Here is a 64,406-nt window from a genome sequence, read left to right as displayed (position 1 = left end):
TCCAGCCTGGCCATGTGCCTTGGAGCCCCGTGGGGTTTAGGGAGGAATCAGCCCAGCACCTGATAGTTTGGGGGTTTTTGGGTATTTTTTACTTTGCACTAGTCATCTCCTGCTGTGGGCTGAGGGGCTCTGGAGGGACCTTGCCCTGTTGCCCATGTGGGACCTGCCAGGCCACCCCAGCACAATGGGGGCCACATCCCCATGCTCCCCAGGAACCAGCAGAGCTCTGGGGGGAGCAGCCTGGTGTGCTGGGTCAGGAGGAAAGGAGTGAAAGAGAACAGAGCAGCCATGCCATGTTTACCCACCACAGCGTCCCCAGGTCACCTCCCCTCTCCCAGACTCCTGTTTTTGTTGGCACAGAGGGAGCATCACGCTTTTCCTAGCTACCCTGCAAGGTGAAAAACAAGACAGCCGAGACCCCCCTTTCCCTTGCCTGGATTTGCAGTGCCCCGGCGCTGCACAAACACAGCTCCGTGTCCCACCATTGTTCCCGTGTTGTGACAAAGTGCCTCGGGGCAGCTGCAGTGACCCCCCAGCCGCCGGGACGTGCTGCCAACAACAACAGCGAGGGGTTTTACCTGCGGGCCGGGCTGGGGAGGGGGCAGCAGCGGGGCTGGGGTTGGCAGCAGCCTCGCAGAAGGGTGGGCGGGCAGCCCTTAGGCAAATAAAAGTTTGGAGCTGATAAGAGGCCAGGCTGAGCGCTTTGGCACAGCCCGGGGACAGACAGCGGCCAGACAGGCATTTCTCACACCTCCACACTCCCTCCTGAGTAAACAGCTCCCTCCGGTCCCTTGTGGGAACGGCACTCGCTCCCCCAACACCCGGCCCTGGATGATGATGCTGAGCCCCATGTTGGCACAGTGAGGGGCTCCCATGGGCACCCCCAGAGTTAGGAAACACTGTGAGGCAGCTCTGCCAGTCCTGGAGGGACCACACACTCCCAATTCCAGAACCCCAATTCCTGCTGGGGATGTTGGTCTAACACCAGTCACAGTCCCCCCGAGCCCTGGGGCTCCTCTGCAGGGAGGTTTCTGACCAGGTTTCTGACCAGTCCATGCCAGGCACCCTGCTCAGCTCTGCCATGCCTGGGACAGAGGGCTGTCCTGCCTGAAAGGCTCTGCTGGCCAAGGAGTTTATTTTTAACCTTTCCCAGCATACAGCAAACAGCAAGTGTCTAAATCTGACCCACTCAGGAAGAGCCGAGGTGGGAGCAGAATCACAGCTGAGGGGGAAGAAGGGCAGAGAGCTGGGCAGGAGGGTGCCAGGCAGGGCCACAGCGTGGCCACACGTGCCCACAGGGCCCTGTCACTGCCCAGGTGTGTCCTCAGGGGGAGTGGGAGCAGTCAGGAGCATCCTCCCAGGTCAGGCACAGAGCCCTGACCCCAGCACTCTGTGCCCACCACTGGGGCAACCCCAAACCAGGAATAATCCTGCCCTTTCCAATGGTGCACAGTGAAGGAAAAGCAAACCCCACGGTGCTCCCTTCCTCCCTGAGTTATATTGTATTTATATAACTCAGGGGGTTATATTTAGCCCTCCACTAGGGTCCCTCCATGCACGGGCATGGCAGACAATGCAGCCCTGTGTGAGAACTGCAGGAGGGAGGAAATGCACTCAATAGCTGCATCCTGACATTGTCACTCACCCCCAGCCATTTCCTCATGTGGAGGCACCACAACAGCAGTGCCCAGCACCCTGTGCCCACCCTGGCATGGCTCCTAACCCTGCCAGCAGCTCAGGGCATCATCCTGATGCAACACCAGGCAAGCAGAGGCTGCTGCCAGCAGAGCCAGGGGCTTTTTGTGGCATGGCAAGATCCATGTGGCCTAAAAACAAGGACCCACAGTGGTCCTGGAGTGCTGGGGAAGGGAATCAAGCCTGAGCTGTACCTGCAGGAAGATCCATTGATCCCCTCCTTGGGGATTGATGGGAAGGGAATGGGAAAGGAATGGAAAGGGAACACATTCCCCTGTAGCTGAATGTGAAGGGAACACGTTCCCCTATAGCTGAATGGGAAGGGAACACGTTCCCCTGTAGCTGAATGCAAAGGGAACACGTTCCCCTGTAGCTGAATGTGAATGGAACAGGTTCCCCTATAGCTGAATGGGAAGGGAACACATTCCCCTGTAGCTGAATGGGAAGGGAACACGTTCCCCTATAGCTGAATGTGAAGGGAACACATTCCCCTGTAGCTGAATGTGAAGGGAACACGTTCCCCTGTAGCTGAATGTGAATGGAACACGTTCCCCTATAGCTGAATGGGAAGGGAACACATTCCCCTATAGCTGAATGTGAAGGGAACACATTCCCCTGTAGCTGAATGTGAAGGGAACACGTTCCCCTATAGCTGAATGGGAAGGGAACACGTCCCCCTGCAGCTGAATAGGAAGGGAACATGTTCCCCTGCAGCTGAATGGGAAGGGAATATATTCCCCTATAGCTGAATGTGAAGGGAACAGGTTCCCCTGCAGCTGAATGGGAAGGGAACACGTTCCCCTGCATCTGTCCCCAGCTATGGCTCGAGAGATATGACTTGGTGCAGAGCAGAGCTGCTCCTCTCCCACGGCACTTCAGGCCCTTTCTGGCCACAGAAGGAGCCTCCAGGAGCAGCATGGAGGGAGCCATAGCAGGAAGCGAGACGTGGAGGCTGGGAAAGACTTGGCTGCTCTCAGGAAAAGGGCAAATCCAGAGCCTGGGAAAAGCCTGGGCTGGGAGGGAGCAGAAGTCCCCAGGGGCTGTGGGACACACGCTGAGGGATGTTTTATTTGCTCTCCAGCACAGCTGGGGTGAGCACCCGCCGTGCCCCGGGGCTGTGGGGACACCGTGCTGTGGGAAGGTCTGGGTGTCCCGGGGTCACCCCACTGGGGGCATGTCCAGGGTGTCCTGGGGCCACTGCACTGCACCAGGATGGGACAGCAGAGTGTGAGTCCCTGCCAGCCCCTGCTCCTCTCCTCCCAAAGCACCATCACTGCAGGCCTTGCAGGAAGGGCCCGGATGGCCTTGGGACATCCCTGTCACGGACATCTTTTATGGAAAATCCTTTCCTTAGGATTTTTCCTCCTGAGAAGCTGAAAGGCCTCAGGAAAAAAATGTAAACATTGATTATCTGCTGCTGTGGAATGCAACAGGTGCATCTGTGATTGGTCTCATGTGGTTGTTTCTAATTAATGGCCAATCACAGCCCAGCTGGCTCGGACTGAGAGCCCAAGCCACAAACCTTTGTTATCATTCTTTCCTATTCTATTCTTAGCCAGCCTTCTGATGAAATCCTTTCTTCTATTCTTTTAGTATAGTTTTAATATAATATATATCATAAAATAATCAATCAAGCCTTCTGAAACATGGAGTCAGATCCTCGTCTCTTCCCTCATCCTCAGACCCCTGTGAACACGGTCACACATCCCTGTGCCAGCACAGAGTCACCTCATCCCCAGCTGGAGCATCCCTGCTCTGATCTAACCGGACATCCAGAGCAGCCATCCAGGTGTACCGGATGGCCAGGGGGATGTCACTGTCCCCCAGGCACAGCAGCTGTCCCAGTCCCCTCAGTGAGCTGGGGCACAGCTCGCTGCCAGCATCCTGCCTGAGGAAACCACCTTCCTCCTCTCATGAGCTGCTCACGATGGATTCCAGGAGCAATGCAGGACCTGGGCAGGACAGGGGGTCCGTGGGGAAGCTGCGGCTGCCCTCAGGCTGTGCCAAGAGCACTGCAGTCAGCCTGACCCCCTGGTTGTAGATGATAATGACTGCTATTCAGCCTAGGTGGGAGATGGAAGAACAGGGTAGGATTTTTCAGATTTGTGTTTGGTTGAGTCCCATTCATCCTCCCAGGGCTGCTGAGAGGATAGCTAGGATAGTTAGGAGCCTGAGGCACGGCCATCACAGGCTGGGCTGGGACTGGGAGTACTTGTGGCTGCTGGATTCAACCCCTGATCCATGGAACAGTGCAGTCATGGATGCAGGGACATCCCTGAAGCTGGACAGGCCTGGAGGATGCTCTCACACCAAACACTGCCCTCCTGGCCAGGGATGGGACTCCTTGCCTGTGGACAGGCTCACTGCAGGCAGGGCTTCCACAGCAGCCTGGACCACAAACCCCCTGCACCAGACCGAGCATTTGCACGTGAGTGGCTGTGAGCAGGGTTTTACCATAATGGCTTACTCAGCAAAGCTTCCTCTGGCTCTCCGTGAGGGCTGCTCGCCCTAGCCCTGAGAGCTGCCCGCTCCTATTCTTGTCCCGCCGGCACTTCCCAAGCGGCACATTGTTGGGATTCAATGGGAGGAAGGGTGGGTTTACAGCACTGGAGGCTTAGGAGAAAAGGCAGCGAGTCTGGGAAGCTGCTTCACCCCTGTCCCAGCGCCTGCGGGAACGCACAGAGCTGCAGCGGGATGGACGGGTGTCCCCACACACATGGAAAACAGCTGGAGTGCCCCAGGCAGGGATGGGAGCAGGGCAGGGGCTGCCAGCCAGGTGCCACCAATGCCCAAGCTGTCACCGTCAGGGCTCAGTCCTTCCCCCGTGCTGGAGCAGCCTCCCCACCGACACTGCATGGGGCAGGAAATGGGGCAGCGAGGCCCCCCCAAAGGCCGATTGTGCCCCGGCCCTGGGAACGAGGGGATCAATGGGCTGTAAACAGCCGGGGGAGCCGCTCCGGCGCGGGGTGAACAAAGGCATTTCACAGACAGCTTCCGAGCTGGTCCCAGCTGGGAGAAGGAACAGGAGCATTCCCACCCCAGCACACAATAGGGAACAGCCGTCACCCCACAGCCCGGCTGGGAAAGCAGGAGACAAAGGGGAAGGGGCTGCTTCAGGGGACAGCGCCAGCCTGCCAGGGGGACAACGTGGTGGGCACTGGCGGGAGGTGGCAGTGGCACAGGGCAAGGACAGGCTCTAAATCACAGCCAGGCTCCTCCTGCACCTTCTGCCGAGGCTCAGCGGCCCTCGCAGCAAAGGTCAGAGTGCTCCATGAGCCCAGCCGAGAGCAGCAGTCCAGGCCAGGCCAGGCCAGCAGCTCGGGCAGCAAACAGAGCCGGGAGCAGGGCACTAAAGCTGTCAGCGGGGCAGGAATGGCCCCGGGGCACAGCACAGCGCGGTGTGAACGCTGACTACCTGCTGACCCCGGCGCTCGCACCGGCACGGCAGATTTATCGTCCCCGGGAGGGGAAGGCCGGGCCGGGGCAGAGCCGGGGCCTTGCTCAGGCACCACGGGAAAAAACAAAGCAGGAGGCAGCGATAACCCCGGCCCTGGCCCTGGCTGCGGTTTGTCCCTGCCGTGCCAGCAATGCCTGAGCCTGGAGGGGACACCAGTCAGTGCCTGCTGCCAGCCTCTCCCTGCTCAAACCCCAGTGGGATCCCTGTCCCCTGGGACCCCACCCTGTGCTGTCACAGCCCTTCTCCTCCAGATAAAGAGGTCAAACGGAAGCAGATGACGCAGCTGGGGGAGCTGGGAGGGCGGCACAGCCACAGCACAGGCTGGGAATTGGGTGCCTCCTTCTCCTTCCGGCCCACCACCCTGCTGCCAGTGCCCAGCCAGGCGCAGCAATGGCATTTGTCCCACTGCAGCAGCTGTTTTTGAACACACAGGGAGCAGAGACATTCCCTGAGACAGGGATGGGGCTGTGCTGATGCAGGAGACACAGAGGCCCGAGAACTGACAGAAGTTTATTGCGCAGAGGGCAGAGATCTCCCCATTCCCAACACATCGCCTCGCTCAGAGCACCACAAGGGAGCAGGACCAAGACTTTCAGCTCCCCCTGTCACCGTTCCTGGGTGGGATGATGCAGGAGGGGATCCCCAGAGAGCTCCATGGCTGCTGCAGTGCACTGGGGTGTGGGGCTGTGTTGGGGTTCATCGAGAGCCACAGGGGATCTGGAAGCAGGGCAGCAGTTCTTCCTGTCACTAGCGGTCAGCCTGACCTCATCCCGTGGCACTCAGGTCCAAACTTCTACTTTCACACCATGGAAGAAATCAAACCTGAGGAAACACAGATAAAACCAGGCCGAGAGTGTTTTGTGGCACAGGAGCCAGGCCTGGCGAGAGCTGAGGAGTTTCAGACTCTCTCCATCTCCACACACAGCTCCCTGCCCGCTCTGCCACCGAGCTCTGGGTACCTTGAGCAAATCCATGGGGTGGCAAACCTGACCCTCCGGTGAGGAGCAGCAGGTGCAGGAGGGAGGCTGGTGGAAGCAGTGCAGGTGTCAGGGGAGTCCCCAGTTCCAGGGCACCGCCTTTGCCCAAATCACCCTTTATTAACTTTTTTCGGCCCGGTTCCTGTTGAGCACGGCCCGAGGGGCGAACTCCAGCTTGTCCTTCAGGCTCACCACCTTGGTCAGGTCCTCGCCCGCGATCTCCTGCAGCTTGCGGTCCTCCCGCTGCTCCGAGATGCTTTTCTCCTCCTGGGCCGTGGCCGGGGGGTCTCCGCGCAGGAACCACTCCAGCTGGGAGCCCACCAGCCCCACCACGAAGGCCACCGGGAAGGTGACGTACGGGGCCTTGGAGCGCACGGCCGCCCACAGCACGGACCACATGCCTGCCGGCGGCGGTTACCGGCCGGCCTTCAGCAATGGCCGCAGGGAATGGGGACCCGCGTGGGCCGCGCAGGGACCCCCGCCCGGGTCCGCAGGGACCCCCGCCCGGCCCCGCTCAGCCGGGCCCAGCCCCGGCCCCGGTCCCGCTCACCCGGGCCCGGCCCCGCCCGTTCCGGTCACGGCCGTGAGGGGGCGGCGGGGCGGGGCTGCCCCCTGGCGGACAGAGAGGGAAACGCAGCGCTGGAGGAGCGACAGTGGCTGGGGACACGGGGGGACACAGAAGGGGACACGGGGCGGACACGGGGGGGAATCGTGAGGGGACACGGGGGGGGGACATCCGGGCACATGAGGGGACCGGGGGGGATACGGGGAGGAATCATGGGGAACACGTGGGGACACGGGGGACACGGGGCAGACACCGAGGGGGGAATCATGGGGGGACACGGAGGGGACATGAGGGGGACCCGGGAGGGAGGACACGGGGGGACACGGTTGGGGAATCATGGGGGGACACGGGGGGACAATGGAGGGGGCATGAGGGGACACAGAGGGCACACGGAGGGACACCGAGGGAGGAGCCATGGTGGGGGACACGAAGGAGACATGAGGGGGACGGGGAGACACCGGGGGGGAATCATGGGGGACACCGAGGAGGGACACTGCGATGACACTGAAGGGAAGAAGATTGAGGGACGCAGAGGGGCACGAGGAGGAGTCATGGGGAATATGTGGGGGGATAGTGAGGGGGAATCATGGGGGGACACGGGGGGAACACGAAGGGGAGCATGGAAGGGACATGATGGGGAGTCATCAGGGGAGAAGGAGGAATACACGGGGGAGGACAAGGGGGGAACATGGAGGGGAGCCATGCAGGGGACAAGGGGGGTCACGGGGAGACACCCACAGGGCGAGACCCCCGGGGAGAGTCACAGGGTGTCACCCATGGGGGGACACACAGGGAGGAGCCCCAGGGGAGACCCAGGGACGATTCAGGGAGAGACAAGCACAAATCACAGAAGGTGTCTTGGCCACGGGGAGATGGAGTCATGCAGGAGTCACGAGGAGTGTCACAGCGAGACACCCACGGGGGTGTCACAGGGGAGACTCACGTGGGGAGTCACAGGGAGAGAAAAACCCACAGGGAGAGAAACACCCACAGGGGGACATCCATGGGGACAGACTCAGAAGCAGAGACCCTGCTGGAAGAGACCCGTGGGAGGTTTCCATGGGGAGATCCACGAGGAGACCTGCAAAAACCCCTCTCCCACCCCATGATCACCAATTTCCACACCACACCCGTGCCTTTCCCATCCCTCGGACACAAAAGGAGGGGAGACAGCTGAAAGGCGAGCCCGGTGCCGGCCATGTCCCCGCAGGGAAGTGGCCGCTGGCCCGGAGTAACCAAAGTCATCTTTATTAATTGCGGCGGTTCGTTACAATAAAAAGGGAGCCACGTGTCACGGTCACTGCACGGCGCTGGCCGGGGCGGGGGCCGGGGGGCCCTTCCCAGGCACATCCCTAAATTGGGGGTGCAGGGGGAGTGGGGTGGGGAAGGGCTTTGTGGGCGCTGCCGTCACGGAGGTGTTTAGCACCGACGGACCCCCAGGAGCGAGGGACCCCAGCCAGGCGTCCCCCAGCTGCCTCTGTCCCCACCGCCCTGCCTGAGGGCCTGGGCGAGGCTTGGCCCCAGATTTCGGGAGGTTTGGCCCCAGATTTCAGGAGCTACCTGGCACCCACTGGCCCTGCCCTGGGGGTGGCTGGTGATGCTGCGTGGGGCTGCTGGCGCGGCAGAGGGAGGGACAGCGGTGGGATTTTCCCCCCTCTGCCACCAAAAGGGACACTGAGGGGGGACAGGATTGTGGGGGGCGGGGTTAAGGACAGGGGTGAGGCAGATGCAGCCTCCTGCCCCACCACGCTGCTCTGCCCTGGAGGGAGCTCTCCATGCTGTTCCTGGCTCTGTGCACAGTGATGGGGGAGCTGGGAACAGCCACATGCCAGGGTGTCCCTTGGCCCTGAGAGGCATCAGGTAGGTGACAGCCCTATCCTGGGGTGTCCCACCCCACAGGGCTCCAGGAGCTCAGGGGGAAGGAGTGTCCCCCTGAGGGGGTCTCTAACTCCACACTCTGGGACAGCTGCTGGCCATGTCCACACCCCGGTGCCACCCACTGGTGCCAAGCCCAGCGTGGTCCTTGTCACTGCAGGTAGGCTCACTGAGGAGCATCTCCCACCTGCAGCAAGGCACGGGACGGGGGACTATTGCCTGTCCCTGGCTAGTGCCACATTGCAGAGGTGCTCCTGGCCTCCAGGCTGGCAGGAGGGAAGGACGGACGGATGAGGGATGGGCTGAGGGGGAGGAGGGCTGAGCGGGAAGGGGAGAAGCGCGTGTGGCGATGCTCCGTGCGAGGGAAGCGGGGCGGCTCGCCGTGACCGGGGGGCCTCTGCTGCTCTGGCCCGTCCCACCAGGCAGGACACAGCGCTGGTCACGTGTAGTTTCTGGTTTATTCCTTGGGTTATATTTATATATGTATATAGGGGAGGGAGCCCTGGGTCCCCACGGCACCTGAGCCGCGGGCTGGGGGGAGCAGCGAGGGGACCCCTTTGTCCCCAGCACGTCCCAAAGCCTCGTCCGGCAGGGCAGGGCTGGGGGGCTGTGGCCGGGGTCAGGGCTGGGGGCCCGTCCCTGCCACACACCAGGGGATTGCACTGAGTACAGAGAGGCGGGGGGGCCTGCCTGCAGCCCCCTCCCCTCCAGCCCGACGGGGCCGGGCGCTGGAGGTCACCTCTCTTTGGGTTGGGATGCAGGGGCGGCTGTGCAGAAGGGCTGGGGGAGAGGGAAGGGGACAGAAAGCTGGGACACAGCCCCAGGGAAGGCAGAGGGAGGGAGGGAGAGCCCCGGACCCCAGGAGAGGCTGGCAGGGGCATGCGGGCAGTGGGGGGCAAGGGGACGGGGCAGAACCGGGCTTTGCGTTCGCCCGCCGTCGGATCCACGAAAGGGCTAAGATAGAAAAGAGAGAAGCTGTGAGTGGGGCCAAGAGGTGCCCCAGGGTGTCCCCGCGGCCCCCCATCACAGTGAGCTACGGCCGCGCCGTCCAGTCCGGGTAGAAAAGCGGAGGCTGCGGTCACAGCCGGGTCTGCGCCTCGGGGATGTAGATCTCGATGCTGTCCGCGCTCTCGGTGGCCGAGCTCTGGCGGAAGGACGCGGCTCGCTTGGCTGCCAGGAGCCGCTTGCGGGCCTCCTGCCGCTGCCGGTCCACCGAGTCCAGGGAGCGCTCCTTCACCGGGTGCACCTTGGAGCGCGGCGGCTTCTTTGGTATCGGGGGAGGCACCTTCTTCTCCTCCTGCACAGACAACAGGGGAGTCAGGCCGGGACCTCCCAGGAATGGGCATCCCTATTTATCCCTATCAGCGGGCTCAAGCCTTGCTGAGAGGCTCCACAGACCCTCCCACAGGTTGCAAGGCAGGGCTGCACATCCCTTTATCCACCCCGTGCCAGGACCCTGCCTGGCCCTTTGCAGTGGCAGAACAGCCCTTCTCTGGCCTCGCTTTTTCCCAGCCCTGTTTTTCAAGGGTTTGCTAAAAGCAGCCACCAGTGGGAGCCCAGCAGTGGTTTGGGTTCAGATGTGCTTGGGGACGAGGAGGGAGGAAGAGGTGACAGGTACAAGTGCCAGTGGCAGAGCCCTGCCCTCACCTTGGGCTCCATGATCTTCCACCCATTGGCCTTGAGCTGCTGGAGCTCCCCAAACTTCATGCTGACATCCTCAATGGAGAGCTGTAGGAGGTCCCAGAAGCCAGCCAGGTCTTGGAAGGTGGGCACAGGGAATGCGTTGGGATCCTACGGGGACAGAGGGACAGAGTGCCACCCTCATCCATCAGTGGGATGTTGGCTCTGCTGGCCATGGGGCCATCCCAGCTCCCTGTGCTAGCTCTGTGTCCAGCTGTCCTCCATGGTGGTCCATGGCTGAGAGTATGAGACACCCCCTCCCCAGCACAGCTGACCCCTGGCACGCTGCCCTGCCCACACTCACCATGTTCTGCTGGCAGAGGCGGTAGAACTGCTGCACCTTCTGAGACATGAGGAGCTGGGCACTGCCCACCGCACTCCGGATCTTCTCCAGGACTGGGGGGGAGAGCAGACAGTCACAGGCAGCTCAGAGCCCTCCAACACACCATGTCTCTCCTCTTCTTCATAGCCCCAGAGGGTTTCCCAGTGTTTCTTGCCCTCACTCAACCCCTTCAGGCTTGGCTGGGAAGATGCTCCAAGGTGGGAGCGCTGCAGGACAATGACTGTGCCCACCCAGCTCTGCAGGATCCCCAGCCCCTCCCTTTGCTGGTGTGACACCCCACCCCAGCCGACTCACTCTCCTCGGGCAGGTCATAGTCCTCGGCCTCCCTCTCCATCTGCTGGCACCATCCCTCCATCTTCTCCACCTCAGCCTGCAGCAGTTTGATGAACCACTCCCCGTCGCGGTGGCACGGGGAGGCGCGGCCGGAGTCGGGGAGGCTGCGGGAGCCCCGCTCGATCCAGGCATCCCTCCGGGGCACCTCCACCGTGTCGTACTGCAGCTGGTAATCCTCGCGGTACGCCCACTGCCCCTGCGTGTGCACCGTCTTGTACACGGCGTACTGCCGGCCCGACTCGGGCTCCGAGGAGTGCCGCTGGAAGGGCCGCCCGAACTGCAGCGCTTTGTCCTCGGTGGCCACGGCCAGCCCGGTGAAGCCCTCGAGCTCCAGGTCCGCCTGCACGCCCGCTGTGACGCTGTTGGAGCGCTTGAAGCGCGCTCGCCTGCGGAGACAGGGAGAGTGTGGGGATCCTGACTGCCAGCAGGGATTGTCCTGTCCCCGTGAGACATAAACTTTAAGGAATTTAGAGGTTTTAGAGGAGCTAAGATTTTAGTTAGAGATAAGCTTTATTTGAGTTGATTAAAATAAATGGGTAAGCCCTGGTGAAGTTAAGAGTTAGTAGTCGCTCTGACACCGTTGGAGCGCTTGAAGTGCGCTCGCCTGCTGAGACGAGAATGTGGGGATCCTCACTGCCAGCAGGGATTGTCCCATCCCACTGAAACATAAACTTTAAGGAATTCAGAGGTTTTAGAGGAGCTAAGATTTTAGTTAGAGATAAGCTTTATTTGAGTTGATTAAAATAAATGGGTAAGCCCTGGTGAAGTTAAGAGTTAGTAGTCGCTCTGACACCGTTGGAGCGCTTGAAGTGCGCTCGCCTGCTGAGACGAGAATGTGGGGATCCTCACTGCCAGCAGGGATTGTCCCATCCCACTGAAACATAAACTTTAAGGAATTCAGAGGTTTTAGAGGAGCTAAGATTTTAGTTAGAGATAAGCTTTATTTGAGTTGATTAAAATAAATGGGTAAGCCCTGGTGAAGTTAAGAGTTAGTAGTCGCTCTGACACCGTTGGAGCGCTTGAAGTGCGCTCGCCTGCTGAGACAAGAATGTGGGGATCCTCACTGCCAGCAGGGATTGTCCCATCCCACTGAAACATAAACTTTAAGGAATTCAGAGGTTTTAGAGGAGCTAAGATTTTAGTTAGAGATAAGCTTTGAGTTGATTAAAATAAATGGGTAAGCCCTGATGAAGTTAAGAGTTAGTAGTCGCTCTGACACCGTTGAAGCGCTTGAAGTGCGCTCGCCTGCTGGGACGAGGAGAATGTGGGGACCCTCACTGCCAGTCCCTCACTGTCCCATCCCACTGAAACATAAACTTTAAGGAATTCAGAGGTTTTAGAGGAGCTAAGATTTTAGTTAGAGATAAGCTTTATTTGAGTTGATTAAAATAAATGGGTAAGCCCTGGTGAAGTTAAGAGTTAGTAGTCGCTCTGACACCGTTGGAGGGCTTGAAGTGCACTCGCCTGCTGAGACGAGGAGAATGTGGGGACCCTCACTGCCAGTCCCTCACTGTCCCATTCCCCTGAGACATAAATTTTAAGGAATGTAGAGATTTTAGAGGAACTAAAATTTTATTTGAGTTGATTAAAATAAATGGGTAAGCCCTGATGAAGTTAAGAGTTTAGTAGTTGCTGTGATGCTCTTGGAGTGCTTGAAGCAGAGACAGGGAGAGTGTGGGGACCTTCACTGCCAGTCCCTCACTGTCCCATCCCCGTGAAACATAAACTTTAAGGAATTTAGAGGGTTTAGAGGAGCTAAGATTTTAGTTAGAGATAAGCTTCGTTGGAGTTAATTAAAATAAATGGGTAAGCCCTGATGAAGTTAAGAGTTGGTAGTTAACTGATAATTGATTGCTTGTCAGCACAATGTTTGGTTAGCTGGGTTTGTGATGAAGAATATAGAAATTGATAAATAGCTTTTAGGAACATAAGACAATTGTAGGGCTCCTCTGTTCTGAAACCAATTGAAGACAGGGAGTGGGAATTCTACCAAGGGTTCATTTGTCATATTTGCATTGAAAAGGTAGAAAGGTCAGAATGAGGAAGACTTCATTTACTTCCTCATTTTGGGAGCCCTCCCCATGAAAAGGACCACTGACCCATTTCAAGGAACAAACTATGCATGGTTAATAGCTTTTGAACTAATTACCATACGAAGCAGGGAAGGGGATATACCAAAGTTATGAATATGTATTTGTATTTTGGGTATTCAATACTTGTATAGATAAAAGGACTCTGCAATCACCTGTAAATTGGGGTGTGTATTTGGGAGCTATCCCCCTATAAACATACACTTTCTAACTCTAAACTGTTAGAGAGTTCTTGTCCATCACAGCTGGATATCGGTACTAGATCAATATCCATATTTTTTTAATAAATCCCCCCTGTCAGGCATGACAGTGGCAGGGGCAGGGTGAGGGACACCCACGGGTAGGATGGGGCTGGGAATGCCGGGGTGGATCCCGGAGCATTCAAGGCCACAGGCACAACCCTGAGCAGCTGCGATCTGCCAGTCCCTCATCTCCTCTGCTCTCAGCCTGTTTCCATGGCTACCAGTGCTGGACCAGGGATGGAGAGGAGCACCAGGCTGCATGGGCACCATGCCAGAGCTCCCCTCCCGCAGGCCACGCAGGTTCTGGCACACCTGGCCTTCTCATCCCAGCCAAAATGTCATGGTTAACTACAGAAATGCCCAAAGGTTCATCTGCACCTGGCGTGGGCTCAAAGCTAAGGGCTGAGCCCAGCAGAGGAGACAGGAATAGGGCAGGAATAGGGCAGAACCTTCTCTGGGCAGCAGAGAGGACAAAGGAAAGGCCAAATCCTGCTCCAGGTGGGGGCAGCTAGCCTGGGATGGGGATGGTGCTGAGCTCTGGGGTTTCAGCCACAGAGGAGAGGGAGAAGATGCTGTGGGGTAGCAGTGGTACCTTTTGTCCTCCTCCACCTGCACCCCGATGGAGTGGAACTCCCTCTGGCTCCGGCTCTCCGTATCCGAGTCAGAGACGGCCTCAACCTGCCGAGGGGCAGAGAGAGAGCTTGGAGGGAATCCCCAAAACACAGCGTGGCTGCTCAGCACAGCCCACACCACCGTGGCAGCCCACAGGGAGGAGCAGAGCCCACCTGCACGCCGATGGACGGACGCCACTTCCTCTGCCGAGCCAAGCTCCGCAGCTCCTCCCGGCCTGGGATGGCCTTGATGATGAGGGTGGAGGGCTTGGGAGCGGCACGGGGCTGCACTGGGGGCAGGTCCAGGGCCACGGCCGTCACCTTGGAGCTCTCCAGGCTCTCGGCAGAGTTGCAGCGGGCCGCGGCGTCTTTGGACCAGGCGGGGCTGCGGGCGACCTCGCTGGGCAGGTAACTCTCGTGGGTGGACTCGGTGCTGCTCTGCGCCGTGACGGAGATGAGAGGTTTGGCTTTGGTTCCTGGAGGGATGGGAGGTGGAGCTTTTCTGTAACTGAAGGCTGTTGTGGGAGAGGCGCAGGATGAAAAGGCACGTGAAAACACAGACATTTGTTCATTTCCCGCCACGAACAGGGGCCCCAGGGAATTCTGCCCATCTCCTCCCACAGCACTGGCATCATGGCCCCACAGGGTTTGCCCCTAAGCTGGGTTAGATATGGGCCAGATTTCAGAGGTGCTGTTTGACCAGTTTTTGGGATTGGAAAGCACCCCAGACCCACATTGGCCACATTGCTGCAGCACCCAGCAAAGGGCAGAGATGGGGACAGAAGGAGGGGATGGCAAATGCCTGCTGGGGACACAGAGCAGCCCCCTGACTGGGACTGGGTGACAAACAGGATGCTCACACCCTGTCCCGGGCACTACAGGGGTCAAAGGCCAGGGGGAGGGCAGCAGCAGCCCTTGGCATGTGCCCAGGTGAGCAGGCAGGGAGATGTGGGGTTCCCTCACGCGGCCAAGCCCTCACCACCCCATAGGACTCACAAGTGCTGGGCTTCAGGATGCTGCTGGTGATGGGTGGCCCAGGAGGGGCCGACATGGAGAAGAGTGAGAGACAGTCGTCGTCCTGGGAGCAGCCTGCCTGGATGGCCCGCAGGTAGCTGTGGCTCCGCATGCGGAAGCAGCCGGGCAGGTCCAGCGCCTCCACGGCCTGCGACTCCACCTCACCAAACACCGACTCGCAGACGGCCTCAAACTGGTGGTTGAGCTCATCGTTGATCTGGGGAGAGCGGTGGGTGAGGCTGAGGCAGGGCAGGGGATGCCCAGAGTGATGTCCACCACATCCCTGCCCCGTGGAACCCGAGCCACAGGACATACCTGGCCGGTGGTGAAGGAGCGCCCGTAGGTCTGTCCCCGCGGGAGCATTCGCGGTGGCGTGCAGCAGCTGGGACAGTTACAGATATATGAATCAGAATAGTGCCTACTTGCAAACCTAATGAGAGACAGTGGGAATAGAAGGGATCGCACCAAAAGCAACACATTCCAGCAGAGCATTGGGAAACGCAGCCGCAGCGATCCTCCCGCTGGCCACTGCTCTCCCCACTCCTTACTGCCCCCAAAACTGTCACCTACTGGAACTGGAGCACATCTCACTCATCCCCCCTTTGAACATGCCTCTTCTCCCCACAATCTACATGTGGCTGCAGCAGCAGGTCCTCCCCAAAAGCCCAGCATAGCCATGTCCCCCCCAGTGCCCTGACACCGAGCAGGGACAGGGCTGGGTGCTGCTGCATTGGGGAGTGCAGCTGTGAGCAGGGAGGGTGCTGTGAGCAGGGAGGGTGCTGTGAGAGGGGACAATGCCGTGAACAGGGAGGGTGCTGTGAGAGGGGACAGTGCTGTGAGTGGGGACAATGCCGTGAGCAGGGACATGCCACTCGTCCTCCCAGGGAGCCCTGGCCCTGGCCCCACTGCTGCCTGCAGAGCTGGGATGGGGCTGGGAGGCAGCAGCCCTTACTTGGTCCTGGCCTGGTCGGCGCTGGAGGAGCGGCGGTAGCTGTCTCGCCGCGTGGCCGCCCTGGGCAGCACTTTGGAGCTGATGTCCGAGTCGGCGCTGTCCTCATCGCCCATGGCCTTGATGTAGCTGCCGCTGCGCATCCGCCGGCACGGGATCTCCCCGTCCTTGCCCGCCGGGTACCCGCTCCACTCGTCCTGCGGCACCTGGAGCAGGAGGCAAATGTGGGAGGATGTGGTGGCTGGGGCCCCACAGGTGGGATGCAGAGCCAGGCCAAATCCAGCCCAAATTCAGCCCAAATCCAGCATGTGTGCCCTGTTCCCCTGTCCTCCCCATGCACCCCAAAGCTGCAGACCCTGGGGGCTCTGACCCTTTTGGAAAGCCCCAGAAGGGACAGACCCCAGGGGCTCTGACCCTTTTGGAAAGCCCCAAAATCCAGGAGAGCAGATCCCTCCTAACAGGCACAGCTCCCCATTCCCACAGCGCGGGGCGGTGCAGCAACTCCCACCTCACGGCCCCTCTGGCAGGAGCGTCTGGGCCAAATCCCACCCATGCCAGCGCAGCACCCTCCTGACGTATCGGACACCAGTGGCATCACGTGCTGCTGACGCCAGCACCACGGGGTCCTTATAGGGCAGTGACAGGGGGACAGTGTCCCCTGGGGCCCCCAGCCAGGGTGATGGGGGCAGCACCCTGGCCCAATGCCCCCACTGCCAGCGGAGACAGGCCCCAGCCACCCCCACCACCGGCCAGCACAGCATTGCTGCTCCCTGTCTCCTTCCCCCAGGAAAGGGAGAGAAGAGTTAATTAGCTTTTAATTGGAAGGGGGGTGACCTAGAAGGGAGCCCGGTGATGAGGCAGGCAGTGGCACCCAGCCAGACACACAGGCAGGATAAAAGCAGTGAGAAGGGAGCAGACACAGGACTGCTGGTGGCCCTGAGCTGACAGAGCTGTCTGACCCCAAATGCAGCACAGGGCAGGAGGCAGCAGATGGACTTCAAGGGGACATCGGGGCCATGGGAATGGGGCACAGGTGCTGGGGACACAGAGCAGAGCTGGAGCATCCCCACAGCACCCCAGGCTGCTGGATGGAGTGTCCCAGCTCAGGCTCGCCCCACAGTCACCCCAATCCCCTCATCCTGCCCAGCCCCTCACCTGCAGGTACTGGTACGCTCGGTCTTTGGCCTTTGCTTCCTGAAGCATCAAGGTCTTCTCAGTGCCGCCGGCGCTGGGATAGGCTTCACGGGCCTGGCTGACGGTCATGGTGTGCCAGGCACTCCTCTTGAGCGTCTGGCCGTCCAGAGACATGGACATGCCGGCACAGGCCAGGCATTTTCCTTCCCCGCCGCCCTTTAGACTCTTCAAGGTCAAGTCTCTGAAGGCACTTTCGGGAGCGTCCACGCAGTACTGGCTGCCCTGGTCGGCGGCGTGCCGGCCGGACACCATGTAGCTGCTGTCGCTGTCCAGGTTGTCGTCGGAGCTCCACCAGCCCAACATCTTGGACCGGTGCCGAGAGTCCACCTTACGGTCCTTGCTCTTGCTGCGCTTGCCGTGGCGGGACTGGTGGTGGTGGTGGTGATGGTGGTGGTGGTGGTGGTGGTGGTGGTAGCCGTCCCCGCGGCCGTCCATCTTGGCGCCGTTGTAGTCCCGCTTGGCCGGCGCCTCCAGGGAGTGGGACTTGGCGAAGAGCTTCTGGACGGAGTGGACGAGGTGGCGGATGCGGCTGGGGCTCTCGCTGCGGGGCTCGGCGCCGCCGGCCCGGGGGTACTGCAGCGTGTGGAAGCCGTCGTGGTGCAGCGGCAGCTGCTTCTCGAACTGGTCCAGCAGCGTGGGGGGCAGGCGGTTGATCTTGCTGGCGGGGTGGGCGGTCGCCATGCATTCGTCGCAGGAGTCGTAGTGCTGCTGCTGCTGCTGCTGCTGCGCGTGATGCATCCTCGGGAAGGTGCTGCTGGCGCTGGCGGAGGGCGGCTCGCTCAGGGGCCCGCCCGGGCACTCGCTGCCCGCGCCGGGGCAGTAGGGATGCTCCAGGGAACACGGCTCGCTGGGGCTGGGCAGGTAGGGCGGCCGGCCCTCGGGGATGCAGTCGGCGGGATGCTCGCAGTTGTCAGGGATGCAGCGGCAGCGGTGGCCGGAGGAGGGCTGTGTCTGGCTACGCTCCCCATGGTAGCCCTTCATCATTTCAGCACCCACCCCATAGCCTCGGCATCTTGCCGGGATGCCCCTGCGGGCTCATCTGTGGGGAGAGGGACAAGAACAGTGTCAAGACCCCCTCTGCACACCCACAACCAGCAGAACATTGGGGGCTATCTTACAGGAACCAGCTGAGAAGGCTGGGAATCTTCTGTGAAGTGCCAGAATCCTGGCTTTCCACATGGTGACAGGAGCACAGTGCGCACACCAGGCACCTGGGTTTACCCCCAGCTCGGGTGCTTGGAGGGGGCAATGGCAAGGAGAAGGTGCTGCCAGCAGCCATGCAGGCAGCAGGGCCTGCAGACGGCGAGGGAGGACATGCTGCCATCAGCAGATCCTTGTTTTCTTCTGCAACACCAAATATTATGAAGTGTTTCTCCATTAGAAAGCGGCTCTGGCTGGGTTTTTCAGCCGTTGCAATTCACAGCACCGCTAATGATCTGCCGTGGGGTGCAGGGGGGTCCAGCTCTGATGTCTCCATCCAGCCCCACATGGAGACCCACGATCCAGGGTTCTCCTGCCCGGCAAACCCTCTGGATGGGGAGCCAGGAGCTGAGGTGGCTGTGCTGTGTGAGGGGCAGCCCCAGGGCAAAGCAGGAGGATGGACAGCGTTAAGCCAGCGCCAACCAAGCCTGAGCCACCTGCACCCATGGAGGTTTGTGTGCCTTGCAGCCCCTCAAAGGCTCCGTCTTTGGTTGGACTGTAAATGAGGAAATTACTTATTCTCCAGAGTATCTCTGCTAATTAACAGGCATCGTTAACGCTCTTGTTGTCATATTCGAGCAGGGTGCTGCAGGCAGCACGTCTCCCAGACTGGCTGCAGGGAAAGGTGACCGTGGGATGCTCCCTGTGGCTCGTGGGGATTTGACCACGGAGACTGGAAATGACGGCTGGTGGGACGGGGTCGTGCCCCCGAGCAGGCCTGGAGGAGAGAGCGAGCTGGGGTCCCCAAGGGCTGTGGGAGTGGGCAGCGATGGCGTTTTGGCCCTGAGCAGCAGAGAGAGCCCTGAGAACACATCTGCCCTAAGCCATCACCACCTTCCTTCCCAGCTTTTTTGAGGCTGGATGGCTCCATCCTGCTCCACTCCCCATCCTCAGATCCCGCTCCTGCTCTAACAAGGCTCCCTAATTGCTGAGCGGAAGGTGCAGCTGGTGCAGATGAATCCTCTCCCCTCCCCAGACAGCTGCTGCGGGGAGCAGGAGCAGCAGCGTGGGATGGAGCTGCCTCCCTGGCCTGGGATCGAGCAGCAGCACGGAAGGACAGAAGGACAGACAGACAAACAGGCTCCCAGCCCAGCTCTGCCTCCGCGGGCTGAGCTATCATCTCCTGCTCGGGGAGGGAAGCTCTCAGCTGATCCAAATATTGCTGCCGCGGCGGCGAGAAGGAGTCAAAATATCTGCGGAGCCTGTCAGCACGAGCCCGCCGGGCTTTTGTGCTCGGCAGGTGCAGGAATTCAACAGAGCCGGAACCGCGGGCGAGGCGAGGCAGCGCCGCCGCTCCCCCGCACCTGCGGAGCGCCGGCAGCGGGTGGGGACGCGCCGGGCTGGAGCATCCGTGTCCCAGCTCAGCAAGGCGACACAGGCGTCTGTGCCCTGCCCAGGGACCTGCCGGGATCCCTGAGGGCAGCCTCGGGATGGAGAAAGGGTTGGGAGAGACCTTGTGGGGCTCAGAATGGGTGGCACAGTGCAAGGTCCCCATCCCAATGGCCTCGTGCCATGATGGGAGATGTCACTCCTGTCCCCTGTGCCAGGAGGGCAGTGTGGGCAGGCTGGCACATGGCACTGGGGCTGGCTCATGGGCACACGGCCAAGAGCTGGAGCTGTGTCCCTCCAAATGCACTGAGCAGCCTTTGGGATGGAAGGATTTGTGCCACCAAAGCGCAGATTTAAGTCAAGGGGGAAAAACCCAGCCCAGCTGAATTTTGTGCCATTTAACACCAGGGTAATTACCACCAGTGGGAACCTACCGCCCACACAATTATGTGCTAGGATAAACTGGAAGAGCATAATTACCATTACAAATAACTCACTCCTCGCCTTTATTGCTTCCAGCCTGGAGAAACTCCCACCAGTGGCTCCCCATCACCACCTCCTCTGATGTCTCTCCCCATTTGGAGGGTCAGCACAGGGAGGAGAGGGGCTCGAGGGTCAGCACAGGGAGGAGAGGGGTTCGGAGTCCCTGGTGCTCCAGGCCATCCTGAAATTCATTCTCCTGCTTAATTTCCCATGGGAGCCCTTGGCAGAGGCAGCTCCGCTTCCCAGCAGCTGCCCCATGAGATCCCTGCCTTGGAGGCAGCACCGTGCTGAGCCCCAGGGCTGCAGGGATTCAGGGCAGACCCACCAGGAGCCTGAGCTTCCCTGGGACCCCACAGCACCCAGGATCCTCCCATCCTTCCTCCAGCTCCAGGAACACCAGCGGGGATGTGAGAGGACATCAAAACCCCACCACAATGTCTGGGTCTGGCAAACCACCCTGACACAGGGCAAGACTGGGTTTTCAACACTTCCATGTCTAACCCCAAGAGCTGGGGTTGATGGCTCTGCATTCAGGGGGTCCTGGCCCCCTGTCCTTCCCCAGCAGCCCCACCATGGGCAGCCCACGCTGGGGTGGCTGCGGGTGGCACTCACCGCCCGGCGCTCAGGGGGATGCTGTCCTCATGGCCTCACCAGCAGCAGCTCCTCCACGCTGGGAATCCCTGGGCCAGCAGCTCTGGGGGAGGAACAGGATGGGGATGAAGCCAGAGCAAAGGTGTTCCCCCCCAAAACCAGCCTGAGCCACCTCCCTGTGTATTTTTTATCAGCCCAGCCTTCCATCATCCCCTGAGGCTGCCCCACACCAGCGCACAACGGGGACAGCTCCGCACGGCCACGGCCACGTGTTTCACCCAGTTTAGCCCCAAAACCATCGCCAGTCCCATCCTGTTATGCAATCTCCTGCCAGCGGGTGCCAGAGCCGGCCCAGCGGCCACCTCGCCACCGACTTTGATCCGCTCCGGCTCCGGCCGCTCGCTCCACAAAGCCTCCTCCTGCCACCCCGCCTTCCCAGCGCCACCAAAGGGGCTTTATTTCCACCTTCCAGCCCGGGAGAAGTGCGAGCTCGGCCCGTTCTGCAAATTAATGCGAGGTTCTGCCAGCTTGGGTCCTGCTGGGGACCTTTACGGCTTGGGATGAAAGCGGGAGAGAACAAACACGCAGCGTGAGCGAGCTGGAGCCGGGGAAAAAAAATAAAGTGGTTTTCCCACTTAGGGGCTGAGCAAATTTGATCTACGGTCATCGTAAGAAAATAAATATGGAATACAGCCAGGTCGTTTCCACCGTGCTTTTAATCTATTTACTCTTTCCCCGCTCGTTGTAAGTGAGAAGGATTGTGGAAAGCAAACATTTTATTTTATTACTAATTGCACTGTTATTTTATGAGGCTGAATTAGTAAAATTTACACAGTCTGGAGGAAAAAAGAGGGGCTTAGTAAGAGATCACCTAATTTAGAAGAGAAAGGGGAAAGGTGAAGAAAGGGAAAGGGAATGGGAAAGGAAAGGGGAAAAAGAGAGGAAAAGGCAAGAGAAATGGGGGAAGGAGAAAGAGAAAAAGGGAAAGAGGAGAAGGGAAAGAGGAGAACAGTGTGAGCAGGATGCAAAGATCACAGAAATACACTGGCTGCAATCAGGAAATCAAAACCAATTACGGTTAATAAAAGAAAGCAGAGCAGCTGCAGGCAGGCGCTGCCTGCAGAGGGCTGTGAGGGGCAGGATCCAACCGAGCACCGCTGGAAAAAAGGGATGAGGCAAGATTTGTTAAAAGTCATGAAAGATGAACACAAACTGAGGATTTGCAAATATGAGTGGAGCAGGAAGTGTTTGCTGAGGCCACTGGGAAGGCCACAAAATCCAGCACAGCTGGCTGGGACCTCGACAGGGCTGGGGGGCTCCAGCACCCCAAAAAATCCGGAAGATCCTGACATCCTGACATAACTGGGGGGCTCTGGCACCCCGAGGCTGGGGGCATCTCCCCTGGTTCAGCCCTGCCCTGACACATCCCTTCTCACCTAGAATGGGCACTTCCCAGGCACCAACCCCAAATCCACAATGCCCCAGGGCTCCAGCCCAGCACAGCCACCCTGCCCCAGAGCCTGGAGGCTGAGGACAGGCCGTTCGACGGGCTGGGCACGTTATTAAGCACATGATTAATTTTGGCACCAGCCCCAGCTGCCTGACAGCTCCTTCTCCAGGGCTGAGAGAGTGAGCGCAAGAGGTGCTGCCTCTGCTGATGCAGCGGTTGGTGGGATGAAAAATCCTGCAATGCAGCACTGCTTCCTAATGAGCCATTTGTCTTTGAGTCTTCTTCACTCATTACCATGCCGGGAGAGGGATGGGAGTTGCCCCACGTCCCCATCTGAGCAATTACTCCTGGAGCAGAGCGAGGAAATACGGCCACGAGGCGCCCACAGCTGCCAGGGATCCCGCACGGCCGCCAGCGCGGGGACTTCCCGCCACAACGGCACTGACCGTGCCTGCTGCCACCTCGGGGGGACAGGAACCCCCTCCCTGCACTGCACACACAGCCCAGGACCACCCAGCCCGGCCCCAGACCTGATTCTCTGGGGGCGGGAGCTGCTGTGCTGGGTGTGCAAAGGAGCTGGAGCATCCTGGAGCCGCCAAGGCAAAGGAAGGAGCCTGGCATTCCATCCCTGCAAAGCCCAAAGCAGATCTTGGTGGAAGAGCCACATTTTCAAAAGCTCTTTAGGATGGGGAATGTCTGGGCCTTGCAGCAAGGTGCCAGGAAGATAGTTGAGAAGGAAAGAGGTGGCACAGGGAATGGGAAGATGGTACAGAAGGAAAGAAGTGGCACAGAGAATGGGACATGGCAGCTGGTTGAGAAGGAAAGAGGTGGCACAGGGAATGGGAAGCTGGTACAGAAGGAAAGAGGTGGCACAGGGAATGGGAAGATGGTTGAGAAGGAAAGAGGTGGCACAGGGAATGGGCCATGGCAGCATGCACAGGAAGGGCTGGCAGGGGTGAGAGTCCAGCAGCCCCATGGCACAGGCACCTCCAACCCCCACAGCAGTTCCCATCCTGCTCACAGGAACCAGGACATGGCACAGAGGGCATCGACTGCCAGAGCTGGGACCCCACAGCCAGAGCACCAGGAGTGCACCAACAGAGCTGGGAGACCCCCATGGAGGGACCCCCAGGCCAGGCAGGGCTGCAGGGACCCCAAACCCTGCCAGTTGGCACAGGGATTGTGGGCACTGAGGCGCACAGATGGGCACCCATCAGCGGTGATGCCCACGGACAGCTCCCCTCCCATGGGCACACTGACATCTGCCCACACTGTCTGGGGCAGCCATCAGCTCCTGCCGTGCCTCCAGGGCTTGCTGGGAAAGGGGGACAGGGAGGTGACACCAGGGAGAGGCCACAGCCTGCTGCTCACCTGCAGGGAAGGGAAGGGACAAGCAGGGACATCCCCAGTGCTGTGCTCACCCTGGGGGCTCTGCCCACACTGCCATGGGCACTCCAGGCACCAGCAGTGCCCCAGGCGGGCTCCAGCATCTCCCAGGAGTTGAATCTGCCTGTGCCAGAGGCATTGGGGGCCGTGGCAGCTCCCTCAGGCCCTGTGGCTGTGCCAGGGAGCCCAGCTGGCAGTGGTGTTGGATGAATGAACCCCATTTCCCCATCACCCCCATTGTCCCTCCTGGTGTTGGATGAACCCCATTTCTCCATTACCCCCATTTTCCCTCCCACCCACATGGAGCCACCAGCCAGGCCCCGAGGTTTTAAGAGCCCCTTACTCCCCAGCCAGGCTGTATAATGACTTAAGCCAGGGATCACTCCAAAGCCTCTTTGGTGAGCTGGGGGCAGCACAGCCTGAGCACCGAGCATGGCAGCAGTGCCAACTCCTGACCATCTCCTGCCCATTCCTCCAAGCCCCTGGGCAGGCTGCCCCTTCCATGCCCAGCTTCAGTGCCACTGAGCCCCCAGCAGGCTGGCACTGCCATCCCTGCTCTGCTCTCACCTGTCACCAGCGTTGCTCCTCATCCCGCTTTCCTCAGCATGAAGCACTCTCTGCTCCACCCCAAATAATACCAACCCCAAATGACACCAACCCCAAATAACACCAACCCCAAATGACACCAACCCCAAATAACACCAACCCCAAATAACACCAATCCCAAATAACACCAATCCCAAATAGCACCAACCCCAAATGACACCAACCCCAAATAACACCAATCCCAAATAACACCAATCCCAGCTGGTTCCCCTCAGGGCACCACGCCCCTCCCAAGGGCCCGGAGTTTCCAGGAACAGGGAGGAAGCAGAGCCCTGGTCCCTGTGCCCGCAGGGACGCTCGGGGCCATCACGTCCCATTCCCAGGCTGCATCCCCTGGGGCCAGGGCTGGCATGAGCAGAGCCAGCCCGAGGCTTGGCACAGCCCAGCTTGCCAGCAGAGGACCCAAACTGCTGCTTTAATGGATGGGCTTAATTTGCAAAGCTGATGAAAACCTAAATATTTAAATACATAATTCTGCACAATGCTCTTAGCGCGGGGACAGAGCACGGGGAGGGGGGAATGGCTGCTGAGTGAGGACACAGCAGGCGTGGGGGATGCTCTGGTGGGACCACCTGGATCACCTGGGCCAAGAGCACCTCCATCACAATTTAGGGATCATGTACACCCTTGTCCCCAAAGCCAGCAGCACCCACAGAATGGGTGCCATGGGGAGCTCTGCTGTTGGCACTGGAGAGCTGCCCCACCACCCAGAAGCATCCCAGAGAGAAATGTGGGGAAAACGGAGCGTGGTCCAAGCCAGGGAGCTGTGAAGGGCAGTGGGATGAGCCCCCATGCAGATTACACCACCGATATTCCTGCTACAACAGCTTAGAGATAAAAGAGATTTGCAGGATTTACCAGCAATACAAATTGAATATTTAATTTTAGCTGCAGGGGAGGAGCGGGGGCTCATCCCAGGGGTGCACGGAGGTGTGCAGGTGGTGGGGTGGGCCTGGAGAGATGTTTCCAGCTCCTGGGGGGAAAACTGGTGTCAGAGCCATCCCCACGAGCCAGTGGGGCTGGGCATTGTCATGGCAGTGGGGCTGGGCACCCTCTGCCCAACCTGCCCCTAATCCCACCAGCTCCACAGCCTCTGCCAGCACGTGGAGGTCCTGTGGGATCATCCTTGGATGAACCATGTGTGTGTGGGTCCATCACCAGCTCTGGGGGTGCTCAGGAGAGGTCCTGACCCCACACACTCCCCCTGGGCCAATGCGTGGCTGCCTTGCTGTGCTCCCCTCTGCCCTGACCAGGATGTACCCAAGGAGGATGTCCCTGGCTGAGGATGCCCCTGGATGATGCCATTTGCCACCCAGGGCATGGACTTGGCAGGGAACGGGGCTGGAGGCAGAGAGAGGAGACACATCTGAGTATCCTGTGGGATGGGGTGGGGAAAGCCCCAAGGAGACCCAGCCATCCTCTACCAAACCAGAGCAGGAGCAGCAACAGCTGTGAGAACGGGGCTGCTGGCCGTCCCCAAGGCCAGCACAGGGTCCCCAGAGTGCCACCCAGCCAGGTGCCCACCCTGGCTCACCCCTCCATGGCCTGTGTGCTGTGCTGGCACAGGTGCCAGCACAGGGAGGGCTGGGGGAGGACGGCAGAAGATGAATGAGGGAGTCGGGAGGCTAATGGCATTGTCTGGAAAGTAGGTCGTGTGCTGAGCAAAAAGATATTTATATCAAAGCTCGTTCCCCCGCAGAAGCTCCCGAGCTGGGTACAGGCAGCACCACGAGCCCATGGCCGCGCTCTGCGCCCCCGTGACACCCGTGTGGCACCTCATGGCACCCACACCCCCTCCATGCCCGGCTCCATGCCCAGCTCTGCCACCCTGGGTCCCCCCCTGCCCTGCTCAGGGGTGGCAGTGCCGGAGGTGAGGTCATCCCGATGCAATGGGAGCCACAACAGCTTTGCCTTTTTCTGCCCTGGCTGCAGGCGCTGGGCACTGAACGGCACCGAGTTATTTTTGTTTTAATGCAGCCTTTGCCAAGGTGTGATGCTGCCCTGGATGCTCCTCAGACGGGCACAGGATGGCCATGGAGGGTCCTGCCCAGCCTCAGCTGTGCCACCCCGGCCTCTGCCAACACTCAGCTCTGCCCATGCTCCTCACACCCTGCATCACCCCTGACCTGAGCTTGGGCCAGCTCTCAGCCTTGTCGCAAAGCTCAGCCACCTCCTTTCCTGCTGTGCCCCAGGATCTCTCCCTCACATCTCCATCCTTCCCAGAAAAGCCAAGAAATCACCCCAGAGATGGAGTCGAGTGGCTTTGCCCCCTCTGGCCTTGCTGGCCCAGCTGTGGACATGGCCCAGCAGCAGCACTGGGGTTATCCAGCCCTGCTCCCCATCCCCATCCCACACCTGGCAGCCAGCACGGGAGCAGGTTCGTTTCCCATAATAGCTGTGTCGGCTGAATTTACAGCCTGGCTCCAAGTTATTAATAATAATGGCCTCACTCTTAAGTAGGGCTTTTCATCTGCCTCAGAGCCCTTTCCAGAGGACGTCTGCAGCATTATCACCATTTTATTCTCGTTTCAGTGGGCACAAGTGAGTGAGATGGAGAAGGGGCAGCTGATCTGTGGCGTGCAGTGGACGGTCCCGTGGGGAGCCCAGCAATAAAACCCCCAGGGATGCCGGAATGCCGAGGATGCAGCCACATCCCCGAGGCTCCTGCCAGCGGTGATTTACACCAGCAGCCAGCCCGGGCCCTGCCGCACGGATAAATCCACTTCAGGCAGCAATAAACCAGCGTCACCACATCGGTAATCCGCAGCGCTGCCACCGCCGTGAGGAATCCAGGGGCAACGCACATGTGCCGATAAATCCCGCGTTTGTCTCGGCGGGGAGGTCCCTGCGCTGGAATCCCCGCTGGAGCCGCGGCCGGAGGGGTGGGAGCAGCGCCTGGGGATGGATCCAGCACAGGGGGACCCGCAGCGGCCACGTGGGAGCGGGGACATCCCCGGAACGCCCCCCCCCGTGTCCCCCCGGTGATGCCCACCCACCCCGGGTGTGTCCCTGCCGTGCTCCGCTCGACGGGCAGATTTATTCCCCTGTAAGAGAGCTTTGATCTGAAGTTATTTTGTGTTTACTAGCAACAAGGTATTGTAAATACATCTTTGCCGATAATTATAGAGTCTGGGCGCACACCTTAATCTCCATAAAATATCAGATGCTACAATTTGCCTGGTTTAATGAGATTGGAGGCTGATAAGCCGCTGAGCTAAGCTGTAAACTTGGGGGGGAGGAGGGAAATGATTGCAAATGTGCTAAACCGCCTTCGTCCTCCTCCTCCTGCTGCTGCTGCCACGTGCCCAGCCCGGGAGCGTGTGCCCAGCCCCGGAGCCCCCTGCCCAGCTCCAGGGGTGTGCCCGGGCTGTGCTGCAGCAGCTTCACGCAGGGATGGGCATTTAGGGCAAACGGAGCTTTTTATACAATTTACCTCATTAAAACTCCAGGAGCTGAGCACGGCGCCGGGCTGTGGCCGCGGGCTGTGCCTTGGCACACTCTGCTCCCTGTGCCCTGCCAGGGGGCAGCCAGCACAGCCCCAGTGCCAGGCTGGGTCCGTGTGCCAGCTGAGGTGTCAGGACAGGGTCCCCAGGGGGCACAAGGGCATGGTGGGCTGCACAGACAGGTCAGGATGGACGTGTGTCCATGTGTCCATGTGGGTCCAGCTGTGTCCAGCTGTGTCCAGCTGTGACCAGGCATGCCCAGCCCCCTGGTACCACCACCCATGCCAATGGCAAGCTGGGCTGAGGGGTCCATGCCACCCAATGCCACCCTCCTGCACGTGCACAGCCATGTCCTTGTCACATCCCTCACAGACACGGGGGGTTTGTGCAGTGCCAGGTGCCCGGGGTGGGGATCCCCTCCTGCAGGGATGGGGGCCCTGCCTGGAAAGCAGGAGGCTCCTCCTGGTAACGAGCAGCCCCGTTTCCACAGCAACCTTAAAGGCCCACAGGTGCTGCCTCACCAGCGGCTCTGGCATTTCTGGGGGACACTCAGCCCCCAGCACTCCATCCTTGCATCCAGCAGCCCCCAGCCCATCTCCCTCAGGAACCACCTGGGCTCACCCACAGCTCCCTCCCTGCACTGAGACCCCCAAAGGTGCAGACCCCCTGCAGCAAGAGAGATGGGACCCCCCCAAAATACCCTGTGCCCACCCCAAAATACCCCTGAGCCCACCCCGAATTACTCCTGTGCACACCCCAAATTACCCTTGTGCACACCCCAAATTACCCCTGTGCCCACCCCAAAATACCCCTGTGCACACCCCGACATCCTGAGGAGCCAGTGTTGACCTACAAATGTCAGGCTGACAGGTTAATTACTCTCCCTCTTCCTCGGGCTGTTATCAGATGGAATCAGACGTCACCTGAGACTGTTAATTGGGCTAATTATTCCAGTTTCAGATTTGAAATAATTAGTTACTGTTGACTCCAGCCTGACTTCCGCGGTTTTCTATAAAAAGGTCAAATGGTTCCTGGAGCCCAAAACACAAGAGATGGGGTGGAGGGGCTGCAGCAGAGGCCAAGCACACCGAGACCCCTGAGCTGGCTGGGGACACTGGGGACAGCATGGTTCCCACCAGTGCCTTGTGCTCTTGCTGGAGCTGGCAGGAGAGGGACATCAATGGCAACAGAGGGAGGGGAAGCACAGGGTGAGGGGTGGGAGGGACCCCCTTCCTTCCTTCCTTCCTTCCTTCCTTCCTTCCTTCCTTCCTTCCTTCCTTCCTTCCTTCCTTCCGACACTTCCTTCCTTCCTTCCGACACTTCCTTCCGACACTTCCTTCCTTCCTTCCTTCCTTCCGACACTTCCTTCCGACACTTCCTTCCGACACTTCCTTCCTTCCTTCCTTCCTTCCTTCCTTCCTTCCTTCCTTCCTTCCTTCCTTCCTTCCGACACTTCCTTCCTTCCTTCCGACACTTCCTTCCGACACTTCCTTCCGACACTTCCTTCCGACACTTCCTTCCGACACTTCCTTCCTTCCTTCCGACACTTCCTTCTGACACTTCCTTCCTTCCGACACTTCCTTCCGACACTTCCTTCCTTCCCCATCATGGTGAGAGCTGCCCCAAGCTGAGCTCCTGCCCAGGCTGAGCCACAGGAACCCCCTCAGCAGAGCCCAGGTCCTGCTGGGCCCCTCATCCCTCCTGAAATCTCAGCCCAGGGGTTTCAGCAGCTGTGATTGTTCCTCTGGGTTTCCCTGTGGACGCTGGGCAATGGGCACACGGGCAGCACTTGCCCTTCAAAGGGTTTGGTGGCCAAAGCAAGCCCTGGTGCCCCCGGGCTCCCTGCAGGGAGTACCTGTCACCTGCCCGGGCATTGCAGAGGGACACGCTGGGCAGAGGGACAAGCAGAACCAGCTCGTCCCCAGGCTCGTTCCGTCAGGAACACCACGCTTTCTCCCAGCCTCATCCCCGCTATTAATAGCCTTCACTAGCCTCCTCGGGAGCCATTTGCATATTTGATTGCAACTCCGGGGCGGGGCAGGGCCCTTCAATCAGCCGCTCCCGCAGTCTCATTTGCATGGCTTGACATTTTGTTCTGGGAGCAGTGACACCGGCACTGCGGTTGGGGACACGGTGCTGGGGGGCCGAGGTGAGCCCGGCGTTACCAACCGGCAGCGCTGCTCCGGGCACATCAGCCAACCTGTGCGAGCACCGAGCAGGGCCGGCGGCCCCTCGCTGGCCGTCCCAAAGCCGGCAGGGAGTGCTGGAGCCTTGGTGGCCGTGTCCCCACACGCCCTGCCCTGCCCTGTCCCGCTCTCCAGCCCGTCCCTGCCCGACCTGCCCGGCGGGACGAGCAGAGCGCCCGTGGAGGGGCGGCCGTGCCCAGCCCGGCGGGCAGGGTGTGGGTGCCGGGCACGGCGCTGGGTACAGAGCTCAGCGCGGTTCCCGTCCCACCGGCCCTGTCTGGAGCTGCGCGCATCAAAGGGCAGGGGCGGGCGGGATGTCCCCAGGGAAGGGGGGACCCCGACACTCGGTGTGCCCGTGGGTACCCCCGGGGGGAGCGAGGGTCGGGATCGCCGCCGGTTCGTGCTGCGGGTCGGACTCGCAGAGAGGGGCGGCGATCAGCACCGCGGACAGCGCCCGGCTCCGGCACGGCCACCATGGCCAGCGCCACCAGCGCCACCAGCGCGGCCACCAGCGCCACCATGGCCACCACTGTCACTATGGCCACCATGGCCAGCGCCACCAACACGGCCACCACTGTCACCAGCACGGCCACCACTGTCACTATGGCCACCATGGCCAGAGCCACCAGCATGGCCACCACTGTCACCACGGCCACCACTGCCATTGCCATGCCACCACCGCCACCAGCACGGCCACCTCTGTCACTATGGCCACCATGGCCAGCGCCACCAACGCGGCCACCACTGTCACCAGCATGGCCATCACTGTCACTATGGCCACCACTGCCACCAGTGTGGCCACCACTGCCACCATGGCCACCACTGTCACTATAGCCACCATGGCCAGCGCCACCAGCACCACCAGCACGGCCACCTCTGTCATGGCCGTGGCACCATCGCCACCAGCACGGCCACCACTGCCATGGCTGTGGCATGACCACCATCAGCATGGCCACCACTGTCATTATGGCCACCACTGCCATTGCTGTGCCACCACTGCCACCACCACAGCCACCACTGCCACCATGGCCTCTACTAGAAACTCCCACCACGATAAACTCCCACTGCAAGCATCACTGCCACAGCCACCACAGCCATCATGGCCACCACTGCCACCACGGCCACCACTGCCACCAGTGTCCCCACAGTGCCCAACAACACGTGCCACCGGTGTCCCCGGCGGCAGCCCCTGTGGCGGCCCCAGGGCAGGGCTGTGCCAGACAGCGGCAGGAGGAGCTGGGCGGCTCCAGGGCAGACACAGCCCAGAGCTGTGTCCCAGGACGCCCTCGCTCCCCCCCGGCTCTTGGCATCGCTTGGTAGGAAAAAACAAGCTCAGGATGGCAGGGATCGGGAGAGGGCTCTGCTGCTTCCCTCCCTCCTGCCTCAGTTTCCCCTCCAAAAAAGCACAGCAGAGATTCAGGTTTGTGTCACGGAGAGGCAGGGTGATGGGGGAATCCACGGAGAGGTACAGAGGGACCCAACTGCCACTGTGACTGTGCCAAGGAGCCGACTGAAGACAGGCAGGGCTCGAAGCACAGATGTCAGCACCGGCTGTGCCGCTCCCCGGCAGCGGGGCCGTCTGGCAGGCAGAGCTGGGGCTCCCCAGCTCCATCCCCGGACCGACACACAGACACACAGACACACACAGAGGGGACCCTGTCCCTCGCATACACAGAGGGGCAGCCCTGCCCTGCTCCCCACAGCCCCCACTCAGCACATCCCCTCCCCCAGTGCTCACAGCTCCCAGCCCCCAGCCCCATCACACACCCCCTACAGCACACACAGCCCCCGGCCCCAGCACACACAGCCCCCAGCCCCATCACACACCCCCTGCAGCACACACAGCCCCCGGCCCCAGCACACACAGCCCCCAGCCCAGCTCTGCAGGGAACAGGAGCAGAGACTCGGGGCTGGGATCTCCCCATCCCGGTCGGGCGAGCTTCAAGGCTGTGCCGAGGCTCGTCTGAGCGAGGGCTGGCCGGGAGCCACAGGCTGCACACCGAGGAGAGAACGTGGCTGCCAGGGAAGAGGATTCGGCCACGAAAGGGTTAGTGCTGTGGGCTGCCCGGGCCGGGGGATCTCGCTGAACTGGCACCGCTGGGCACAAAGCAGGGCTCTCCCAGGACTGGGGCTGTGCCAGGCACGGAGCCCCCTGCACGCAGCCATGCCCCCTCCCCTCCCACCAGCACCCCACTCACCCTCCGCCGCTGCTAAGCCATGAAGTTGCCGGCCTGGGCTGGGCAGGAGCCGCACGATGGATTCCCTGCGATCCTGCAAATTCCCCGCGGGCCGCCCATGCCGGGGCCAGGCCGCGCAGCGAGGCCGGAGGCGTCCCCGGGGTCACGGCCACCCCCGGCAGCGGCGGCGGCGGCGGCGGGCACGCTCCGGGTGCCGACACCGGCACCGGCACCTCGCAGCCGGAGCGAGGCGGTGGCGGAGCCGTCGCCCCCGCGCGCTGGGGACACACCCACGCGCGCTCCCCGGCGCGCTCGGCCACCCCCGCGCACCGAAAGCACCCCGGGGAAGGGGCTGCCCACGCCCGCAGCGCCGCGCGCCCACGCACGGCCCCGCACGGACAGACCGACACACGGCCCTGCACGGACAGACGGACACACGGCCCTGCACGGACAGATGGACACACGGCCCCATGGACACACAGCCCCGCACGGACAGATGGACACACAGCCCCGCACGGAAGATGGACACACAGCCCCGCACGGACAGACCGACACACAGCCCTGCACGGACAGATGGACACACAGCCCCGCACGGACAGATGGACACACAGCCCCGCATGGACAGATGGACACACAGCCCTGCACAGACAGACCGACACACAGCCCTGCACGGACAGATGGACACACAGCCCTGCACGGACAGACCGACACACGGCCCCGCACGGACAGATGGACACACGGCCCCATGGACACAAAGCCCCGCATGGACAGATGGACACACAGCCCCACACAGACTGACCGACACACAGTCCCATGGACACACAGCCCCGCATGGACAGACCGACACACGGCCCCACACAGACTGATGGACACACGGCCCCGCATGGACAGACCGACATACAGCCCCGCACAGACAGATGGACACACAGACCTGCACCGACAGACGGACACACGGCCCCGCACGGACAGATGGACACACAGCCCCGCACAGACAGACGGACACACAGCCCTGCATGGACAGACCGACACACAGCCCCGCAGGCCGGTGGATGGATGGACACCCGGCACAGCCAGATGGACACACGGCCTGATGGATGGACAGACATAGAGCCCTGCACACACAGATGGACACACAACCCCACATACACAGATGGACACATGGCCCCACACACTGATGGACGGATGGACAGACACAGGGCCCTGCACACACAGAGGGACACACAGACCCACACACTGATGGATGGATGGATGGATGGATGGATGGATGGATGGATGGACTGACGGACAGGACCCCGCACACACAGATGGACACTCAGCAGCTCTGTATCACTGCACATGGCCACGTGCACCTGGCTGCTCCCACTCACAGCATCCCACGGGCCCACCCCACACACTGCTGTGCACCCACAGGCACCCGAGTGCTGCCCTCGCTCCCCACACACCCCGGCTGCAGGGGAACCCTGTGCTTCCCCCACCATGGGGCTGTCCCCAGTGTGTCCCCACCCGAGAGGGCCCAGGGGAGCCTGGGGCAGGTGGGTGTCATCACACAAAACACGAGAGCTGAGGCCATCCCTCAGCTCAGCTGCACAGATGGCACCGACCTGGGGTGATCAATGGGATCTCATCCCAACCCCACATCTGGGGACACCAACCACAGCAGGGACAGCCACTTCCAAGGCACGCAGTGTTTCCCCAGTACCAACCATTCACCATCCCCAAACAAGTGCCCCAGCACCCACTGTGCCACCACAGCGCCTGCATCCCTTTGGGAAGATGAGAGGTTCCCCAGGAATGGGAAATCAGCAGGTCCTGTCACAACAGGACTCGATACCTTCAGCTTTTGTACTCCTCTCACTCCAACACAGCACCCCTCGTGCCCACACACAGGCTGTTCTCCCCCTCCCCTCTGCCCACCAAAAACTTCAGCTGATTCCCAGCCCAAACATCTCCTGATCCTCCTGCAGGAGAGGGCCAGGCAGGCAGCGAGGCCCCGTCACCACCCGCTGCCCAGAGCTGCCAATTTAGGGCCAAGCAGGCTCCTGGTGAAACACTGAGCTCTGGCAGCCACGCCACAAACATCTGCTCTTCCAACAGCACCGTGATTCACAGGCTATTAATTGGGGCATGGCAGCTCTGGGAATTGTTTGCATCCCCTGGCTTTGCTCAGAGCCACAACTCGCTGCTGACAGGGTCTGGGTGCTGGAGGCAGAGCCAAAGCTGGCACGGCACTGGCTGCAGAGGAGCCACACTGGGGCCAGCCGTGGGGCACCGTGCCCAGCTCCCACACTGGAGTGATGCAGAATGAACCCCAGGAAAGCTCAGCAGTGGTGCCCAGAGCTGGGCAGAGCCACAGTGCCCGCTGGATGCCTCTCTGATGGGGTTGGCAGGTGTTGCTCAAGTTGCTGTCACCAAACACGAGCGTGTGTCCAAGGCTGTCCCAGCTGCTGAGCCACCACTCGCAGGGCTCCCAGACCCTGCTCGGGCAGCACCAAGCAAAGGCTGAGAGGAGCCTCCAACAACAGCCAAGAGGAATCTGAATTCAGAAGCTGATTAGAAACCATGTCATGGCTTCTTGTTCCTGCTCCAGCATTTTGGGGAGGAGTGAGCTGGGGGGCGACGTGGAAAATCTAATTAAGATTGAGGGCAGGTTGCAGAGGCACTGACACAGGCACTGCAGGAGCACAGCTGCCTGTGGGAGGGGGACAGGGGGTGCTGCAGCACCCCTGGCCTTGCAGATATGGGGAAGGTACAAATCAATTCTCCTTAACCCCATGGGCACTTGCTCCACTGCCACGTGCTGTGGTGGCTGACAGAGCTCAGCTTTTGAACCTGTGGTGGCCAGGCCCTCTCTGTCCCCTGCCAGTGACACTGTGCAGCCCTGGAATGAGCTGCTGGGCAGGACAGGGCAGAAGGGGCTCAATCCTGCCTGGTTTGGGGCAGGTGAGTGTGGAGTGATGAGCTGCTGCCCTGTCCATGGCTTTCCATGTGGCTCCCACCCCATTCTGCTGCTCATAGAGGGACCAGGCATGACAGGGCCATTGAGATGGCCAAGATCTGAATGCCACTTTATCAGAGCAAGCTCTACACCTGGTTCTTGGGGATGGCAAAGCTCAAAGGCCAGGCTGAAGGGGCAATACCCAGGCTCTGCAGCACTAAGCACCAAGCACTCTCCACATCCCCTTGTCCTGTGCCACCTGCATCACAGGGATGTCCTCCCGCTGGGAGGAGCTGCCACCCCGCGGCCGGGGTGTCCCCCAGGGCACGTCCAGCCGCAGCCCCGGCCCCCGCCCGGCCCAGAGTCCCCCTCTGCTGGCACGTCTCGCCTGCTATTCTTAGCTCTCCAGCAGCGCTGCGCTCTCCCGGCAATGGCACCGTATATTACTATTATTGCTGGCTGCCAACGTCTTGAAGCAGGCAGCCAGGATCGTGATGGGGCTTCCACACCCCTGGTGACCTGTCATTCGGTCCCTGCTGGGCTCTGGTCTTCAACAGGCTATTTCAGGAAATCCAATTTGATGGCCAGAAGGAGCACAAGCCACACGTTCAGCCCCTGCGCAGGATCCAGGCTCCTCCTGTTTCTGCTCAGATCCAGATTTTAGCTTCGCCCGTGTTGGCAATAAGGGCCAAGAGTCACCTTTGGCTCCAGATCCAAATTTCTGGCTGGGTGGGATCCAGGGTTTCGGCTCAGCTTGCCGGAGAGATGCGAGCGTCTGCAAAACCTGGATCTGGAGCCCCAGCCCCCAGCGCAGCAGCTCCACCTGGCCATGAGACCCCAGCACGGGCCCTGATCCTGCCCCTGAGCGTGGGCAGAGCTGGGGAGACCCACACCAGCTCAGCCACCAGCCACCCACACAGGCTCTGCATCCCACAGCTCCTGGCACTGCTCTGCCTCTGAGCTGCTGATGGGGAGGCTGAAGGAGGGGCCCCCAAACACCCCCAGCCTGGGCTTCCCAACACCTTCACTCACCCCGTGCCTTGCCCAAGCTGTTGGGTGGGAGCCAGGCCCAGCAGGAGGATTGAGGGGACTGGGGGCTGCTCCTCCAAGCCCACGTGGCACAAGCCTTGGCACTCAGGACGGAGATTTGGGCACCAAGCTCAGCACCATCTCAGCCAGGCTCGGAGGGGGACACCACGGTTTTGTCACCCTGTTCACCACAGCAGGGATGGCTGATCCTGGTGTCCCGGTGCTCAGTGGGGTGACAACACCCGGAGCAGCCCCAAGTTGGCTCACACCAACATCTCCCCACGTCAGTGCTGCCACACTGCCACAGCCAAAAGGGGCCCCTCCAGGCTCGGATGTTCCACGGTCACTTTGATGGCTATTTTTGCATTCCCAGCCCTGCCGGCACTGTGCTAATGCTTGAAAGGGCTGACATGCTCCTTGCAGGATGCCCAGCTCCCAGTGGCCTTCCCCTGCTCCATCCCTGCACACACAGAGTCCTCAAGGGCTGCGAGCCATGGATGCATTTGGGGGGAACAGTGGGAGCACGGGGGTGAGAAACTGAGAAAGACCAAAAATTGCATCCATTTCCTAAAGGAGAATCTGCACTGCTGACCGGATCCTGCTCCCATTTACACCAAGCAAGGCTGCCTGGATTCCCACGGGGATAATCAACCCCCACCAGCCAGGCTCTGTCCCCTCTTCCTGGCCAGGGGACAGCAGGGATCGGCTGTGGGCGAGGGAGGTGACATGAGGGGCTGGATGTCACAGGATGGAGACACACCAGCGGTCCCAGCACCAAGTTGCTCTGCAGGTTTGGCACAGGATGGAGGGACCAGATCGACTCCTCCAAGAAACCCCAACAGCCCGGGGGAAGGAAGGCAGCAGCAAGAGGGAGCAGCCAGACAGGGGCCCCCGAAGCTCTGCTTGCCTGCCAGGCTGGCTGGGACCATGGCTGCACGGTGATGGGCACAGCTCAGCACTCAGCCGGGCACGGTCCTCACCACCCCCTCGCCAGGATGGGGAGGGGGAGCCTGTGGGTGGGGAGGGGTCCTGGGCCTGCCCCGAGCCCTCCGCAGCAGCGGGAGAACGCAGGATGGCTGGCGCCGCCATCCAGGGGAGGCTGGAGGGGCTGCGGGCTGCGCCGCTCTGCCCAGCGCCTCGGGCAGCCGGAGATGGGGATGCCCGCTGGGAGCAGGAGATGGGGACCCCCTCTCCCCCACCCACGGGGAATCCTGGCGGAGCCGAGCGCCACGGCACCGCTGAGACGCCCCCGGCCATCCCCCGGCTCCTTCCTCCCCGGTTCACCCCCGGACACCCTCTCGGTGATGCCGGATGGGTCCGCAGGTGCCACGTCCCGTTCCCGCGGGGCCGGTTCCGCACGGCTCCGCTGCCTCGCTGGTGAGAGCCCCCCCTCCGCACCGAGCACCCCCGGGATCCCCTCCCGCACCCCCCCGCGCTGGGCACGGCGGAGCCCGGGCACCGACCCCCGCTCTGCGCCGGGCACCCCCGGGGCCGCCCCCGCCGCTCTTACCCCGCTGCCGCCTCCTACATCCTCCGGCGGCTCCCGGGCGGTTCCCCGACGGCCCGGCTCGGCCGCCCCCGGCCCGGCTGCTCCCGGCGCGGCTCGGTTGGGCTCGGCTGGTCCCGGCTCGGCCCGGGCCGGCGCCCCGCGCGTGGGAGCGCGGCGGGCGGCAGCATGCGAGTGGCGGCGGCCCCGCAGTGCAGCGCGGGCGGGCGCGGAGCGGCGGGAGCGGAGCGGGGCCGCCGCGGCGCCGCCAAGACACGGCGGTGGATTTTCCCCGGGAGCCAGAGCGGGCGGCGGCGGCGCAAAATGGCTCCGGTGCGGCTCTGCCGCCGCCTCCCGGCGCCCCGGGACCCCCGGGCGGGGAGAGCGGGGGCAGCCGCACGTGGGGCCGGGGAGATGCTGCGGGCGCGGGATGAGCTGTACCCACCAGCGGGCATCCCCTGAGGCGCCCTGCAGAGCCGGACTGGCACCGAGACAAGGGGTACCCACCCGTGGGCATTCCTGCAGAGCCAGATTTGCACTGAGGTAAGGGGTACCCACCCGTGGGCATCCCCTGCAGAGCCGGACTGGCACCGAGACAATGGGTACCCACCCGTGGGCATTCCTGTGGAGCTGGACTGGCACTGAGATAAGGGGTACCCACCCGTGGGCATCTCCTGCAGAGCCAGACTGGCACCAAGACAAGGGGTACCCACCCTTGGGCATTCCCTGGATCACCCCAGCGAGCTGAGGGCACCCCGGGACTGTCACCCACACCTGTCCACGGGCACACAGCCTGCCAGGGAGGGGACAGAATGCAGGGACAGCCCTGGGGTACTGAGACAGCCCCGGGGTAATCCCTGAGTGACAGAACAGCCCCAGGGTGCAGGGACAGCCCCAGGGTGCAGGGACAGCCCCAGGGTGCCAGGACAGCCCTGGGCAGGGTGCAGCCCCCGAGGCCCAGCCTTCCCCCAGCAGACCCAGGGCCACCCCGCTGCTGCCTGCCCGCTGAGCCACTCACACCACACCCTGTAATTTGATCATAATTATAATAATAATAATTACAGCGAGCGCGGGCTGGAAGTGCAGGAACAATAACCTGGGTAACGCCCTGCATGGTGGTGGGAGCAGCGTGGTGGCACAAGCTCCATCCTGGTGCCAAGCTGAGCCCAGAACCCCTCACCAGGCCCTGCCCAGTGCGTGGGGGGACATGGCCCAAACGAGTGCCCTGTGTGTGTTTTTTATCAGTGCTGTCCATGTCCCAGTGCTGTGATTCAAGTACCAAGGTTTTCCCACTGAACAGGGCACCCTGGCAGAGCCAGAGCTGGAGCTGGGGCTGTCCCCACTCCTGGTGTGCAGAGAGCCCCCAAAAGTCCTGGTGCCTCCAGGAAGGGATCTCCAGTCCCAAGGCCACCAGGCCCTGCAGCATCCTGCATTGCCGACACGGCTGCTCCTGCTGCAGGCGGGGAGCAGAGCTCTGCCCCCTCCTTCAGCAGTTATATAAAAGGATTAAAATTTAATAGGAACTTCAAAAGGGGAAGAACTGGGTGGTCGAAGGCAGCTGGCCTGGGGCCGGGTGTGGAGCTGAGGCACCTTGGGACACGTCCCAGCTCTGCTGAGCAGCAGCACTGCGGCACATGGAGGCATCATCCAGCCCCAGCCATGGGGGCAGAGTGCCCAGGCAGCACGGGCATCACGGGCACCCCATGAACCCACGACTGGCTTCACTGAGCCATGCTGTCCCTGGGTCACAGCGGTGCACAGAGTCCCCATTCCCCAGGGTCAGGCCTTGCCCAGCACCTCCTCCTCTCTGCTGGCATCCAGGCAGCCTTTAATGATTGACCAGCCACAGGCATCACCCACCCGTCCTGGTGCCCACTGCCACCCTGCCCATCCCGTGCCAGCTGTCCCCAGACATCACATCCCCTCACATTTCCTCCCACGCACGTGGGTTGCAGTGTGCTGGGGAGCAGCACCCCGAGCTGGGGGGCAGCTGATGCACCCCTGGCCCCCAGCACACCCAGAACCCCCCTGGCTGCACAGCAGCCGCTCTGCCCTCCCGCCCGTGCAGCACCGGGGCTGTGCTGGCGGCAGGGACGAGCCAGGGCTGGGAAAACACCATCTCCCGCCCACACACCGCCCACGGCCGGCCCCGAGCCCGCTCCGCCGCCCCCGCCGCGCCGGGGCTCACGGGACGGGGGCGGCGGGTGCGGGGTGGGGGCAGCGCCCGGCGCGGCCGCCCCCGCATGGGCAGGGGATGGGGCTGGGAATGGGGCAGGGGGTGCGGGCCAGCAGCCCCCGGTGCAATATCCACCCTGGGACAGGGTCCTGCTGCAGGAGCAGGGCTGGGCTGAGGGCCAGCGTTACCCCGGACCCAGCCCTCCCCAGGGCACAGAAACCTCTCGGTGAGGGGCCAGCGAAGGAGCCTTTGGTTCGTTCATTTTTAATCCTGGCCAAGAGCAGGAGGGGTGCAGGCGTGAGGCTTAGGGACATTGCAGGACAGGATAGGGGGACTCAAACAGCTCCCTCAGCAGCCCAGCTGATGCCGTGGGGGTCTTGGGTCATGCATGTCCCTGCAGGATGGAGACCCCTGGGAGATGACAGCAACCACTGTGCATCCCTCACCATTCTGAGTATCCCTCACCACCCCACTGTGGCTCAGCTCCCATTGCTGGGTGAGTCCCTCTCACAGTGCCAGTGTCATTGTCCTAGTGCCAATGCTGCTCTCCCAGTGGCAGTGCTGCCCTCCCAGTGCCACTCTCACAGTGCCAGTGCCACTCTCCCAGTGCGAGTGATGCTCTCCCAGTGGCAGTGCTGCCCTCCCAGTGCCACTCTCCCAGTGCCAGTGATGCTCTCCCAGTATCAGTGCTGCTCTCCCAGTGCTGCTCTCCCAGTGCCAGTGATGTTCTCCCAGTGCTGCTCTCCCAGTGCCAGTGATGTTCTCCCAGTGCCAGTGCCACCCTGCCGGTGCCAGTGCCACCCTGCCGGTGCCTGCAATGCGTGGGGCAGGATCTGTGCTGGAGCAGGAGCTGCCGGAGCGTGGGAACGCACAGAGAGCAGAGCGGGGTGGGAGGAGGGGAGCGCACGAAGCCGGAGCTCCCCCCACGCTGCTCCCGATCCCTCACCTGGCAACAGGGACCGGGTCCCAGCGGGAATGTGGCACCGGGGCAGGCGGGGGCAGGACCGCGGTGCCCATCCCTCTAGGAGGAGGTGAAGGAGGATGCTCGGGCACCGGGAGCCGGCCCGGGCGGGGCCGGTGGAGGCAGCGGGAAGCACCGGCCGATCTTGCGCAGGGTGCGGTGCAGGTCAGCGCGGAAACGCCGGATGGAGAAGCAGTAGATGACGGGGTCCAGGCAGCTGTTGAGGCTGAGCAGGGCCACACTCAGCGTGTGCAGCACATCCAGGGTGTCCGGGGGGGCACAGAGAGCTGCAGAGGGCCGGCTCCCCACCCAAGGGGCCAGCGTCAGGTGGTAGGGGGCCACACAGACCACAAAGACCAGCAGCATCCCCAGCACCATGGCACGGGCCTGCTGCCGGTGCGAGCCTGGCGAGGCAGCAGCGGGCACGGAGAGCGCCCTGGCGATGGAGGCGTAGGTGCCCAGCACCACCAGGAAGGCGGCAGAGAAAAACCCCACCATGGCGTAGGCATAGCCCCGCTGCCGCCCGTGCTGCTCGAAGCAGGCGGTGGTCCCGGCGGCCGTGGGGAAGGTCTGGTGGGTGGCCAGGGTGGGCACGGCGCAGCCCAGCCCCAGCAGCCAGGCCAGGGCACACGCCAGGGCGGCACCGCGGGGCCCCGGCAGCGGCAGCACCCGGCGCGCCGCCCGCACCGCGCAGAACCGGTTAAAGCTGATAAGAGCCATGAAGGTGATGGCGCTGTAGGTCGCCAGGTAATAGGCGGCCCCGGCCAGGCGACAGGTGGCCTCCGAGAGGAGCCAGTCCCCCCCAGCCAGGTAGTAGTGGATCCAGAGGGGAAGGGTGAGGTTGAAGAGGATGTCAGCCAGCGTGAGGTTGATGAGGTAGATGCGGATGGCCTTCCTCACCTTGCCGCTCTGCAGGAAGACCAGCAACGCCACCAGGTTGCCCGGCAGCCCCACACACAGCACCAGGCAGTAGGTGATGGGCACCAGCACGAACTGCACCGGGTTGTTGGGCACACACTCTTCAGGGTGTTCCACCAGCAGCGTTCCTGGCACTGAGCTGTTCATCCCTGGCTCCTGCAAAGATGGGGACAGTCAGGGGCAACCCTTGGGGACAGGGGAGGGACATTGACCAGGACAGGATGACCTCTCTGGCTGGCACCGCTGGGCACTGAAGGCAGAGCCATGTGGGAATGCCATAGTGTGCTGGAAGGGCTCAGCTCACACAGGAGAGGAGGAGACCCCAGCTCTGTCCCCCCACACAACAAGGGAGCCTAGAGGCCGCTGTCAACTGCCCATCTAGAGCTCACAGGGAGTGGCAGGCACAGCTGCAGCACAGCCAGGGGACAGAGCTGCAGTCCGAGGCACCCGAAGGTGCCACACTGGCTCCAGTCAGCAGCTGCAGGGCTTAACACCTCCCACACAGCACGTGCCTGTGGGGCCACCCACCCCAGCCCTCCCCCAGCACTCCCCCAGCACCCCAAATGCCCCATGGAGCCAGGCATGAGGAAGTCAGCAAACTCCAGAGTGGAGAAACCCAGGTAGGGACAGGGGGTACAAACACAGGGCCAGAATCCCCCCACACCCCCGGGTCCTGCACAGCAGGGTCTGCCTCTGGTCCTGGCCATGGGAAAGCACACTGTGCTGCAGTGGCTGCAGTTCCTTCACCTCCCATCACTGCCTGCCCACACCTCGCCAACGAAGGCACTGAGTCACCAGCTGGTGTTTTCCAGCACAGCAGGGCTGGATTCGGCACGCACAGCACCCAGCCCCGGGCTGAGGCACGGAGAGCACGAGCTGCTGAGCCTGGGGGACCTGAGTCTGAATCCCTCAGGGTCCCCTTTTCCTCCTCCTTCCCCATCACACACACGGCAAATGCTCCATCTCACCCACCCCACGGTTGTTACTCACCTCGTCGGGTCAGGCAGGAGCGGTTCCGTCCCCTCTGGCTGCTCCTCACTGTGACCCAGCCAGGCTGGGGATGGCTTTAAGCGCTGGGGGAGGCAGGGGCTGCCTGACCCCCACCCACCATCCCAAACCCCCCTGTGTTAGTGTCTGTGGGACAGCAGCTGGAGTGGGGAGAGCACCTGTGTGTGTATGTAATGGGGAATTCCCTGCTGGAGCCACCCTAAGACCCCCTGCGCCGGCTGACGGGGCTGGGGGCACGTGGGAGTGGCCAGAAACCCCCCCCCCCGTGCCCCCAGCCTCATCCAATTCCAGTTCCCAGGGCCCTTCTCCCACCCACGCCTGCATGAAAGCAGCAGAGGGTCAAGTTTCTGCAGCCGGCAGCTGGGGAGAAGAGGGATGCCCCAAAGGGATCAAAGCAGGAATCTGCCTCCTCCTGCCTCTTTTGTTGGCTTCAAAGCTGGTTTTAAGGGGAGCAGCCCTGCAGGCCCCCCCAAGGTCTGTGAGCATCTGAGTCGCTGCTTTGTGTGGCCCTGAAGTTTGTGTGTGCTCCTTTGGGACACCAAAGATGTCACCCCGAGGTAGGTGATATTTAAATTCAGTCTCACCAGGGGTACAGGGGTGTCTTACACCCCTTGCTTATCCCAACAGCCACACTCCCTGCACAGCCATCCCAGCCCCCTTGCTGGGAGCCACTTCAGGTGAGCTGTGGTTCATCCTGAGCGTGCTGTGCCCATCTGGGGTGGCAGAGGGTGGCTCTCTGTGGGAGCAAGATCCACAAAAAGCACATGCCTGCCTGGGCACTCAATCCTGTCACTGCCTGGGTGTGCAGCAAGGGGCCTGACACATTGTGGGGGGGCTGTGGCATCCCACCTCAGATGGGCTCTCCCCACCCCACTGTCCATCCGCCTCTGTGCCAGCTCCTGCACCAGCTCCCACATGTCCCCAGGCCTTGTGTCCAGGCATTGTCCCCAGGGACTGGGTCCTCGAGCCCCAGGACATCCCCTCAGCCCCTGAGGCTTAACATGGGGGCAAGGCAGAAATAAACAGGGAGGCAAAACATGAAAAACAAGAGATTTTATTCCAAAATTTGAAAGAGAGCAGAGCCAGCCTCTGCTTAGTGTGGCCAAACACTGGAAAGAGCCGGACGCCTTGTGCGAGTTCAGCAGGGTCACAGCAGTGCCACAGCAGTGTCACCATGGTGCCACGGCCACCGTCCCACAGCACCAGCCCAGGTCCCACAGGGTGGGGACAACCAGCACCAGAGTCACGGGCAGAGGCAGGAGAGGACACACTGTGTCTCGTCAGCAAGGATGCGACGTCGTCCCCAAAAACACCATAAAGGTGTTGCTCCCCAGCAGCTGAGCCGTCTGTCCTTCCTGTCTGTCCTTCCTGCCTCTCGTCACTCAAACTTGGGCCGGGGGGCAGCTGGGTACCCACGGATGTTGAGCAGCAGGAGGAGGCCGAGGGACAGGGTGGCCGGGGCACACATGGCCAGCGGCTCCTGCAGCGCCAGCAGCGTGTAGATGGCACCTGGGCAAGGAGCAGAGCACAGGAATGGGGGTCTCTGGCTGGCCAAGGGTGTCCCCAGAGCCCCGATGGGCAGTGGGTGCCCGCTGGCTCTCACCGATCATGACGACGCTGAGGATGAAGTTGCTGATCTCCTGCAGCAGCTGGGGCCCAAATGCCAGCAACAGCCCGGCCGTCACCTCCACCCAGCCCACGGCCGCCAGGTACCTGCCCGGCTCCGGCACAAAGCCCAGGTCCTTCAGGGGAAACACCTTGGCAAAACGCACGAACTCCGATGCCTGGGAAGGGTGGGAGAGGGGTGAGGCAGCCCTGAGCCTGGGGTTGAGGAAATACAACCCCATCCAGTGTGTCTGCTCTGCCCTGCCCTGCCTTCCAAGGGGATCATCTCTGCATCCTAAATAACCACACAGCCTAAGGGGATCAGCCCTGCACTCCAAGGGATTCTGGGCTGACTCACAATGAAAGGCTCAGCCTTGCACCCAAAGTGCTCCACCCTGAACCCCTGTAGTCACGACCTGCTCATTCTTACCCAAGGCTCAGCCTTGCACCACAACAGGATCAGCCCTGAAGGTTTCCCCTGGAGCCCAGCCCTGCACCCCAACCTGTTCCTTTCCTTTTCCCCTGGAGCTCAGCCCTGCACCCCAACCTGTTCCTTTGCCCCCGAGGCTCAGCCCTGCACCCCAACCTGCTCCTCTCCTTTCCCCTGGAGCTCAGCCTTGCACCCCAACCTGTTCCTTTCCTTTTCCCCTGGAGCTCAGCCCTGCACCCCAACCTGCTCCTTCCCTTTCCCCCGGAGCTCAGCCCTGCACACCAAAGCGCTCTTTGCTCTTTGCTCTGCCCCCATCCTGCTCATTCCCCCCGGGCTCGGCCCTGCGGCCCCCGAGCCCGCGGCCGCGCTCACCATGTGCCGGTGCAGGTCGGCAGAGGGCCAGTCCGAGACCTTCAGGACGCCCGTGAGGAAGAAGAAGATCCCAAGCAGGACACGGAGGGCGGTGAAGGCCGCCGCCATGGCGGGACGGGCGGGCCCGGGGGCGGAGCGGGGCGGAGCGGCCCGGCCCCGATTCCAGCCTGGCCCCGATCCCAACCCGGCCCCGTTCCCAGCCCAGCCCCGGCTCCGCTCTGCTCCCTGCCCGCTTGAGCCCGGCCCAGCCCGCAGGTTCAGGGACCCCCTCACCCTTGGGTGCTGCCGGGGCAGAGGGTGTTCAGATGTGCAGCATCACCTCCCAAGCTGTGACAAATCCTCTCGCAGAAACAGAGCGGGAGGAAAAAGGGAACCCCCCACCCCACAACAAATCCCACAGCTTGGGTTCGTGGGCTTTGAGAGCAGCTGTGATCCATGGCAGCACCTGGGTGCGAGGGGCTGCGGGGACCGATGGCAAGGAGGGCACGGGCAGTGCTGGGCACAGCTGCGGAGCGGGCAGGAGCGGACGGAGCGGGCAGCGGCAGCAGCGAGCATGCCCCGGCCTCGGGGGGACGGAGGCGGCCGCGCTCCCCCGGCTCTGCGTCACCGCCCGCGCTGCTCCAGCACCGGCACAGGCCGAGCTCGGAACTGGCGAGCCGGGCCCCAGGGGAGCCGCGGGCGCTGACGTTTGTGTAATTCAAGTGGAAATATTTTTTTACTGCCAATAAATCAGGAGAGCCCGAAGTGTGTTCCAGGCACGAGGAAGCACTGTGGGGCACAGAAAGCACGGCCAGCCTGGTCCTGCACTGGCCCCAGCTTGGCCACCAGGTTGCAGGGGCTGCCACAGGCACTGTCTGGACGGGGGCCAGGGGCAGTGACACTATTTTTAATCCTGGCAGCACATGATTCTTCAGCTGCTCAACACGATTTGGAGCTGGGGTTGGCACACCACGCAATGACAGCAACAGGCCAGGGCAGGCTCCAGGCCTTCACAGCTTGGAAAGCTCTTTGGTAAGAAAGGAATTAAAAAATAAACATCAAAACCTGAAAAAGTGAGTGCAGCAGCTCAGTGCGATCAGGGCAGCACATACTGCTCCCAGGATACTGTTCAAGTGTATCTGCTCTCAGTCTCTGATCTTTCATTGATTACAGAAGCTACTTAATGAATTATCTGGTAGAACAAGGTGTCAGCAGAGGACACAGCCAACACCAGCACCATGGAAAACCCATCCTGTCCCTACAGGGCACAGGCTGCAGTTTGCTCGTAGCAGGGAGCTGAGGAGATGCAGTTCAGCACATGGAAAGCTGGAACAATTTCTCACAGGAAGCAGCCAGGGCTGCAACAGTGGAAATGAGGACAAGTTACTGGAAAAGAACAGAATCTGAAGAAAAAATGCTGCACAAGCTGCAGTAGCTGTGGAGACAAAGACACTGAACCCCAGCCCCTGCAGGGCAGCTACTGAGGATCCACACAATACCACAAAGTCATCAAATCAGTGAAACACCTCAGATTGCCCTCAACCAGCGCCTGATTGCCTGAGAGAGAACAGCAGCAGCTCCTAGTGCAGCACCAACCCCCCTGCCATGAGCACTCCCAGGCATTCAGACCCCTCTCAAGTGTTTCATACCACTTTGCCACATGAAATTAAATTTATTCTCATGTTTCTAATCTGGTCCCAGCCAAATGTTTACAACACTTCGTGCCACTGCAGGAGGAAACCCTGCTACAATGAGCAGAGCCACCACTGGTGTATTTCAACATTTAAACAACTTGATATTTAAACAAAGGGTTGTATTTAATCAATGACAGCATGAACCACAGTGTATGTGCACAGTGCAGCTGCCAAAGCACCAAGTGAAGCAATGTGAACCACTGCAATTTGTGCTGCAACAGCTAAACCCAGCCCTGCTCTGGCTTCTAGAGAATTAACTCTTGGCATCTCAGGCTTAATTACTACAGTTAACACCAAGAAAGCTCTTAAAAACCAACCAGGCACAGGTAAACATGTGGAATTCCACAATACAAACTATGTAACACACAAAAAGGGAGTAAGGAATGAGTGAAATGTCCAGATTTTTGTGTTTCTCAGACCCAGCCATACCACCCCACACTGACAGACTGCTTATTCACTGAATACCCTCTGGAATAAAACAGAAGTAATTTATAAAAATATTTAAATATTTTATTTTTAAGAGCTGTATGTTCCTGGTTCCTCTTCATTGCACTCAGACTTCTTTTTCTGCAAGTGCAAAGCACATAATTAGAGAGATTGTGAAAGAAAGACAACAACAGCAGAAACTACATGACATGGAATCACCATTCAGAATCACAGGCCATGTGCCTGCCAAATATTCTCAAGTATTCTCATCAGATTTTAGATTAAATGAACAGAATTCATGTATTTTTAAGACCAGCTATGGCTTTGTGTGTTTTCCTACCCCACAGCAAGGAGCAGCAGTGACAAACCACAGAGGATTCAATAGGAATTCACCCATTGAATTCCACTGGCTTCACACCTTACAGGTCTATTGTTACTCACCTGTGACTCCAGAGTTAAGGTACTCAGCATGTTGCTCCTCAAACAAGATTTTAAATATCTGAAGTTTCCCCTTGTAGTTTAGTGGCAAATTAGAGGGAAAATGTCATTAATTCCAGCTCTGCAAGTTGGTTTATTTTCCTGAATTGCTATTTGCTTCACTCCTGTACATGCTGATTTATACACCAGGTTATTTTTTTAATTCATTGTTAAAGTATTTCAGCAAATAGCTTTTTAACAAGGTTTAGTTGAATTAACATCTGACAAGCAGCTGCTCTATTCTCCTTTTCCCATGCTGACAATCACCAACTGCAGCCTGAGTGCAGGAATGGTCATTTCTTGTTTGACCACCTGCTGCACACAAAGGACAGAATTTATTTGCTGCTGCAGGGCTGAAAAGCTTTAGACAATCATTACATTTTGGCTCTACAAAAGCAAGATGCAGAAACTTCTATATAAACTGAGATTAATCACACGTTTCAGGCAGGAATTACATAAACCAGCACAGGGTGATGGGCTAGCAAGCCCTCACAGCAGTGTAAGAACAACAACTACTTACTTGTCCACCTGTTCCCTTGGTCCCTCCACACACCACTGGGCACCGTGCTGGATGTGCTCATGTTCAACTCCTCAACTGGAAAAACATTCCCAAGTTATTACACCCCCAAGTGATTTTGAAATCTTTTGTACAAACCCACGTCTAGAAAGGTATTTTTAGTTGCTGCTGTCAAGATATCAAGCCCAGGTAGAGTCAGGGTGCTCAAGCCCACAGTGTGACAGCAGGGACTGTGTTCTACCCTACACATTTAATGTATCCATTTTTCAGTGATCCCCAATTCAAAGGTACTCAGTGACTGAACACCAAGTGTCCAGAAACCTTTATTATTTAATCCAAAAAAGCAATACTTACTTCCAATGGATGAGCACTCTGGTGTCACTCAGCTTTCATCTTCACCTAAAGGATAACAACTGAAGTTATTAGAGTCATACACAACAAATTGTGACCATTTCAAAACTAACTTAAAAATAAGGTTTTAACATACATGGACTGATTAGTTATGAGGGGGAACTTATCAATTACTCCAAACTATTACGTGGAAGAATAAGGGGCAGAAATAGGCTAACCTAAACACTCATCAAGAGCTGAAGGAATATGCAGGCAGTTGCCTGAAGAACTGCACCCTGAGCACAAACCATAACCCCAGTCTGAGCACAGTGAGGTTTGATTGCAGCCAGAGGTATACTATCCCTTATGTGAAGGCTTTAATTTCATCAGCTACTCCAACTCGGTGACCCTACTTGTCTCCTGTAGCAATGCCCTCTCTCTTCCCCTTCCTGAGGCAGTGCAGTGGACCTGGCCTCTTGGAGCTCTTGTGTTCTACAGTAGAACAAGTGCTTCAGAAGCCAGAGGCAGACACTACAGGTTGGCACTGTCACTGCTTTTATCCTCAGCAGGTTCTTCCCTCCTCAAGGCCTCCTTTTACTATAGCTGAGGGCAGCCTGCAATGGTGAGAGCTGGGGATGTGGTGCAAGGCTCTGCACAGCTCCAGTGGGGAGGCAGATCCCAGCATGGGCACAGCATGATCTGACCAGGCAGGGACAACTTCAGGCTTTAGTCTCCAACCCACCACCCACTGGGTTTCCTCACAGCCCTCGGGAGCAGGAGAGTTATGCACGTTTTGTTTTCTCTGCCATAGCAACAAACACCATGCATAAGGGATACTATATCTTTGTGCATCCTTTGAACACTGCAAATTCCCTGCTAGCCACACTCCTCCCAGCCCTCCCCAGTTAGCTCTTCAGTACTGGTGTTCAGAAGCAACATTTATAGAGATGGGGTGTTCACAGACCACTGCGGGATTGCACAGCCAAGTCCTAACGTGTCAATCATTACCTAGCAGCAATGACACAGCTGGGAGAAGGCCAATCCTCCCTTTTTTCCTTTTCCAGGCAGCAGCTATTTAACAGCCCCACTAGCTGGTATGGAGAGTGTGAAAAAATCTGAAGCTAATTAGCTGATTCCAAAACTTGCTGGTAGTGGAAGAAGCCAAGTGATTCCCCAGAGCAGCATACTTGGATGCATCCTTCCCAACATGCTCAGCCTCATTGAACATAATGGAACAGAACACTGGCCTTCCTGATCATGTCACTGCAGCTGGCAATGATTAACAGAGACATGCAACCCCATTACTGCTCCAGTCCTAAAACTACTCACAGGCCTCAGTGTTTAGCTATGGGGAGAACTGCAAGCAAATCAACACTTTGTATGCTTAATGTTACAATAAAGCCCCATCCACGCTGTGCTGTGCTCTCCTGCCAGCAGCAGGCTCTGCTCGGAGGGCCTAGCAGTACGCAGATGTATTCTGACACCACACTTCTGAGCTTCAGGTAAGCTTTTGAGAAAAAGTGTGTTTCACACACAGATAAAACCAAGATGAAACACAATGCAAGCACTTGAATGTCATTTCTTGTACCCACTTGTTACAGACTGACTTAGAGCAGACATGACTAAGTTTGCTACCACACCAAGTTTCATTACTGCAGCCAGAGCTGGTTTGAGCCCCATGGTTTTACTCACAAATTGCTTGCTCCAAGAGTGTCAAAAACCTGCTTAGTTCAAGTACGTAGAATGAGGCAGATGTGCCAATAACCCCTCCATGACATTCCTGCAGGTCAAGTATCCAGAGCACAATGGAAAAACTTAAGTCAGATGTTGAGCAATGGTTTAAGATCACTAACTCAGTTTTGCTACCTGACAGCACAGTGGCTGCCAGCAGGTTTGCTACTGGATCCCAGTCCCAGGTAAGGATAAGCCATCACAAAATGGATTCAAGTCACAGGTAAAGGTAAACCATCATAAAAAGCCAAACTGACTTTGTGACAAGGTGTCACTGTGTGACCAGCTGGCATGGGCTACACTCACTGTGGTGTAACCAAAGACCTGTTGTCATTAACTCATGGTGCACCTGCTACTTCAAGGGTTCAATGGAACATGGAAAGGTGGCTACAGCAGAGGGCAAGGTTGTCCAGCAGATCCCTGTTCACCAGCAAGAGTCCTGCCTGGAAAGTAACAAAGAAGGGTCCAAAAGTGACAATAATACCAGAAACAAGTATGCAAAGCAGAACTTTGCAGAACAAGGGAAAACACATTACAGCACCTGTGAAATAAACTGAGTATCAGACAAGAGCCAGAGCATTCGTTGGAACAAGGGACCTTGAAATTGAGGTTCAAGAGCTAATGCAAAAGAGCTGGAGATCAGCATGTCTGGATGTCTAGCAACGTAAGCATGTTAATCCTGGAACACTGTAGTCAGGAGTTCTAGTAATGAAGAGTTTAGAATTACATCCCAAGACTGATGAAAAATGAAATTGTGCATTGCACTATCAAGATGACTCTACGAGGCAGAAGTACAGAATCTCATCACTGTCAATTAAAGCAGAGGAATATATCAGGCTTGTCAATCAAAGTTTAAAATAAAGACTACTGCAATGTCCAATAAGCTCTATGAAACTCACAGGGATATTCAATCAAGCACTCATTTATGTCCTCAAAAATATTCTGGATCAGTCTCAGAACTGCTTGCACCACCAGTAGCTTGAGGTGACTCTCACATAGCACACACGAGGCAAGAGCAGTGGTTACTGACACATTCCCACCAAGCCAAGACTCTACAGATGGATGAGCTGCAGATGGGCCACTTCATCACTACAGAGAATTTAAACGTGTTCTTTTCCAAGCACTGAGAGCACCTTGTCAACTACTGAACTGAGTTTAAGATCACATTCCCTCTTCCCCACAGTGTTCATTTAAGAATATCTTCATTACATCGGAACTAAGAAAAATCCACCCAAGCCAAGTTGTAAGTACAGAGGAATCGGGTCTGGAAATGCTCAGCTAAGAACCACAGTAAGTTATTTCTTGTCTCTGAACGAGACAAAAGCTTCCAACCGAAAACCACACAGCTTTGATGCAAGCTCAGCATACAGGTATGGAGTGCTGCACTGTAATTCCACAGTCAGAAGTGTGATGTCAGAATACCCACAGGATAAGATTACATAGAAAGTCACCAAGTTATATGATATTGCTTGTTACCTACCTGGACGCAGTCGGCAATGAGAATCTTGGAGCAAGCAGGAATACTACATCCGGGTCCTAATGTCCATTGCCATTTGTGGTACTACGTTCCTCACAGTTATGAACTGCAGAAATGCTGGCTAAGTGCAGTTATGTAGCAGGCCACTAGTTTAAAGTGTAAATTGCAGTCTCAAACTCCAGCAAGAACTTGCTGCCACAGTAAATGGTTGCCAAGGAGAAGCCAAGAATTTGTCTACCACAAAAATACCACAAAATCTCAAAAGCATTTTCAATTTCTCATCAGCTGTATAAATGATTAGTGTATCTACGCCAGAAGGTAAGATTATTCTGTATTCATTTCTGAGAAAGTGTGAAGACATATGTGTAACGATACCAGTTTCTACTTGCTGCAGTTTTTAGAGCTCTGAGTGTCAAAATGGGCTCAATTTTGATAAAACAAGCTAAATTGCAACAGCCAATGTCCTCCAAGTCCAGTACAAAAATGTTACGTGATCCAGACCATCCAAAAACAGGTCTGACCAGCAAAGCACTTTTCTGAATGATTTTAGAAGATTCAATTATATAAATCTGAGTTTATGAAAGAAGTCCAAAACCTCATAGGAATAGATCAAAGGAATGTCACTTTCTCGCCTCCCACATTTAGTAACTTTTATCAGATTTTAAAGTTGACATGTTTGCCAGCTTTTAAGACACCATCTTTAAAAGGTCTTGAAAAGAAGTTGGCTAGTTCATCATATGCCTGTTTAGTACATGCAACTCAAAGCAGAACTTGTTTTAGAAATTCTGCTTATGCAGCTACAACAAAGCCAGATTTAACCAAACTTTCAGATCTTTTGAAAACTGCCAAATCTTTCAAATATATTTACTAATCATGGTTTTGCAGCTCAGCTATTTTAATACCTAGCAACGGTAGCTTACGTACAAAACAGGGGTACCCAAAGAAAAGCTCTGTAAGGTACAAAGACAGCAGCATCCTTCACTCTTCCAAGTTACAGAACTATAAAAGAACATACTTTAGGATATGCACCAGCATCTCTTTTAATAAAGAATGACATGTAATCTGAAAAATAAACTGAAAAAATTAATTTAATGTTCATGTTTAGAATTCCCCACCTCGGACACCTTCACCTTTTGAGGGTGTCCCATGAACACCCTCCAGAAAAGATATTGTTTAAAACCACTTCAATAATGCAAATTGCATCCATACTGCTCATTTGTAAACTACCCAATACAAGTAACTTCCAAATACTTGGTCTGCAGTTTAGGAACTGCCAATTTGGAATTTCCTCCTCATTGTTGTAGCATGTTACCAACCCCCAAACTTTTCTGGGTAAACAGAAAGCATTCACCAAACAAGCTGAATCACTCTTTAGTGAGCTTCGTGTTCCACGTCAGTGTTACCTGTATCAGCATTTCCCAACTTGCTATTCTGTCATTCAAGGGGTAACAGTACTTCAAGAGGGATCAGATATCTGTACCCTAAAATCCTGCAATCTGAAACTTAAGGTTTTAACCACAGGGAAAATTTAGCAGAAAATTTAGAATTAGCCAATGCTCAGCACGAGGAATGGAAGGATATTGGGAAGATTAAAGCTATTCACAGAACTCCAGTGGTTGGGGATCATGTGATGGTACAGCCAAGCTAAGTTTACCTACTTTGTGCCAAGCAGGTTGATGTATCCTGCATTAACACTGAGGTATTTGACACTGGGAAGTCAAGTTCCCAGTTTATCTGGTACATTGTAATAACAAGCAAAGCAACTACCTTACCAATGAGTCCAGAATGCTTTCAAATTCTTCTGGGGCTTAATAAAATGAACAGCAAACTAACGAATTCATCAGATCTTCTACAAAAAGAACCTTAAAGGGAGTTTATTTGCACTGTGTAGTAGTAACTCTTAAAACTCCAGATTCAGATACTACTTTTGAAGCATTATCTCCAAACATCAATAATAAAAAAGCGATAACCATCATGCAAGCAAGCTGATTGCTGTATTTTACATACAGGATTTTCGGATTTGCCCACCAGCTACACAATTTAAGAATAGTTCCTGCAGTCCCCATAATACAAATGATTGTATTCTGAACTAGGCAAATTAGTCCACTGTTAGCATGAGGACATAAGCAAATTAACCTTAATCACTCGAGTAACACTTCTGGTCTTTTTGCCAAGCAATTTCAGGCAGGTGTACAATATGGAGCAAGGCCAGATCCTGTAATCTCAAGACAGCTTAAGAGCATATAAATATCACATTAACAATCCTTTAGTGAGGAAGTCAGCCAATACAAGGCATTCTATGAATTTATTTAAAAATAACCATTGCTAGTCTTCTGCTTAAAGTCTTTGAAAGATTCCAAGCAGTAACTGCCAGGGTGGTAAGTGCTACCATCCCACCACCCATAGCTAAAATATGGAATTCATTACTGCACTGCTTGCATTGAAGCTTTAAATAATGTATCTTACAGCATTTCTAAGATTTCCATTTGCTTCCTTGTTGCAGCACAATTACTGCTCAAAAAATCTGCACCTACTGCAAAGTTCAGCTACAATTTAACCCAATCTTTGGCTAGAGAGGCACTGTGGGAAGAGATCTCTCTTCACTGTAGTTCCACACCCTGGTCTAGGTTCAACCTCAGCTCGAGGCTCTCAGGTTTACTGTGGCAGGTGTGGTATTTGGCCTCATTTGTTTAACCACGACTGGCAAGAAGAGTTACTACATTTAGTTTTCTATTTATTTTAAGCACAGTAAAAAAAAAGGTTGGTACACTTTGGGAATTCAGTGGCACAAGGTACACTGCCATCAAGTTAGGGACGTTATACATCAAAAAAAACAGCTAAATTTGATTTTGAAACACTGCATTACATAATTAAATTGTACTCGCCCAAACAGACCACTTACAAATATTAGGTCAGTAAGTTTCTAACATCCATAAAAACGTAGCTTTCTTACTAAAATGCAAGAATTAAGAAGTCGGTGTCTAAACAAGACAGACAAAAACAAACTGGAATGAAACTACAGGTCACATCTAAAATCGGGGCTTTTTGTTTGGGGTTTCATATTCTTCTCTCCCTCTACCATATCCTGCTGGTGTTCCAGGCCCCATTCCTCTAGGACCCTGGCCACCCACGGGCCCCGCACCTCCCTGCCCAAAGCGTTCAGGACGCTATTGGAACAGAATGAACAGTTCATTATAAGTAGTTGATGTCCATGTGTGTTAAGTATATATTTTTAGAAGGTTCCGTAGTCAAGGTTCGTCGATACAATCACCATTGAGCCGATCCACAGGTACCGGGAACATAGAAAGGAAAAAAGGGTAATTTAAAAATTAGTTTATTGTAATACATGCCTTGAGGTATGTTCCCACTTGATGCATTCTCATACATCTGTTACAAAGAACAGATCCTCCCTGCAGTGCTAGAAATGTAAGCATTAGTGCAGATGTGAATTAACAACTTTTCCAAATGAGCTCTAGCAAAACTTTCAACCAAGTTAATGCAAATAGCTTGTGAACTTCTCACCTTTAGTGCAGTAAAAGCTCAGATTACATCACTGTCATTTCCAAATAAGCCTAATGAGAGAATGCAGCTCCAGTTGGCTGAAGCAGGAGCTGACATTCATCAAATGTAACAGAATGCCTACTCACCAGGACTGGCATGTGCTGTCTAGAGACCATGTGCTTTTCAAGATGGGGTTAAGACTACGGTCTGCTGACTAAACTGCAGAGGCCTTTGGCAGTACCAAAACTCATTGTGAGCACTACTGCATTGCAAGAAGAAAAAAAAAATGTGAAAAAAGCTACTGACCAGTGCTTTACCTAACCAACGCAACTGCTCGAGCACAGACTGGCACTTGTTCAAACCCAACGTACTCCGGAGCTGCTGGTGCTGCATCAGATGCAAAACGTGTTCCAAGCACTCAGTGTTTCCAGTTAGAGCTATGCACAGAGGGTTGTGTGCATCCAGGCAGTATCTCCCTTCCCACCCCACCTTCACCACAAGCTCTTGGAAAATTCACAGCTTCACAGCAATTGAAAAGGTTTCACACCAAGGTGTACCAGCTAAGTTACTCTGCAATAAAGCAGAGACTTCAGGTCTATTTACTAGTACCTCTAGTTGCATGTACTTTGTTCAGTTACTGTATTACTGGGTGTGATCAGCATTCAACCTACAGAAGTTACACATTATGAGGTGAAAGAGAGCTTTAAATTTTCATTTCAACCAAGGTTCCCACTACTGAGTCACAGAACAATGGTAGGTGGTTTGTTACAAAAAGTATCTGCAACTGAAATTGCACACTTCAGAGCTCCTGACTTCTGAAAGTCAGCATCAATCCTTCCAAGAAAGGAGTTTCACAAATATTACTTAGGTTATTTCTGCCTAATTCATGGCAGCTTCAGCTCATCTCCAGCTCTGTTTAAAGGTATCAGCCCAGGAACTGTGACCACACTGTGTGGCAGAGATCCCCAACCTAAGAAACTCCAGGCAGTTAATGCACCTCACTGTCACATCTTTTGACCAGATCACATCTCAGGGATTACACAAGTTCAACATGCACCTGTTACAATGGTTTTCAGGAAAAAAATGTACATAGTATCCACCACACACTGCCTAACTGCTCACAGGAAGCTCAGGAACTGCTCATGTATCAGTAGGTTATTGAGGTACCTTAAGGCCAACAGCACTGTCTACTGAATCAATGATGCTCTGGGAAGTTACCATTCCAAAGATATGTTCCCCAAAAAGATAAAACAGAAGGTATCTGACAAGCTACCATGGTAGCTCAGCTCATTAAGCCAGAGGCCTAAACCCACCCAAAAATCATTAGTTCAGCTTGTGCTGCAGGTGTACACCCTTTCAGGAGGGTGAAAACACACTGCTATCGCCACCTAAGCCAACAGATTCCCATCTTGCCCATTAAACACTTCTGTCATCTGCATCCATGGTGCTTCAGTGTAGGAACACCAAACAGGCTCCAAGCCCAGCCACACATGTAGTGTGCCAGAAATTAGTACAGTTTGGAATCATACCTCTGAACAGGAGATATGCTGCAGTTTAACAGGCTCTACCTTTGTGTCATGCCCAACACAGGAAAACAGACCGGGCTAGCATTCCTTTGGGAGACAGGAACCACAAATGGCTACAGTCCAGGATAGCTGGAACATGCCTGAAGCTAAAAACCAGCATTTCTGCTCTTCTACAGCAACATCAGCACAGACTAAGGGATATGCTGTGTACCATTGATAATTTAAGTTTATCTGCTGCTGGGAAAGACCTGAGCGCAGATTTTGGACTGAACAGCACACCCAGACCAACATGCATCCAGCCTACCTAGGCTTGGAAGGGCCAAAGCAGTGTTACACATTGGGAAGGAGAACAAAAAAATCTCTCTTGTCCATCAATACAGAACATCAAATTACTAAAAAACTACCACATGAAGTATTTTGATGATATTTGTCAGATTCTCTAGAATTCGTAAAAAATCCTTCCAAGCCTAACAGTGACGCAGAATTTCCAAAGTCCAATGACGTCAGTTAATTGCAAATATGCTCAAGAGCACATTTGAATCCACTTACAACAATTTCTGAGTGTGTAAGCTACCATAAAGGTTATCAGCTACTCTAGGGCTACACACTGCCACGTTGTCCTGTGTTAAACACCTGACAAGAGAGTCAGCAGTTAACAGTGACATTTCCACAACCATCCGAACACTGGAGAACTCATTCCCAACCATAACTCCCTTGTGCTAAGCTAAAGCCACCACAGGATACGTTACCATGTCACTTCCCATCATAGAACCACTCATGGCTGCTTGGCCAACTCCTGGATTAGCTTCATAACCTATGCCGCCACCACCTCCCAGAGGTGGAAATTTCTGGGCTGCTGAAGCATAAGGATCTAAGAGAGAGAAATATATAATCATATTCTTGCAATTTCTAAGTTAGCAACACAAAGTAATTACTTAAAAGGTTCTTTACCTCCCATGTTCATTGTGGCAGCACCACCCATCCTCATGTCTCGCTCCCTCTGCATAGAAGAAACAACTTTTAACTTGGATAATCAACCACCAAAACCCAAACTTTTCAGGAGACAAAATACAGATAAGGCAAATACTGCCACTGCCCATACACACACACAGTGCAATCACCAACCCAAAGGAAGCAAAACACAGCCATGTTAAAAATATATCTACAAAACTCCTGAGCATGGTAACATGACCCAAACCCACCACCATGTCACTTACTGGATCCATGTAACCCATTCTACTATAATTCTCTTCCCTCTGTCTTCTCATCTGCTCTTCCATCTCCCGCTGACGGATCATCATCTCCTCCTCCCGCCGGCGGCGCTCCTCCTCCTGCCTGGTCACCAGAAAGCAATGTTAAACCCCAGGAATGATGCACATTGAACACACACTAACATCAACTCCTCCAACAATATAAAGGCACTGAAAGATTAAACTTCAGAACAAAAATATACTCTATGATGCCAAAATATTTAAGGAGAAACTTACACAGTAGTTCAATTTCGCAAACACAAACTGAAGCAGCAATGGTGTTTCTTGAAAAATAAAAACTTTCACATGTAAGTAATTGAAAAAAGAAAAAGGTCAATCTAATTTTTAATAAAATCCCATGAAAGCCAAACTAACCTCAGCTGAATTTCCTTGCGTTTCTGCATTTCCTGATTATGAAGTTCTTCCATCCGCCTCAGCTCCTCCTGGCGCCTCATGAGGTCTGCAGGAATGAAGCCTGTGAGCAGCTTTTCCACACAATGTCCCACTTTAACTACATCTGAATTACATCTGCACTGGGGCAGAGAAGTACATTCCAGTGTCACTGCTCTTACCAATACACCACTGAAAGTACATTCCAGTGTCCCTGCTCTTACCAATACACCACAGAAATTTAAAAAAACTGCCAGTTCCTCTTTAACTCTGAAATTCTCAAGTTCATAGCCAAAAGCATGAATTTCCTCAATAAACCATTAAAGAACCATATACTTAAGCATTTAAAGCAAAAAAAAAAATTCAGAAGCCATTACCTTGACGCAGGAGGTTTGCCTGATGCTCATGATAAGCATCTTCCATCTCACTTTCAAGTTTGTCCTTGGCATCTTTCATATTTTTTGCCACTTGCTCTCTCTGCTGCTTTTCCATTTCATCTAAAGATTTCCACCTTTGAGAATATTCAAATTCAAAACTGCCAGGCTGAGCAAAACGGGGAGGAGTCTCTCTTTCCCTGCAGAAAGGAAGATACTCAGAGTGGGCAATCCTGGAAATTCAAGGTCAGTACAAGATCATGACCAAAATAACTGAATTATCAGGGAACATCAAGGACACCCTGAGAACACCTGACAAGCACAGGAGAACTGGCTCTGATGGAACTGCTGCATTTTATATACAGACAACAGCACTGAATATAAATAATTATCACAGCACATGTGGAGATTCCTGCACTATCACATCCAAGAAAATCTTCAGAGTGTTACTGCTTGTTTGCCTCATTTTTAACTGTCTTTAGACATTTCACTGCTGACAACTGCAGATGGAAAATGTTCAAAAAAGACAGGCCTTTGCCCAAGCAGGCACAATCAAGGTGGAGTTTTCCAGTGCCAAAGCACTCTGTGTCAAAGGCAAATAACAGCCTTCACTTTCAGGGAAATAATTATAGAAGTGCCTGAGGGCCAACAGGTTGTTTTGTCATATAAATAAACTCCAATTTAAAATTCGGTAATTTATGGAACAAAATTACCAAGTTCAAAAGCTTTCCATGCATTACCAGTATGAATTAGTATTTCAATACTTGGAACATTGTATTAATCCACATTGTTCTCAAAGCTGCCTCTAAACCACTTAAAAATTTTGATCAAAGCAAGGAATTTTGAGCTCTTTCTAAGCCAAGCAAGACTGACTGGATCTCCCTCCCTGCACTCCCTTTTGTGATCTGAGAAAATATAAAATTCCTACAACAGGTTTAATATACAGATTCTAACACAAAACTGCCGTTTCAGAAAAGATTTCTCTTAACTCTTTAATACTCCTCTAGACTCTTTGTTCCTTTATGCCAGTAGTCAGCTCATAAGGCAAATCCACATGCAACAAGTTTATACAAATCAGGGAATGAGTTAAAATTTCACTTTGCTTCTCATTTCAAACCACGAATGTAAATTTTTCAAGTTCCCCATGGGATCATCAACCCAAGACATGCCTTAAGGGAGATCTCAGCTTTTAACAATAGCATGAAACAGTTCAAGTCTGATTTTTCAAGTTTCTACATATACCAAAACCATGTGTCAAGCTGCTATTTCTTTGTACTACAATGTAGAAAACTGCTTGTGTAACACTTCGTGAATACACTAAACAAATCATTGTTACTTTAAACTATGAATAAACAAAAAAATAAAACCAAGAACTGGCAATACAACTGAAAATCTAAAGCCTGTTTCTGAAAAATTTGCCATATTCTTTAGTGCCAGGGACAATACCACTTAAAACATCATTAATGCCCGCTTTATATCAAAAAATAGTGCCTACTTTTGATACATCGGATTCTTCTGAGCAAGCTTTTCTGGAAGACCATCTTCATCATCCAGCTGTTCCAATGGTTCCACAATAACTGGCCTGGGAGTGCTGAACAGAAAATACCCGTTTTACTCCTCTAAAAGCCCTTATTCTGAACAACTAGAATCCTACAGTCTTTATTCAGCTTAAAAATAAAAGTTCCTGACAAAGTACTTACGTTGTCAACAAAAACACGCCCTCAGTACACCGTTCAAACGCTTTCCTTGCAGCTGGCTTTGATGCAAACTCAACAATGCCTTTTCCTGTTGATCTACCTCGATCATCTACAATCACAACAGCTCTTTCCACCGGACCGAACTGGGAGAAAGCCTCCTCGAGCAACTCGTTGGACACGTAGGGCGAGAGGTTCCGCACCGACAGGGCAGCGGCGTGAGTGGCAAAGCGAACGCGGAGCTGCCGGCCCCTCATGGGGGTATCGTCCAACTCTGCCTTTGCGATTTCTGCAAGAGCTCGAGATTCCTGGGGGAAGTGCAAAACCCAGCCTTAGAAAACTAACTTGTACATCACCACACCGCGAGAACGAAACGGATGAACACACAACACGAATGCCTACCAATTTAATGAATCCAAAGCCTTTGCCCTTGTTGATAAAAACCTCTCCCGGCTCCCCGTATTTGGCAAACAGTCTTTTAAAGTCTTCATCTGTGATATCAGCAGGCAAATTCCCAACAAACAACCGGCAGCGCTGTGTGTACGTCTTCTCCCCGGGCCGCCTCAGCAGAGAGAGGTTCGCTTTAAAGCCCTACAAAGAATCAGACCAAGCTATCACTGAGTGCTACACACAGAATTGCGGGGAATCCTGAGGACCCCGGATAACCCAAACCGCAACGCCGGGACCGCCCGGGCGCTGCGAGGGGATCCAAACCGCAGCCCCGTGGCACCGCGAAGAGACCCAAACCGAAGCCGCGGCACCGCCGAGGGCACCGCGAAGGAACCCAAGCCGCAGCCCCGGGCAAGGCGACGGAACGCAAACCGCAGTCCCGGGGCCGCCCCGACACCGGGGACCGCTCGCATCCCGCTGAGGCGCCGCCGCCTCTGCCCCGCTCCTCCCCTCAAGATGGCGGCGCGGGCGCGCGGAGCCGCCGCCATCTTGTGCCTGAGGGAGGTGTGGAGGGGGCCGTGACTCACCTCGTCCGACAGCTTCTCGCTCCTATCTCCCGAGCCCTGCTGAGACCCGAGGCTCTGCTGGCCCTGGTGCTGCTGCCCGCGGCCCCGCGGCTCCCCGCCCGGCCCGCCGCGGTGCCCCGGGCCGCCCTTGTGCGGCCCCTGCTGCGGGCCGCCCGGCCCCTTGGGGCCGCCGCCGGGAGACTGTCCTTGTCCTTTCTTAGGGCCGCCGGCCGGTGTGGGGCTGGGGCTGGGCTTGGATTGCGGCTGTGCACCGGCAGGAGACGAGGAAGGAGCCGAAACTGGCGGCTGCTGCTGTGGCTGCTGCCCCGCGGGAAGCGCAGAGGATGGAGGCGCTCCCGCCTGGCTGCCGGTGGGTCCCGCCGTGGTGGCGGAGGCTGAGGAGGATGAAGAAGGCGGAGCAGAGGTGGACGTGGGCGGCTTCGGCGGTTCGGGCTTCGGGCCTCCTCCCGGCGGACCTCCCGGGCCTTGCGGGCCGCCCGCCATCGGGCCGCGGTTCTGTCCCATGCCCATGCCGGGCGGCGGCGAGCGGAAATCGTGGTTGGGACCGCCGCGTCCTCCACCGCCGCCACGCCGGTGAAACCCGCCGCCACCCCCGCCACGGCTACGGAAGCGATCCCGCGACATGGTGTAGCGGAGGGAGGAGGCGGAGATGAGAAGAGAGCTCCGGCCGCGGCGGCTGCTACTGCTCAGCGCCCGCTGCGCAAAATGGCGGTGAGCTGGACGGCCTCGCCGCCGCCTTTGTCCGCCCCTAATATAGTACGCCCGCCCCCGGAAGCCCCCCTCCTCCTCACCAGCCAACCACCGACAGCAGCGGCGGTGACTGACAAGCAAAGTGACCAATAGCGTGTCGCAACTCCGCTAACTCTTTGATCTCATTGGTAACGAGCCTGCCCTCTGTCCATTGGCGCGTTTGACCGCCGACGTTGGCACGGGCCGGTCCGTTAACCCCCCGCGTGCTGATTGGGCAGTTTGAGCGGCGGGCGGCGCAGTCACGGCGCGAGTGCGCCTCGTGATTGGCTGGCTCGGCTGTCAGTCAGGCGAAGGCGCGGGTCGGGCCCGGCTGCGCGGCGCCTCAGGGCGCACTCAACCCTGGCTGCGGCTGGAAAAATGTCAAATAAACGTAGTTTCAATTCCAGTTCGCTGCTCTGAAACCCAATCTGAGATAGTAAATATCCGATTTATGCATTCAAGAGTGGTAGTGGAACCCCGGCGCCAGCATAGGGAGTCACGTTCAGTGTTTTGTGTGAAAAGTCGGGCAGGGAAGCACCCAAAATGAGCCTGATTTGGGAACAGCGATCCGCAGTTACTTTCCAGACGCCCCAGGAAAGCAGGACAGAGCTTGGTGCGAACAAAAAGTGACGCCAGCTCCTCAAAATGTCCACGGTGCATTGTGAGGTGAAAAATAAAGCAGCTGTAGCAAGACCGTGGTGGTTACAGTCCCGACATTCCATGTTCCATTACAGAAAACAGACCAAAAACACATTCCAACTCTTTAAAGTGTGCCTGCTTTCAGCAGTGCCATTTTTATACCTTCCCTTCAGCAGTGTTTCCGTCCATCCCCCTCTCAAGCTCCCAGCAATGTTTCACATTCAGTTTCAGGTCTGAAATTAAAAAAATCAAACTCCGTGTGAACCTAAGGGAAAGTCCCACGTTAATTTCACAGACCTGAACTGTGCCAGTGCTGTGGTAAAACATCAATTGCATGAATATTTCTGACACCCTGGGGAAGTCAAAGGTCGGTTTCATTCTTCATTGAATCATGGAATCACAGAGAAGTTTGGATTGGAAGGGACCTTAAAGTCCATCCAGTTCCACCCCAGGGACACCTTCCACTATCTTGAGTTGCTCCAAGCCCCAATGTCCAACCTGGCCTTGGGCACTTCCAGGGATGGGGCAGCCACAACTTCTCTGGGCACCTGTGCCAGGGTCTCCCCACCCTCACAGGGAATAATTTCTTCCCAAAATCCCATCCATCCCTGCCCTCTGGCACTGGGAAGCCATTCCCCTTTTCCCTTGTAAATTGTCTCTCTCCATCTTTCCTGTCAGCTCCTTCAGGTCCTGGAAAGAATCAGCTCTTCCCAAAGTCTTTTCTACCAGCTGAACATTCCCAATTCCCTCAGCCTTTCCTTGTAGGACAGCAACAAAATAAATGTCTCTGTGGGTTTATATATTTTAAATTAAAAAGGAGCCACAGATTGATTCTGGCCCTGAATCAGTGTTATACTGCCCGTGGGACTTCAGCCACTTCCAAGCACTGCAGGATGGAAACTCCAGATTGTTTTAAAATGGATTCTGGCCGTGCTGCCAGCAGTGAGTGTTTCCACCACGAGGTGTCTCAGAGGTTAAATCACTGCAAGAACAAATTTGGGACTGGCTCTTATCACAAACTAACAACTGGCATCTCCTTGCTGTCACATCTGGTTCTGTCTCTCCAGGAAACAATAATATTGAGTGGAAAAGGGTTGAGTTTGCCTGTGTTGTGTCTTAAGTATAAATGAACTGTATTTTCAGGAGCTACTAATTTTTATCATTCTTCAAAAGAGATAAAGAGTGTAATTATTCTCCTAATTCTGCAAAAATCTGCAGAACAAAGATCAGAACAGAAAATGGGAGCTCAGATCTCTGCAGGACCCAAGGGGGGATTTATGGGGTGTCTGGGCAGGACCAGGAGATGGACTCAATGATCCCTCTGGGTCTCTTCCAACTCAAGATATTCTGTGATTCTATGACTCTATGAAAAATCTATACAAGAATCTGTGGAATTTATCTGAAGTCTGCAAAGTGGATTTGAATTTCTCCAGATCTAGTAGAGGCCAGGGTAAGATCCATATTTTGCAGCTGCAATATGAATGTTTATCCTGGTCTTCAAATCAGAGAAAAACTGATGCTTGAGCAGGACTTGAAGTAAAAACAACCTCTGGTAACAGTGACCTGCTTTGTAAGTGTTCAGCTGGCTGGTTTTGTATAAAAACAGACACTGAGGAAAAAAGCTTGGGATGTTCTCCCCAGTATAAATAAATAAATATAGTTCTGTTCCACTATAAATAAATATATCTGAGACTGGAAATGTTCTGTGACACCTGGGGTAAGAGTTGAAGAATTTCTCCATCCTAACATTTATCTTTTCATTGGGATGTTCAGTGCACACATACATTAGTTCAGTTTAATAGGAGCCATTGAGAGAAGCAAAAAAGGAAGAACTCCAGACCTTTTTCACCCTCAAAATACTAATCTATTTAAAAATAACACTGCTGTTACTAATTCTGA

At 56.7% G+C, this 64,406-nt stretch overlaps 5 protein-coding genes across 9 annotated transcripts; all 5 read right to left on the bottom strand.

Moving 5' to 3' along the window:
- Window positions 1-5,650: 5,650 nt before the first annotated feature.
- On the bottom strand, window positions 5,651-6,689 carry SMIM12 (small integral membrane protein 12). The gene is made up of 2 exons (XM_058820003.1): window positions 6,112-6,689; window positions 5,651-5,974 (listed from the first exon to the last, which is right to left on the bottom strand). The coding sequence occupies exon 1, from the start codon at window positions 6,526-6,528 to the stop codon at window positions 6,250-6,252; it is 279 nt and encodes a 92-aa protein (XP_058675986.1). The 5' UTR covers window positions 6,529-6,689; the 3' UTR covers window positions 5,651-5,974; window positions 6,112-6,249.
- A 2,958-nt stretch (window positions 6,690-9,647) lies between these two features.
- Window positions 9,648-37,381, bottom strand: DLGAP3 (DLG associated protein 3). The gene is made up of 12 exons (XM_058819935.1): window positions 37,351-37,381; window positions 20,650-20,731; window positions 16,987-18,064; window positions 15,835-16,037; window positions 15,198-15,312; window positions 14,865-15,099; window positions 14,043-14,383; window positions 13,850-13,935; window positions 10,887-11,311; window positions 10,554-10,645; window positions 10,217-10,360; window positions 9,648-9,866 (listed from the first exon to the last, which is right to left on the bottom strand). Exons 3-12 carry the CDS (start codon window positions 18,007-18,009, stop codon window positions 9,648-9,650), a joined length of 2,883 nt encoding a protein of 960 aa, XP_058675918.1. The 5' UTR covers window positions 18,010-18,064; window positions 20,650-20,731; window positions 37,351-37,381.
- Window positions 37,382-40,523: 3,142 nt separating this feature from the next.
- On the bottom strand, window positions 40,524-43,306 carry LOC131567861 (platelet-activating factor receptor-like). The gene is made up of 2 exons (XM_058819622.1): window positions 43,259-43,306; window positions 40,524-41,537 (listed from the first exon to the last, which is right to left on the bottom strand). Exons 1-2 carry the CDS (start codon window positions 43,304-43,306, stop codon window positions 40,524-40,526), a joined length of 1,062 nt encoding a protein of 353 aa, XP_058675605.1.
- A 121-nt stretch (window positions 43,307-43,427) lies between these two features.
- TMEM35B (transmembrane protein 35B) lies at window positions 43,428-44,918 on the bottom strand. Its single transcript, XM_058819999.1, has 3 exons — window positions 44,797-44,918; window positions 43,993-44,173; window positions 43,428-43,898 (listed from the first exon to the last, which is right to left on the bottom strand). Exons 1-3 carry the CDS (start codon window positions 44,902-44,904, stop codon window positions 43,768-43,770), a joined length of 420 nt encoding a protein of 139 aa, XP_058675982.1. The 5' UTR covers window positions 44,905-44,918; the 3' UTR covers window positions 43,428-43,767.
- A 2,039-nt stretch (window positions 44,919-46,957) lies between these two features.
- On the bottom strand, window positions 46,958-61,851 carry SFPQ (splicing factor proline and glutamine rich). Of its 5 annotated transcripts, XR_009275694.1 has the most exons (13): window positions 61,140-61,851; window positions 60,565-60,753; window positions 60,169-60,470; window positions 59,964-60,059; window positions 58,472-58,668; window positions 58,080-58,164; window positions 57,672-57,789; window positions 57,406-57,454; window positions 57,204-57,325; window positions 48,244-48,288; window positions 47,893-47,967; window positions 47,337-47,406; window positions 47,015-47,036 (listed from the first exon to the last, which is right to left on the bottom strand). XR_009275694.1 is itself a non-coding variant. In XM_058819943.1 (11 exons), the coding sequence occupies exons 1-10, from the start codon at window positions 61,761-61,763 to the stop codon at window positions 48,268-48,270; spliced, it is 1,803 nt and encodes a 600-aa protein (XP_058675926.1). In that variant the 5' UTR covers window positions 61,764-61,851; the 3' UTR covers window positions 46,996-47,967; window positions 48,244-48,267. The 5 variants fall into 5 exon arrangements, 2 of the variants coding, with proteins under 2 accessions (XP_058675926.1, XP_058675925.1); XR_009275693.1 differs by lacking the exon at window positions 47,337-47,406 and having other exon boundaries at window positions 46,958-47,036; XR_009275692.1 differs by having other exon boundaries at window positions 46,996-47,406.
- Between the last annotated feature and the right edge of the window lie 2,555 nt (window positions 61,852-64,406).

This window comes from Ammospiza caudacuta, chromosome 25 (genome assembly GCF_027887145.1).
Source record: "Ammospiza caudacuta isolate bAmmCau1 chromosome 25, bAmmCau1.pri, whole genome shotgun sequence".
NCBI lineage: Eukaryota > Metazoa > Chordata > Aves > Passeriformes > Passerellidae > Ammospiza > Ammospiza caudacuta.
This window is presented reverse-complemented; position numbering and strand designations above follow the sequence as displayed.

Coding starts and splice junctions, on each gene's coding strand:
- LOC131567861 (XM_058819622.1), bottom strand. CDS start 43,306: ATGTGGGAGCTGGTGCAGGAGCTGGCACAGAGGCGGATGGACAGTGGG. Junction 41,538..43,258: donor AGAGGCGGATGGACAGTGGG/GTGGGGAGAGCC, acceptor CCATCTTTGCAG/GAGCCAGGGATGAACAGCTC.
- DLGAP3 (XM_058819935.1), bottom strand. CDS start 18,009: ATGATGAAGGGCTACCATGGGGAGCGTAGCCAGACACAGCCCTCCTCC. Junction 15,100..15,197: donor GCTCCTTCACCACCGGCCAG/GTATGTCCTGTG, acceptor CGCTCTCCCCAG/ATCAACGATGAGCTCAACCA. Junction 14,384..14,864: donor CATCCTGAAGCCCAGCACTT/GTGAGTCCTATG, acceptor CTCCCACAACAG/CCTTCAGTTACAGAAAAGCT.
- SFPQ (XM_058819942.1), bottom strand. CDS start 61,763: ATGTCGCGGGATCGCTTCCGTAGCCGTGGCGGGGGTGGCGGCGGGTTT. Junction 60,471..60,564: donor GCTTTGGATTCATTAAATTG/GTAGGCATTCGT, acceptor CACTTCCCCCAG/GAATCTCGAGCTCTTGCAGA. Junction 54,595..57,203: donor CTATGATGGGAAGTGACATG/GTAACGTATCCT, acceptor CTGTTCCAATAG/CGTCCTGAACGCTTTGGGCA.
- TMEM35B (XM_058819999.1), bottom strand. CDS start 44,904: ATGGCGGCGGCCTTCACCGCCCTCCGTGTCCTGCTTGGGATCTTCTTC. Junction 44,174..44,796: donor CCGACCTGCACCGGCACATG/GTGAGCGCGGCC, acceptor CACCCTTCCCAG/GCATCGGAGTTCGTGCGTTT. Junction 43,899..43,992: donor CCTCAGCGTCGTCATGATCG/GTGAGAGCCAGC, acceptor CTCCTTGCCCAG/GTGCCATCTACACGCTGCTG.
- SMIM12 (XM_058820003.1), bottom strand. CDS start 6,528: ATGTGGTCCGTGCTGTGGGCGGCCGTGCGCTCCAAGGCCCCGTACGTC.